The sequence below is a fragment of the Hippopotamus amphibius genome, chromosome 1 (assembly GCF_030028045.1).
Source record: "Hippopotamus amphibius kiboko isolate mHipAmp2 chromosome 1, mHipAmp2.hap2, whole genome shotgun sequence".
Lineage (NCBI taxonomy): Eukaryota > Metazoa > Chordata > Mammalia > Artiodactyla > Hippopotamidae > Hippopotamus > Hippopotamus amphibius.
The window spans coordinates 194,849,376-194,921,464 of NC_080186.1; the positions used below are offsets into that span (position 1 = coordinate 194,849,376).

The window sequence follows — 72,089 nt, forward strand, 5'->3', positions numbered from 1 at the left end:
TGCTAAATCTGTTCTGCCTGTGCTCTATAAACGGAACAACAAATCCTGGATGACAGCATATCTGTTTACAACATAGTTTACTGAATATTTTAAGCCCACTGTTGAGACCTACTGCTCAGAAAAAAGAAATTCAAAATATTGCTGCTCATTGACATATGGTCACCCAAGAGGTCTAATGGAGATATTCACTGAGATTAATGTTTTTATGCCTAACACAACATCCATTCTGCAGCCTATGAATCAAGGAGTAATTTCAACTTTCAAGTCATGTGATTTAAGAAATAGATTTTGTAGGGCTGTACTGCCATGGTGATTCTTCTAATGGATCTTGGAAGGCAGTTGAAAACCTGGAAATGATTCACCATTCTAGATGCTATTAAGAACATTCATTACTCATGGGAAGAGGTCAAAATGTTAGCATTAACAGGAGTTTGGAAGAAGTTGATTCTAACCCTCATGGATAACTTGAAAGTGTTAATACTTCAGTGGAGGAAGTAACTGCAGATATGGTAGAAATAGGAAGCAAACTAGAATTAGACGTGGAGTGAATTGCTGCAATCTCATGATGGGACTTAGATGAGGAGTTGCTACTTCTTGATGAGTAAAGACAGTGTTTTCTCCAGATGGAACCTACTCCTGGTGAAGATGATGAGAAGGTTGCTGAAATGACAAAAGGATTTAGTACATACATAAACTTAGTTGATAAAGCAGTGGCAGGGTTCGAAAGGGCTGACTCCAATTTTGAAAGAAGTTCTACTATGGGTAAAATGCTATCAAAAGCACTGCATGCCACAGAGAGATTGCCCATGAAAGGAAGAGTCAATTCATGTGGCAAACTTCAATTATGTCTTACTTCAGGAAATTGCCACAGCCACCCCAGCCTTCAGCACCCACCACCCTGATCAGTTGGCAGCCATCAACATCGAGGCAAAGAGACTCTTCACCAGCAAACAGACTATAGCTCACTGAAGTCTCAGATGATGGTTAACATTTCTTAGCAATTATTTTTTAATTAAGGTATATACTTTTCAAAGACAATGCTATTGCATATGTAATACATTATGATGTAAACATAACTTTTATATTCATTGGGTATCCAAAAAAATTCGTGTGTCTCACTTTATTGTGATATTCTCTTTATTGTGGTGGTCTGGAACTGAACCCACGATATCTCTGAGGTATGCCTGTAGTAGGTTGAATATTTCATGATCATCAACTACTGGTTGATACCAGCAAACATCTCTACCTTCAGGTCTTTACTCAAATGTCTCCTTCATAGAGAAGTCCCTGAACACTGTGCTAAAATTGTAACTCCCCACCTGGACTCCAAACCATCACACATGTACCGCTGTGCTGTCTACTCTCTCCCTACCTTAATACTTGCTTGTTGAATGAAAGGAAAGTTTAAACTCTGAAGTCTAAGTCACTCTTGGATTTCCAACCTTTTAGAGGATGAAAGCAACAAAGCAATAAATTGGTTCTTTTCTCCCCTCCATCCCTAATCATATTAGCTTTTCTTTGGAATGCCACAGTTTTCATTTCTCTGGATAATTATGTTCCTTTTGCCTTCACCTACTATCATGCCCTCTCTTAATATGATTCTCTCAATTTACTCATGCTTTTTAGTTGTCGAAAATACACGAAGCTCTTTTCTCTTTCAAGCAAGTTAATCCTAGCCTAGAGCTACTATTTTCCTTGTTTCTTTAAAGTTTGCTAATATTTTTTAAATAGTATAAAATAAATTATTGCTTTTAGTTAAAAGCAAAAGTAGAGTTTGCTGAGAACAAAAACAAATGAACTATCTAGTTTCAAGACCCCTTAAAAGCCACTAACATGTTAACATTTTGTTTATTCAAAAATATTGAGCACCTACTACATGACAGGCACGATTTTAGGCTCACATGAATACATATATTTCTGCTAAAAAATAATTTAATAAAAATTAGTTCTAAATTTTCATTTTATTTCATGGGCTCTTTTAGAGTAGACCACAATCAAAGGACAATCATTTAATTTTTTTCCCTTTCCTACCACTTACTCATTTAAGATGACTCTGGACTAGAACTTTCTCACTTTTTAGGCCATCCATATGAAAACATTGATATGAAGATATTGTTAAATATATCATTGGAGGGGAAGAGTTTGATTTCATAAGTTATATTTGTCTCTCTTTAAATACAAAACTAAAGTTTTTGATGAAGATAATTTTTTACATTAATAATAGAATTTTGTTTTGTTTCCTTTCATCAGTGATGGCATATTCAAGTTATTTATATAATAGAGAGTACAGAACAAGGAATAATCACAATTTAATAGATACTTAGAGAAACAGCACAAAATCAGTATATGTTTACTTGTAGTATAGGTCCCTAATCAGAAGTTAACATTGTAGATGAAGTTACATATTATTAAACATTTATCTACTAGCAAAATATATGCTCTGAGTCAGCCTCTGGCTACTTCTGAAAAATAATTAAACATTCAGGGTTATCTATTCATAGCTCTCTAAGCAAATACCAAGCAGTGCCTTTATTTCTGCTATAATATGCCCTAATTATTACCATACAGGCTTAGTGATTAGGAGCACTGAGCGGAGATGTGAATATAGTATATTAAAAATATCAATGTAATATAGGTTTTAACTTATTTCATTTTGAACCTGGTTTGATGTACACAAGGATGAGATTATAGCTTTTTAATATAATCTATTATAGGTTTTTAGTAAAGTAAAATTAATATGGCTTTTTAAGGTAATGTCAACATTTACGAGAAAACCAACCAAAGCAAACCACTGAGAACACTAAAAAAAAATTGTGACTTAATGGAAGGTAAATTATCTTATTTAAAATGCTTCTAACAGTGCATTAAGCCAATGGAAATAAATTAGGGCTATGTTATTATAGAATAATTACATAATCTTAGTAATGAGATTAGCTTGAAGAAACTAGCTAATAGAACACTGGATTTTAAGACATTCATGTGGTTGCTTTGGTGAGAGTATTCCGCAGTTTGGAAAAGAAAAGGTATATTTAGGTGTTTTTATGACAAAGCTTAGAAAACTGTCATTTTTCTTTTGTAATTCATTACCTTAGAATTGAGAGCTTTGAGTTCTTGGTGTCCCTCCTTATATCTCTCTCCGCTGCTCGCTCTGCCTGCTGTGTGTCCGAGCCTCCACCCTCCCCTCCCTTCCCTCCCGTCCTCCTTCCTGCCTCTTAAAAGGAGACTTTTCTCCCTCAGTGTAAGAGCTGAAAATCATTCCATTTCATTTAAGGCATCACGTATCCATGAAATGTTTTTTAAAATCTGATATTAGTAAAGTAGAGGTGAATGTTTAACTCAAATTAAATCTAAGGAATTTTTTCTTACCTCACTAAGATGTTGGTATAATTACCATATGTTGGTGGTTTATGATTTCTTTAGCAGAAATATTAATTTCTCGACTAAGGAATAGTGTGAGAGATTAATTACTGGATCCATTAATAGTAATTTAGTGAGAAGTCTTAAGACGTGCATTGATACAGTTAAGTTTGGAAAACACATTATTTTAAAACTGTAATAGAATGTATTCAACAAATGTTATTTGTAAATCTTCATCCATTTCTTGGAAAAATGCTAAACCTTAAGTGATAGGTTAATCAGAATTGTATTATTAAAAGCTGAAAACAGAAGTTTATATGTGACTTTTTTGCATTGTTCTTGGGAACCCATTCTTTTATTACCTACTTCTGTCTTGTAAAATAAGTACCCTTATTTTCTTGTTGGGAGAAAAATGCGATTTATATTTGAACATGGTGTGTAGACAGGTCTCACTAGAAGGATGAATAAGTGATCACTGTCGTTTCAAAACCGATACAGCTCAGATATCCAACGCTTTGATTCACTGACTACCGTGTATACACCCTTTTGGTCAGTCTTGGTGGTATTTGAAATATTATCTTTTTTTCATTGTGAAGCGAATATCAAAACTGCTCATCTCTTTTGGTGGCCTTTTAGGTCACTGGGTCAGTTGCTGTGACCCTATGCACTCCTCGTTCTTATCACCCTCACTTTAAAACTTTTTTGGTGTGCCCTCCTGTTTGTGGATTGGGACATTTCAGCTTGCAGTTGTTTTGCTAGCCTGTGAAAACTGGGCATTGGGAAACTAGTTTGTTGTACTCTGAGGTCTTTTTATTACTGACTCTTATTTTAATTTTTTATGTTAACCAAGGGCTATGGGTGATATGCCCTCCTTTTCTACTGTCTATAGAAGGCATTTCTATGCTTCAGTGTCCAGATGGAATGTTAACCCTCTCGTAAAGCTTCCCCTGACGTTCTCAGCTAGAAGAAGTGGATCTCTCATTTCAATACCCAGTGAAATCTCTCTATTCGTATCTTATGGCTTTTTCACTTTCTGCTATCATTGTTTATGCTAGACCAGTGCTTCCAAAAGGAATGAGGCATGAATGGTTGTAAAAAATTTTTTTCTTAGAATTTGAAATTCCTTTAGTACTTTCAGGGATGTAGTTGTTGCACTATAATGACTTCAGATTTCTTCTTTTCCATTGTGGAAATGTTGGTTTTGGTCAAGCTAATGATATTGCCCAAAAAACAACCAACCAAACTAACTAACAAAAAAACTGAGGTGAGAAACGTGGTCTTTCAGCAGAGATTAGAGTTCTGGAGAGATCACTGATAAAACAAATCAGCTTCTCTGGGAAGCATGAGATCTGAGAGAGACTTCAACTATGTCCCAAGGAAGGGACTAGGGAGGATTAGCAAACATGTTTGGGCTGGAGCTTGGAGAGTGGGCCAGTGACAATAGGAGCAGAGACTGGTCTAAAGATGTTTTCTAGCTATTGGTGAAAAAGTTTCTTCCTTTTTGATCCATAGGCAGTTTAGGTCTTCTCTAATTAGTTCTATTCAGAGTTAAGACTTTTAGAAAAAACTTGTGATTTATTTTTTTCCTGAATCGCCTTGATAGAGATGAGAGCAATTCCTGTGGGACTGGGAAGGTCAAGCCCCTGTGGTAAGTCCATTCAGAAGGTTAAGAAGATCCACCACTGCAACAATTACCTCAAGAAGCAGGTGGTGGGAACTGGGAGCATTTCTCATACTAGAAAGTGGAACTCAGTAAAAGCCTAGGTGGGGTGTTGAATGGAAATCTCTTGGTCTTCTTTAGGTCAGATGATTCAGAGTATTTTTATTTTTAATACTCACAAGGAGAACTCCTTGATGGTGGAATATGAAATAGTAATCCCCGGGAAGAGGAAGGAAATGAGAAATCCAGGCAAATTGCTTCTGAAGGCCTGCCAGTCTTTTTTTTCTTTTTCATAATATATTTTATTGATTTATTTAAATCTTCATAAAAAATTTTTATTTTATATTGGACTGTAGTTGATTTAGTGTTGTGTTAGTTTCAGGTGTACAGCAAAGTGACTCAGTTATACATATACATGTATCTATTCTTTTTCAAATTCTTTTCCCATTTAGGTTTTACAGAATATTGAGCAGAGTTGCCTGTGCTACACAGTAGGTCCTTGTTTGTTATCTATTTTAAATATAGTAGTGTGTATATGTCAATCCCAAATTCTCAATTTATACCCCCCCCCCCACCTTTCCCCTTTGGTAACCATAAGTTTATTTTCTAAATCTGTGAGTCTGTTTCTGTTTGTAAATAAGTTCATTTGTATCATATTTTTAGGTTCCACGTATAAGCAGTATCATATACTTGTCTTTATCTTATTTCACTTAGTATGATGATCTCCATGTCCATCTATCTTGCTGCAAACAGCATTATTTCATTTTTTTTTATGGCTGAGTAATATTCCATTGTATATATGTACCACATCTTTACCCATTCCTCTGTTGATGGACATTTAGGTTGCTTCCATGTCTTGGCTATTGTAAATAGTACTGCAATGAACACTGGGGTGCATGTATCTTTTCAAATTATGGTTTTCTCTGAATAGATGCCCAGGAGTGGGATTGTTGGATCATATTGTAGTTCTATTTTTAGTTTTTTAAAGGAAGCTCCATACTGTTCTCCATAGTGGTTGTACCAATTTACATTCCCACCAACAGTGTAGGAGGGTTCCTTTTTCTCCAGTCCCTCTCCAGCGTTTATTGTTTGTAGACTTTTTGATGATGGCCATTCTGACTGGTGTGAGGTGATATCTTATTGTACTTTTGATTTACATTTCTCTAATAATTAGTGATATTGAGCATCTTTTCATGTGCCTCTTGGCCATCTGTGTCTTTTCTTTGGAGAAATGTGTATTTAGATCTTCTGCACATTTTTTGATTGGGTTGGCTGTTTTTTTGATATTGAACTGCATGAGCTATTTATAAATTTTGGAGACTAATCCCTAGTCGGTTGCATTGTTTGCAAATATTTTCTCCCATTCTTTGGGTTGTCTTTTCATTTTGTTTATGGTTTCCTTTGCTGTGCAAAAGGTTTTGAGTTTAACTAGGTCCCATTTGTTTATTTTTGTTTTTATTTCCATTACTCTAGGAGATGGATTGAAAAAAATATTGTTCCTGCCAGTCTTTGAGGCCAGTACTTGACTTTCTCAAGGCTGCCCATGATAGAATAGGACCTTTATACTCTGGGCAAAAGGACAGTTTTAAAACAAGTCATTGCTTGTTTAACAATTGTGTTACCTGCACTTAATTTTTAAAGCCTACCTTATATGTCTAATCATTACCGAGGGAATCAGGCCAAGGTATTTTGGGAAAAAGTTGGGTTAGAGTATGAAAGTATGGGAAAAGGGGATTCTGGGCTTCACTGTTTGGAAGATAATATTTAACAATGTATGAAATTCCCCAAAGTTAAAGTAAGACTCAAGGGGAAATAATTGGGGTTACTTTGACGTAAGGGAACATTTTCTTTTTTAGTAATTAACATTTAAATGTCCTGTGTTACATTTGTTAAGTAGGATGATTTCCCTTATAAACCTACAGGATCTGGGCCATTTCACATCCTCTCAAAGAGAAGTGTGAAATGGACAGATACATCCTCCAAGGGGATTCTGAACTGAGTTACTGGGGTTGCAACCCTCATGAACTGAGTATGGATGAATTCTTTAGAATGCTTGGCCTAATTTGGGGGATCTTTTTTTTTTTTTAATTTAAATAAAAATTATAACACTGTGTTTTGGGGTTTATGATGTATTTAGATGTAAACTATATTACAACAATAATATAAAGACTGGGAGTATAAATAGAATTACATTGTTCAAGGTTCTTATAGTTTGCATGAAATGGTGTGATATTGTCTAAGTAGACATTGATATGTAAATCTTTAATCCATTTTGAGATGATTTTTCTGTATGGTGTACAATAAAAGACCAGTTTTCCCAATACCTTTCTCCATTGTATATTCTTGCCTCTTTTGTCATAAGTTAATCGACCGTATACTTGTGGTATTTATTTCTGGGCTCTCTATTCTGTTCCTTTGCTATAAATTTGACATTTAATGTGTAAATTTAAGGTGTATAGCATGTTACTTTGATACTTTTATACACTGTAATGTGATTGCCATTGTAGCAATACTTATCACATTATATACTTAGTGCAATATTATTATCTATATTATAATGTGTTAGATTTCTATTGCTTATTTAATCCCCATTACCCTTAAGTTTGTACCCTTAAATTATCAGTATTACCCCTCCCATGCCCCCCACCACCTGGTAGCTACCATTTTACTTTGTTTTTCAAAGGTTTGATTTTTTTTAGATTCCACATATAAGTGATATCGTACAGTATTTGTCATTCTCTGACTTATCTCACTTAGCATAATGTGCTCAAGGTCCACCCATGTTGTCTACAATGGCAGGATATCCTCCTCTCTCATGGCTGGAAAATATTCCATTACGTATATGCATTACATCTTTTTTTATTCATTCATCTGTTGATGGACATTTAGGTTGTTTCCATTTTTTTGTCATCATATTGTGGATACTGCTTCAATAAACATGGGAGTGCATATATCTTGTCACAACTGTACTTTTATTTCCTTTCAGTATATAGCCAAAATTGCTTGATCCTGTGATAGATGACTTTTAATTTTTTGAGGAACCTCCATATTGTTTATAGTGGTTGGACAAATTTACATTCCTACCACCAGTTTACAAGGGTTCTGTTTTCACCACATCCTTGCCAGCACCTGTTCTCTTGTCTGCTTGATGATGGCCATTCTACAGGTGTGAGGTGATACCTCATTGTGGTTTTGATTTACATTTCCCAGATGATTAGTGATGTTGAGCATCTTTTCATGTGCTTCTTGGCCATTTTGATGTCCTCTTTGGAAAAATGTCTATTTAGTTCTTCTGCCCATTTTGAATTGGATTGTGTGTTTATTATTAAGTTGTATGAGTTCTTTATATTTTGGATATTAACTCCTTATCCAATAATGGTTTGCAAAAATTTTTCCCACTCCTGTAGGCTGTCTTTTCATTGTTACTTTTTTTTCTGTGCAGAAGATTTTGAGTTTGATGTAATGCCATTTGTTGATTTTTGCTTTTGCTTTTTGAGCTTTTGGCATTACGTCTAAAAAAAATCATTGCCAAGACCAAGAGCTTCTTCCCTACATTTTCTTCCCTACACTTTCCTCTGTGGTATCAGTTCTCATGTTAAAGTCTTTATTCCATTTTGAGTTAGATTTTGTGAATAGTGTGAGATAGAAGTCCAATTTCATTATTTGTATGTTTTTGTTGTTGTTGTTGTTTTTCCAGTACCATTTGTTGAAAAGATTATCCTTTCCCCATTGGGTGTTCTTTGCTTCTTTGTCAAATATTAGTTGACCGTGTATGCCATGATTTAATTCTGGGCTCTCTATTCTGTTCCATTGCTCTATGTGTCTACTTGTGTGCCAGTACCATACTGTTTTTTTATTACTATATCTTTGTAGTGTAGTTTGAAATCAGGAAGTGTGATGGCTCTGTCTTTGTTATTCTTTCTCAGGATAGCTTTGGCTATTTAGGGTCTTCTGTAGTTTCACACAAATTTTAGAATTATTTGTTCTATTTCTGTGAACAATATCTTTGGTGTTTTGATGGGGATTGCACTGAATCTATAGGTGGTTTTGGTTAGTATGGCCATTTTAACAATATTAATTCTTCTGATCCATGGGCAAAAGATGAAAAATATGGAATGCCTCACAAATTTGCATGTCACCCTTGAGCAGGGGCCATGCTGTTCCTTGGGTATTGTTCCAGCTTTAGTATATGTGGTGCAGAAACGAGCTCTGGGGATCTTTAGCAGGGTCAGACTTCTGATGGCATGCCCAGCAACAAAGGTCCTAAAACTCAGGGCTATCATTAGTCCATAAATAACCTTTACCTGAATTTGACAAAATCTATGGACAAAGCCCAATGTCAAGATGCATGGTTCTACATGTGGAATGTAAGCTAGATCTTACCTTTACGTATCCATTTTGCCAGGTAGTTTTGTAGAGTGGGCAACCAACAAAACTTAATGTATAATCTTTGCTAATTCTATTTTTATTTAATTCCAGGCCATATAGAAGAGATTGGCAACATAGTTTCACAGAATAGGATACAGACACTCTCTTTTTGGCTTTTCCCCTTGTTTAAAACTCATGCCTGGTTTGCAAAAAGATAAATAATTCATAGGAAAGTTATATCCTTTGTTGTAATCTTCACATCTTCAAAAGCAATATATTGTAAATAAGCTGTTATGAGCCAGGACAAGCAGAAGCTTTAAGACAGAAGTATTTAGGCTCTTGTACATTACTTATGTATAAATTTCATAATAATTATCATGTTGAATTGGAATTGTATGTATATTTTTCTGCTTACTCCCAAAACACTCTCCTTAAGGTAAGGAGAATGCATTTCACATTTGAGTTCCAATCACAGAGCACAGTGCCTGGCACATAGTTGGCACTGAATGAATGCATGATAGTCCTTATTTTTCACTATCTTACTTTCTTCAGGAATTCTAAAGGGAAGGATCTGAGGTACAAATTTTGAAATCACAACATGTAGATTCATTCTAATAAAACAAACATAGAAGAGTTTCCTGTACTCCTTCACTTCTTTTTAAGACTACTATACTTGTGTAGCATAATTTATATTTGTAAAGACTATACCTTACATTACTATTTATTATAACTAAGTAAAAATTTCAACACCAAGGCTCTTTTACTTTACTTTATGTTTCCTATAATTCTTGGACTTTGAGAAAATTGTGTCAAATCTCTGTGTCAGTCACTACTGAGTGGCTACTTAATGACTCTAAGCTCAGAATTATATTTCTTTATGTTAGAAATATATGAGAATATATTTTCACTTGCAATTATGTTACATTTGTTCAACTTCTACACAAATGCAACATACAATTATTGTTTTTGTTGTACAAGTATTCACTGAATACCTACTGGTAACTTTGCTGTGTGATAAAAAACATAATAACTTGGAAAATTATAGCTTGGCTTTGAAATAGAAAAATGGATTTGAAATTGCCTAGAATAGGATTAAACTGGAAGAAACAACAGACTGTATGCAAAATATAATTGTATTCAGCCCATGATTTAACACACCTTGCAGCCAGTGTTGTAGTTAATTGTTATGTAATGCATGTGGTACTTATTTGTTTACTTTTTGATCTCATTAAAAATATTCCTGTGTGAAGGACAGTATAGAATTTGTAAACTACAGTATAGGAAAGGACACTTTAAAATATTTAAACTTGATCTTATTCTATCCCAGAAGCACCATGATCTCAAGGCAATGAATAGTTATCCCATAAAATAAAACTCTCTCCTCTTCTATCCAGGTTTAGTGCCTACACTAGGAAGACAATGTTTATAGCCTTACCATTGGAAGTTGCCATGTTTAAATCCTTTTCATTTGCTGGAAACCTTCATTGTTGTTGGTAAGGAATCAAGTAGAAAATTGGAGGCTTGGATATGAAACTCTTTTTGGTGACTGTTTAGCATAAGTGAACATTTTTGTTTTGGGACTGAAATAAACTCCCTATGTCTATTTTTAAGAAATGCTTATTGTGTAAATATGTCATTCATGATTCTTCAAACATGAGCTTTGCAAAATGAGCTTGGAAATGGTCTATATTTAAATCTAAAAGGAACTCATGACAAAATGATACTAACTATAGTGCTTACAATGTTTTGTGTCATTTAGAGAGAAAAATATAAAGCTGTCCTGACTTCCTCTGGTAATTAGTGCCTCTTTTATGGTAGCATAAAATGCTCTAATGGTAATGTTGTAAGAAGTCATTTGGTTTTATCAACTGCTGAAATTACTTTGGATGTTGTTACTAAAAATAGCGGGATATGTAGGTGTGTCAGGACCCAGGCTGCAGCAGCTTGGCACACACCTGCCTAAACCCAGCATTCTTCTGAGGTTCAGATTAAACGCTTGATTTTGTAGTTGTCCCCTACACTGAAGGAAGGTCATTGGCTGATATTCCTTCAGTTTCTTTTATGGAGGTGACAAAAGGAGAGTGTCTGAAAGAACAGAGGTCAGGGTGGAAGAATGAGAGAGGAAACAAGAATTAGGAAGAGACTTGAATTTTTTAACTTGTTTATTTTATTTACCATTATTTTTTACCCTTCTAACAAAGATTAATCTGGCAAGTTCTCTACATTGGATGGTTGAATTCATCCTTTGAAGCTTTTTTACAAGCAAGAGAATTTTTCAACGATACTTCTATATAATTGTGAATCAGATCAATGCCAGAGAAGAGGAAAAAACAAAGCAAGATAAAAGACAGGAAGAGATAAAGAAAAATGAGAGTGAAAGCCTTCTTCAAGCTTCTGTATTTTTAGAGATGGTGAGAGACTCTGCTCTTTTTCAATTCAGTGAATCACTTAACTGCTTGTTTTTTCTTTTTTCTTTCTTTTTTGCTATCACTGTTCATTCTTCTCTCTTTGCTCATTCCTGCCTTCTCATTTCCCTTTCCAAAATTTCATCTTTACGAAGCCCTCCTGTTACAGTTTAAAGTTATTGTAATACTGACTGCTAGAAGCTTTCCATTTATTCTAATTTGCATTGGGTGGGTTAGAGTTAATGAGCCTGTGAACACCAAACCTTTCTAATTCTGGGTGTGGCACCCCTCTGCCAAGGAAAGGGGCTTCCTGAAGTCCTTGTCTGAGAGCCAATATTGGAGTGAGGTTAGATATCCTTGGGTCACATAATCATGGCCAGTTAGCTAATCGGTTTCTGGGAACACATTACGTTTTAAAGCTTTGCCAATAATCCCATGATTGTTCAGCTGGTGACAGGTGGAGAAAGTAGTCCTGATTTTGGAATAAAGGCCTGAGATTGCTTGCAATTAGTAGTCATGAGAGTAGGTTCATGGGACTATGAATGGGTTTAAATGGATAACGTAGTTTATTCATTTAGTGATTACAGTTCTAATCGTTTACCTGACCAGTTTCACTTTCTGGGCAGACAGGATGACCACACTCACAAGCCTAATTTGGAGTCTGTGTGGGACCATGGGTCTGCAAGAGGAACCAATGTGTCACGTCTAGTCTGTGGCAGTTATAAGTTAGTGTGTTTCTCCCTCTCTTGAATCTCTCTCTTGCCCTGCCTTGGCAATCCTAGAAACCATGGAAGGCAGGCATCAGGAAATAGGAATATCTCTGTTCAGCTGCATTGAATTTTTCATAAATGAGAAATAAATTTTTATAGTACTAAGTTCCTGATATTCCAGGATTTGTTACTACAGAACTTACCCAATCATGACAGCTACATTTAGTACAGTATCTTAGCAATACTGTCCATTAAATGATATTTATTTTATTATGATAGTATTCTATGGGCCTATTGGGAGATGAAAGACAATTATTCTTCCTTCATTGATAATGACCTTTATTAAAATGAAATTAAGATATATTATGCAAATATGATGCAATATACATTAGATATTTATTACATTTTTTGATTCACTGTGGGTATGGTTTAGGATAAGAGCAATGGAATCATTTTCACTTAGGTATACTGTCTTTTTATTTGTGCAATCTCATATAAACACTAATATCTTTAATTTTCAGAGCTATGACCTAAATAGTTAAGAAAATAGACTTTTAGAAGATAAGGAGGAAAAGTGGAAAAAAGTAAGAAATATAAGAAAGAATAAAGAAAAAAATTGTCTGTGGAGTTATTTTATAATATTTCCCTCAATAGACTACAAAATAATACTTGTGTATGTTTTTAAGACTAATAAATGGGGAGCCAAAAATCACTGAAATCACTGAATATAGTAAATGACTAAAATAATAAGGAAGCTGAGTAGTGAATAAAGCACTTCTAAGTGTCAAAGTTATGGCCATCAATCATGCTTTGACTACCTGTATTGCTGGAAGTTTGGGGAGAAGATTCAAGAAAAATGACTACACACAAATAGGTTCTATAATTAAAGAGATTATTTGTCACTTTAAATCAGACTTTTTAATAGCTTTATCAACTTTTACTATCATATCCTAGGATAAGAATAGTAACTGAAGATAGGTGCTTTTAGTGTGGCTAAGAACTGCCAGATATCCACAAAGGGATACTGGATATCTGGAAGAGATTCCCAGTGGTCCCAAAACAAAATCTGTTCTTTTGTCTGTCCCAATCCAACTTTTTCTGATTCGGTCTCTCCCTCTATTCAGTATTTTCACATTCTTCTGTGTCGTCATTTATAAAATATAGCTATTAATTAAATGTGTCCTATATCTCTGGGGAAGTTTTTGGTAGAAGGGAAATTGATAAACTGATTTGAAAACACTTTAAAAAAACAATGTTCATATACCTATATATAACGATACTGGGTGTTGAAATAGTTATTTTTGGAATATGTTTTAAAATGGAACAGTAAAATAAAGTTGCAATCTAAATTTTCTCACATAAGAGATAGTTTTTCTCAACATGAGTTTTTCAGTCGTATTTAATTTTGAAACTGGCCTATTTGAACACCCAGAGCAGAAACCCTCCTCACCCAGAAGTCAAAGAAGGGCATAATGTCAGATTTTAAACTACTTTTTTTCCATGTAGGACAGCAAACTATTACTTCCCTGTACTGGTGTTTTCTTTTTCCCCCAAGCTCTTTATTGGAAAATAATTGCTTTACACTCTTGTACCAGCTTTTGGGGTACACCAAAGTGAATCAGCTGTATTTATACAACTATCCCCATATCCCCTCCCTCCAGCGACTCCCTCCTGCTGTCCTTGTCCTGGCCCTCTAAGGCATCACCCATCATTGAGTTGATCTCCTTTTGTTATACAGCAACTTCCCACTAGCTAGCTATTTTACAGTTGGTAGTGTATATATGTCTATGCTATTAATTAAATGCTTTTAATTAGAGACTAGGTTGGTCAATGGGATAATCCCACCCAAATGATATACAACGAGTAAGATTTATAGACATCAGGTATTACCGTGTGCAGAGTAATACCAAGGTGGGTGTCACACGACCTTTTCCTTGTGCATAGATCACATATTCATTAGTTTACAGACATCATGATAGTAATCTAATTTGGGACAAATGGAATAGATTTCATGCCAGGTTTGTGTTTGGGAAGCCACAGGCCTGGTGCAATGCTGCTTTCAGGGGGTGCTATAGGGAAAACTGACCCAGCTTGAGGAGAAGGGGATATCTTTCTCACCTTGTAATTCTCCCCTTCAATAGCCACAAGGCTCGTAAATATGAGGAAAAGAATTATCAAGGATTACATAGTAAGGCTAGTCTTTCCCCTGTTGCAAATACTACTACCATGATTATAATACTGCTACTACTCTTAAATACTTATTTTAAAAAAGATTTATATGGATAATTTTATATGTATAAAGATTATGTGGGTTATAATATTGTTATTTTAAATATGAGAAAAATTAAGCTTGGAGAGGTGATTTACTCAAAGTTATACTTTTAGGGTTAAGACAGAAGCATTCTGACTTATGAATTCACATTCTTGGTAAATTAAAAAGACAAGGCTATTAGCAGTTTAAACTTGTTATTTAAAGCTTCTTTTATTTCACCAAATATTATATAGTTGTTTCATAACACTGTCCCTGATATAAACTAGATACTAGAAACTACCATGCATTACCTCCAGGTAAATAGTACACCCATTTTTCCATTCAGGTTGTACCACAACTCAGGATTTATATTTCGGTTGGTGATGCTTTTAATACATGAAATGTTTTCTAACTGGAAGCTACAATTTTATAATTTTAACAGGCATAGTCAATCATATGAGTAATTATCATAGATGTCACTCATTATTTATATCACATTAGATAAGGATATGTATTTTACTTTATGTTCCAACACCAAGAAAAACTGGATGAATTAACTCTATAGGGAGTCAATAGTTTATTTAGAATTGATAGAGAATAATGTGTTGCTTTTCTCTACTAGGTGAAAGTTCAAAATTATTATTTAAATGCACTCATTTGTAAATTAAGGTTAATTAACTGCATTCATTAAAGCTATACTTATCTACACTGATTCTGACTTGATTATGAATATTATGATTGAGTTATAGTTATGTAAATGCCATCGAAACTTATTGTCATGTGTTACTTACATCATAACCTCCTAATTATGGTAAGTTACTCAAAATATATTGTCTTGTAAAAATATGATATCATGTCTAGTATATGTGGATATTTTTATATACATATATAGTCTATGACTAGTAATGTCTCTAATAACAACCAAATAACTAATAATATCCCCCAAGAGAATGATGAGTTCTTGAGTTTAATGGTGGTTGTAAGTGTTCTCTGCATGAAGTTATATAAAATAATACACGACTATATGTACCATCTATTTAGTCTATGGTCTGTACCAGGTTCAGTGGCAAGCACCTTACTTGCACTGTCTTTTTATCTTTTCAAGAGCTCCACGAAGCCAAATAATTTTTAATGAGGATTTCTATGGGCAAGTTCCATTCTAGACACTGGGGAAGCAGCGCTGGACCAAGAGACATCTCTGCCCTAGTAGAGCTCATGTTCTAGTTGAGGCAAAGGAGACAAAATAAGTAAAATATATAAATGAAACAAAATTATAATATTTGATTTAAACAGGTGAAAGTAGGGAATTAGGATAGGAAATGTCCTGGAGACGAGACATAATTTTAGGAAAGGTTCAGGGAAATTCTTACGAAGAGGTAACGCATGACTGAAGACCTGGAGAAAATCAGAATGAAAGCCAAATACTTATATGTCAAAGAGCTTTCCCAGCATTAGAGAGAAAACGCAGAGCTCCTAAAGGGGACTTTGCCAGCTGAGATGGAGCCCAATGAGTGGGAGAGTGTGTGAGATGAGGTTAGAGAGGTAACTTGCTCCAAATCACATGACACAGGTGATAAACCAGCAAAGCAAGGACTTCAACTATAGGAGATAAATGATAGGCAATCAATGTTACATTAATGAATAAATGGATGGATGGGTGAATGAACAGATAAATGATAGATAACTAGACAAACTGATTAATAAATAGATACCCAGTTTTCTTTATTATTCCTTTAAGAACCTTGTTCAGTCCAGTTTGCTTTAAAGCAATGGATGCTTATTAAAGGAGAAAGAAACTGAGTAACTAATCATGTATATGGCTGCCCAAAATTACACAAACTGTTAGCATAAGAGTTAGATATAGAATTGAATGCACTAGAGAACCTCTAGAATCATCAGAAGAAAGGATAAGAAATGTCCTTGAATATGGTCCTTCCAAAACAAGAAAAAACATTTTGCAGAACACTCACATTATACTCTAACCACCACAGCCTATTTTAAAGCACATTTAGGGTTAATATTTATATTCTGGCAGCCACTTACTGTAGATCTGATCCCTTCTTATGTTCAGGAACCTTTGAATCTTTGCCTTGGTAAAGAACTATGTCAGCCTCTGTAACAGCCTGTTTTGTGCTGGTACTGCTCACACTTTATTGATGGAGAAGTCAAACAGAGCAATGAACAGCAAGAAGCAAGACAGAGGTGAAAACAGGACAAGCTTAGTGGTTGGGAAGGTCTGGCCAAGTGGATGAGAGAGATGGCAATCCGCTCTTCAATTATGAAAAAAAAGGGGGGGTTATTATAATAAACTCGGTTGAGCAGTTATTTTAGTAGTTATTTTAATACCCTGAAAGAACTAGTATGCTAACTTTTTTCCAAGGGTAAATACTTTACAGAGAGAATTTGCTGATTAGATCTTCTGAAATGTAAAGTTTCTTTAGTTTTCATGATGCCAGTTTCTTGATTTGTCAGTGACTTTCAGCTAGAGACCTCCAGGAACATCAGAAGTGAACAAATCAGGTACTCATCTCATCAAGGGAGAGCATACACCATGGCGGAACGTGGAGTTTCTCATAAGAGAGTGTTAGAAAGAATCTGCAATGGGATTTAAATTTTGGTTTGGTGGTTTGGGGGAGGGTCTACGGAGGAGATGGCTCTCTGGAATGAATGCTGTCACAAAGCAGGGGCAGTGCTATGACTAGGTAAAGAAGTAGCATGTACTTGTTTAGTGTCCAAACAAGGAGAGTGTTTTCTTGTGGGTGGTGGAGCTACTGTGTTGTTTGTTCTTAGACAAAATTATGAAGTGGCCTTGCTGTTTTTCATTAGATTGTGTCTCATAGTAACCTTGTTTGAAATTGGTATATTGTGAAATTGTTTATCGAATGGGAGAATGAATGGCCTAGATGTGATTGTCAGACCAGCTTCTGAATGTCAGGGGCTTCTCTCTCTCTTTTTCACACATTTCTCAGAACTTTTTAAGTAAGGAAAATTAGTCTACATATTGCAGACATATATAATTTTGATAAGTTATGTAAATTATATGCAAAATCTAAAAACATCCCACTCCATGAATATACAGAAGGAATAAAGGTTATTCAGCATAGTATTAAATTATTTACTACAATCCTAAACAATTTTTAACTTTGAATATATCATTTTCAGAAACTTATTTCTTCTAATGGCCAAAAAATAATTTCTAGTAATAAAAACTCCTCCACACCCTGGAAATATATGCCATAAGAGTCTGTTCACAAACTAGCAAATTTGGTAAAATCCATATTTACATATATATATTTAAAGACCCAACAGAATATACTTTTTAGTGAATGTACTAGTTATTAATAATATGAAATATTCTGTACAATATAAAATGCATTTGATTATTGATGTCATTTGATTCATATTCTTTGCAGCTCAGTATCTTTAGAGATTTAAATGACTAAGAATTTTTCTACATCTTTTTATCAGAGACAATATTTTTCTCAGTTTTCCTTACTTCTTCTCCTAAACCTATCTTTTGCCACATTAACTTTTTAAAAATAGACTTTACTTTTTGGAACAGCTTTAGGTTTTCAGAAACACTGAGAAAATAGTAAATAGAATTCCTATTTACCCCACATCCAGTTTCCCCTATTAATATCTTACATTAGTATGGTACACTTGTTACAATTAATGATCAAATATAATTCTTTTCTTTTTTCATAACTTATCCCTCCACTACCCCCTTTCCCCTTTGGTAACCATGAGTTTGTTTTCTATGTCTGTGAGTCTATTTCTGTTTCATAAATAAGTTCACTTGTGTGTTATTTTAGATTCCACATATAAGTGATATCATGTGGTATCTGTCTTTCTCTTTCTGACTTACTCAGTATGATAATCTCTGGGTCTATCCATTGCTGCAAATGGCATTATTTCATTCTTTTATAAGTCTGAGTAATATTCCATTGGATATATGTACCATATCTTTATTCATTCATCTGTCGATGGACATTTAGGTTGCTTCCACGTCTTGGCTATTGTAAATAGTGTTGCAATGAACGTTGGGGTGCATGTACCTTTTTGAATTATAGTTTTGTCCAGATATCTGCCCAGGAGTGGGAATGCTGGATCATATGGTAATTCTGTTTTTGGTTTTCTGAGGAATCTCCATACTGTTTTCCACAGTGGCTATACTAATTTACATTCCCACCAACAGTATAAGAGGGTTCACTCTTCTCCACACCCTCTTCAGCATTTGTTATTTGTGGACTTTTTAATGATAGCCATTCTGACCGGTGTGAGGTGGTACTTCATTGCAGTTTTGATTTGTATTTCTTTAACAACTAGCAGTGTTGAACATCTTTTCATGTGCCTATTTGCCATCTGTATGTCTTCTTTGGAGAAATGTCTGTTTAGGTCTTCTGCCCATTTTTTGATTGGGTTGTTTGTTTTTTTGTTATTGAGTTGTATGAGCTGTTTTCAAATATAATCATTATTAAAGTTGCAGTTTATTCATGTTTCCTTATTTTTCTACCCAGTGTCCTTCATCTACTGCAGGATCCCATCTAGGATATGATTTTACATTTAGTCATGTCTCCTTAGGCACCTCTTGCCTGTGACATTTTCTCTGATTTTTATTTTTTTGGATGGGCTTGACAGCTTTGAGAGCACTTGTCAGGTATTTTGGATGATGCTGATCTGTTGGAATTGTCTAACGTCTTCCTCTTGAGTAGACTGGGCTTGGGCTTTAGGGAGGAATATCACAGAGGTAAATTGACATAATCATATCATACTATATATGTACTATTAACATGATTTATCGTTGGTGATGTTGATCTTAATCATCTCTCTAAGGTAGTATTTGTCGTTTCTCCACTGCAAAGTTATTCCCAGCCAACCTTTTTATACTCTATATTTCAGTCTTTGGAAGAAAAGACACTATGCACAGCCCAGTCTTAGGAAATGGGTTTATGCTTTCCCTCCTGAGGGCACAGTATCTATATAAATTATTTGGAAATCTTTTGCAAGGAAGATTTGTCTCTTCTCCTACTCTTCTTTAATTATTCAACCATTCTTTTATATCAGTATGAATTCATGACTATTTTATACTTAGTATTTAATCTAATACTACTTTATTGGTTTTCTTGATTAAATTGTTTCAGCTTTGGCCATTGGGAGATTTCAGCTGGCTTCTTTGATTCTTTAACTTATGCCCATCAATGTGTGTATATTTACTTACACGTGTGTGTGGTTTTTTTTGTACATCCTTATTTTATGGCAATACAAGATGCTCCAGGTTCAGCTTGTACACCTATCCAGCTTTATAATCAGTCATTTTCCCAAAAAAATCTCTGGTTCCCTGTATTGGAGAAAGATATTAGAAATCAAGGTCTGGGTGCTGGGTGTGCTCATTGCTACCGGATTATCATTCCTTCTAGACCCTCTCAGCTGAAACAGCAAGAAAATATGTCTGTATAGCAACCCATGCACATGAACACATCCATAAATGGTTGTATATCTATCCATCATTATCCATATAAGGTACATGAGTTCATATTGATGTCTTCAACACAAGTTTATTACCACATCAATCACTCTAGGCTGTTTCTTTTGCTTATTGTAAATACCCACTCCAACACTGAGAAATCTTGCTCCTGTTATCCACAATTTATTTAATTTCTCAGTTCCAGTACACATGCATAGCAGTATTAAAGTTTTAAACTCATACTCCCACAGGACAAAACTTTATGAATTAGTGTACAGTGTTCATGTTCAGTTCCTTTTGCCTTTAGTCTTACAGAAGCCACTCATATAAAGTTACTGAGGTCAGTACCAACCACCTTCAGTAATGCTGTTTAATACGTTTGTAATATGGATACTTTTGTCACAATCTGTATTCCATTTTGAGATCCTTTGTTTTAACTGATGTTTTTTGAACTTGCATACATTAAGTTTTGGCTTTTAGGTTGTAACATTCTAAGAATTTTGACAAATGCAGAATATCATGTATCCACCATTACAGTATCACATAGCATAGTTTCATCGCCTGAAAAATAATCACCTATTCAGCCCTTCCTTCATGCCCCCAAATTCCTGGAAAACTCTGAACATTTTATCATTTCTATATTTGTTCGTTTTCAGAATGTCATGTAATTGGAATCACATGATATATAGCCTTTTCAGACTGACGTCTTTCACTTCAAACTATGCATTTAAGATGCCTCCATGTCCTTTCATGCCTTGATAGCTCATTTCTTTTTATCCCTGAATAGTACTCATCATATGGATGTACCACAGTTTGTCCATTTGCCTATTGAAGCATATCTTGGTTGCCTCCAGTCATGACAATAATGAACAGGGTTGCTATAAGCCATCCTGTGCAGGTTTTTGTGTAGACCTAGGTTTTCAAGTGAATATCTAGGAGAGTGACTGTTGGATTATTGGTAAGATAGAGTTTAAAGTTCTAAGAAATGGAGTGGCTGTGGCAGTTTGCATTCCCAACATCAGTGAATGAGAATCCCTTTTTCTCTACATGCTTGCCAGAATTTGGTATTCTCAATTTAAAAAATTTTTATCCATTCTAATAGGTGTGTAGTGTTGACTCGTTGTTTTAATTTGCAGTTACATAAGGATGAATTATGTCAAACATTTGTCATATGCTTATTTCTCATCCATATGTCTTCTTTGATGAGGTATTTGTTAAGGTCTCTTAAGTTTTTAGCTGTGTTGTTTTCTTATATTTGAGTTCCAAGAGTTGTTCGTGTATTATGGATAGAAGTTCTTTTCAGATACATGTTTTCCAAATATTTTCTCCTAGTCTATGGCTTGTTTTTCTCTTAAAAGTATCTTTTGCAAAGTAGAAGATTCTTTTATAAAGTTCAGTTTCTCAATTTTTTTCTTTTATGGATTATGCTTTTGGTGTTGCTCACATCATCTTTTTTTTAAATTAAGATATAATTGACATATAATAGCTTCAGGTGTACAACATAATAATTTTATATTCATACATATTGTGAAGCAATTGCCACAGTAAGTCTAGTTAACATCCATCATCATACATAGTTACAAAATTATTTCCTATGATTAGAACTTTAGAGATCTATTCTCTTAGCAACTTTCAAGTATGTATGCAAAACGGTACTATTAACTGTAGTCAACTGTAGTCATCATGTTGTATGTTACATCCCCAGGACATTTATTTTATAATTGGAAGTTTGTATATTTGTCTTCCTCAGTCTGACACTTCAGATATAAGCTCGATCTGACTTATTTCAGAAATAAGTCAGACTGAGGAAGACAAATATACAAACTTCCAAGTCATTTCATGTTGTTACAGAATGGCAAGATTTCATTTTTTCTTTTGCCTGAACCCATTTTGTGTGCGTGTGTGTGCGTAATACCCAGTGGGCATGGATTCACTGGGGCCATAAATTACTATAACAATTTATCTCAAGGATAATTAAAATTTTAACTCAAGTTGAAATCTCAATTAACAAAAAATTTTATGACAAAATTTGAGTCTTACTCTCCCTTTAAGATTATAAGTCTTTAGTCATTTCAGTTTTAATTTTAGGTTTTTGAGTTAGTTTTAGGTTTTTTGATATTTGCATGAGAAAATTAGGGAGTGTGAAGAGTCATGCAGTGATATTTACAAATTCTTCCTGGCATGACTAGTATATTCTTTTTCTCTCCCACTGTCCCAGAGGTGACTTGACATCCTTCCTAGAACAGACCCCCCTCCTGGCACCTGTTTCTATCCAAACCCTTTAATCAGTGCTCAGCTCTGGGAATTCTTTATAAGGTCCCATCTAGAATAGTCTCAACAGTGCCACATGATTGTTTCTTTCAACCACGTGGAGAGTATTAATTGGGCAATGTTCATGGAGAACGTGAAGTGAAATCTGTGTGGCAGAAATAAGAAAAAATATTCAGAGCTGCTCTGTATCTGTTTCCACTTGGTGCCAGGTTTTTGCAGCTACTCATAAAGATTCTTCTTTGTCAGTGTGTAGATTGTCAAAAGATCTACTTCCAAATAGCATAAATAAAACAGTGAAAGTGTTTCTGCATTGGTCTGACCTGTTGTTAGTATATAACAACTAACTTCCATACTGATGCCTAAAGACGAAGGCTCTCAAGTGTCTCACCCATTAATTGGAAGCCATTTATTGTGAGTACTCCCCAGCCATTTGACTTGCTATTGCTGCCATGGTTCAAAAGTGAATGGTTTTTAATATCTAGAACATTAATTTGAGTCAAATTACATATGCAGCAATATTTGTGCAGAAGGTAAGAATATAATTTAGGTCATAATGGAACACACTGAATGTCAAAGCTGGTCAACATTATCCTTTGAAACACGGGTACTTATTTCTATTTTTGAAATATTAGCAAGTTAAAAGATTTTTAGCAGTGTTTCCTTTTTCATATGATATGAATGGAGATGCTGTTAGAACTGAAAACTTTTTTGTTGTTGGTAGTGCTGCCACTGTTTGGTAAAGAATGAACTTTGAAATTTTATATGGAGCCATTGATAAAATACACTTATAGAAAGATTCTAATTTTTGTATGTCAGAGTAATAGAAATACATAGTAATATGTCAGTATTTCTAGTATTTCTAGAAAATACAGTATTTCTATTTAAGTGACTTTAGGAGCTCCTTAATATGAGTACTTTATAAATTTTTCTTGATAAGAAACATACTTTAGAATAAATATATCACTTATTTATGAACATGTATATAGCAAAAAAAAATTCACTTATTTGAGGTCAGTTACCTATCTGGATCTCCAAAGGCATTTTGTGGCCACTGTGTATAGTTGTCACACAGCTCTGGGAGGCAGCAATTGTGTATAGTTTAATGATAGTTTTCTAACAAATGGAAGTAGTGTCAACTACAAATGGGCACTTGCCATCTACCTCTACAGGATTAAATCCATGTGCTGCTGCAGCTGCTGACTTTCAACTCCCCTTAAAAGAAGTTCAGATGCAGAGCAGAAATTAGGCGCTCTGTGCTCTGGGAAAAACTGGCAGAGCAGGCCTTCAGATAGATATTTTCAGGAGCCGATTTTATGAGCCCAATTCTTGTATCTCCTCATATCTAGAAAAGCATTAAAATCCTTCATGGTGACATCTGCTCCTCATGACTAGTAGAAACCTTCTGCAAAAAATATGTGCTTGATTGCATGTATTCCTCCTTCACCAAAACCACATATATACTGCCCTTCCCTCTGCCTCTTTGGAGTAGTTTCTCAGAGCTATCTGAAATGCTGTTTCCCAGGCTGCAGTCCTCATTTTGCCCCCAATAAAACTTAACTCACCACTCTCACATTATGCGTTTTTTTAAGTCGACAGTAGAATGACTTGATGAAGAGGCAGGTATTATTTCAGTTTACCTGGACGCACTGGGTTAGTTTTTTTTACTTAAAAAATTCTCTTATTAGTTGGATTCCTTTCATGGTATTTATATTCTTAACATACATTAGTTTTCGAACTTGTCATTACTAATAAGCTGAAAGCTTTGAGAGTATTGTCTTGTCTGCTTGTTCATTACCTGAAACTTTGGGCAAATCAACTTGATTATTATAATAACATAAAATATTGGCTAAACTTGAGTCAAAATTAAAATTGATAGGGCAGAGAAAGGAAGATATAAGAGTAGCTAAATCCTGTGTGTTTTCTAAAGCTACCTTCTTATTCCCTTTCCTACAGGGAGTCCCACAGAGGGGAGTGAGCTAACTCTTAACAGTCACCAGCCAATTTTCACTCCTTGGAAGGAAGCAGAGGAAGATGTTTTTCACCACAGCAAGCTGTGTGACTTGACTATAGCCTGCCCCACTCTGTGGACTAGAAAGACCTCCCTCATTTAATGCATCAGGTAACTCAGGCCAGTGGTTCCTGGCACAGGCATTCCTGTGATAATGAGCTCCCCTTTTCTGGTAGCTTTTCTCTGTTTTTTTTTTTTTTAAACAAAGTCTGTGGTTTTACATACTTATTTGTATTCAGATTACCTTAGTAGTCAAAATCTTCAGTATATGTGAGTCTTCCTACAGTGTCTGGAAAGGATATTTTTGGATCAGAAATAAATAGGGACTTTCCCACCACCAGGACTTTTCTTTGTGCGGGGAAAGTTTGTTTTCAATTCAATTCCAGCAACTCTATGTGTTGCACTGTATACTCACATTCTATCCAGGCCAGAGTGCTTTCTGATACAGAACACTGCAGCAGATGGTGATCTTTTCAGCCTGACAAATGGCAGTCTGGTACAGTGAGAACTTCTTATTTATCTGCGGCGGATTAAGGGGTCCAGGTGTAATAGAGTTCTCCTAAATTATTGGTTGAGACATTTCTGTTACCTTCATTGCTCATTTCTCTTTGCCTGAGTTTAGGAATTAAGTCCATTTCCTAAGAACTCCTTAAGTTACTAAGAAGTAGGACTTTACAATCCAATTTTTTATTTAAGATGGCCAAAGACTTTTTCTCTTGATAAAAATACAGTTCCATTATATTCCTTTATACTCTGGTTGTATGTGAGGTTGTCTGTAGCTTTTAGTAATATAGTTCTACAGTGACTTGCTCAAGGTGCAATTTTATGATTTGTAGGAGACTGGCTGGCAGTTGAATTGTAGGTATCACACCTAGCGTATTCAGTTGCCTTTTTTCATGTCAGCTCAACAAACAATTGCTCTGTCTCAAGAAAGACAATTTCCCCTCGTTCTGAATGACTGATTAGAACAACAGTCACAGGGACTGACAAATGACATAGTCCTATTCAATACCTCAGACTGCTCAAAATAATTGGAAAAAAATGTTTCAATTATATTTGCTTTTTGAATTCCATTTTTGAACATAAATGCTGGTAACCATAGAACCTCAAAATTATGTGATGAACCCAAAAGGCTTAATGACTGCAAGGGAAAAAGTTGTTTTAGAACTACATAGAATATAGTACAATGGATATAGTTTAGTGTGTAATAGAGATTATTAAGGTTATTTGTGAAACAGGCCTCTCTGCCCTCACTTTTTTTTCCTTTTTGCATTTTCCCTTCTAACTAGCTATGTGTGTGGAGGGGGCTGTCCCCTGATTCTGTGTAAACTGCTTTCGGTATGTCTGTATACAGGAAGGGGCTATTAATCTTAGGTAAATCCTAAATATCCTATGCTTTCTTTTTCTCAGACCTTAGCAAAAGACAAACAAAAACCAAAAAGAGCTGGACAGTCCTATTCTACCTTGGATATGATCTGCATGTTTTCCAGCCCCCAAACATTCTCTCCATGACGCTTACCTGTTCTTCATGATTGAGTAGTGAGACACAGGTACAAAAACCTAAGAATAAACCACATTGGAAGAAGCCAGCCAAGGCTCCCTGCATAATTACCATGTAGAAAAAAAAGCAATTCTTTCCATTCCTAGAAAATATTTCTTTAATTTCCTCCCTTTCATTATGAGGTAATTGGGCAAATTAATCTGTAAATCCCTTTGGTAGCAAGCTTTCTAATTTTCTTTTAAGAACCTCTATTGTTACATAAGAATATCTCATTAAGCTTTACCTTTCCTGGGGAACAAGAAGGCAGCAGGGATAATGAAATAAAGATTTTTAAAAGGTATGCTTTTTACCAATGAAAATAAAAAGGTGTCAAATACACTTTTAAATTAAGCATTTTCTTAAAATCAGGAGTGGAGCATCTGTTTGATTTCATTTCTAGAGGCTTTTTATGGCAAGTTCTTCTCTATAAGGAGGCAACATGAAATGCATTGACATTATTAAGCCTGCTAAAGCCTATTCCCAAATTCAGGACTTATTTGGTAAGCTGACTAAAGAATAATTTCCCTTTTGATTTGAGTCATTTTTAAAACTTCTCATCTCTTTGAGTTTTAATATCTTGTGTTTATCATTTTTATTCAAGCCTCTAAAGTAGGATGCTTTTTGTAGTCTTCAGGCAGAGATATTATAAGCAAGATGAACAGTGAAATCAAATTCTTGTTGTATATTAAAAGCCTAACCATGTTTGAAAATGTTTCATCACCTGAAATGGTGTTCTTGAACAAAACACCATAGTGGATGTTAAATTTGCATTCCTTTAAATTCTAATTTGTGATTTTCAAGTGAAACTATCTTTCTTGTCTTTCACATTTAAACATGCTTTCCCCTTTGTATATCAAGTACTTTTGCAACATACTGCTAAAATGTTGATAGATTCTTAAGATTTTGCATTTGGTAAACATTCATGCAATATGTATGGTTTTCTTTATCTCCTAGTATTATACCCCCTTATAACTCTTACAATGTAATTCTTTACAAAAAAATCAAGAAAGGGTTATAATGGATTGACAGTGATATGAAAAGCATGTTCCCTTCAGCACTGTCATTTTACTTCTCAAAAAGTCAGTGTTACAGGATGATGTATCTATATGTCTATCTATATTCAACAGTTGGTAAGTACAGTTTGATAAGTACACATAACTATTTATAATTTTAATGGTACTGTGAGTATTGATGAAAGAACTTGTACTTTTGTGATCAGTATGATTTTCTTTATAACTGGAATCAGACCATATGCATTTTCTATGAATTGTATTTTTAAAAGAAATTACTTGGAGAAGTTTCTTTGCCATATATGTGAATCTATTTAATTATAGTCTATTTTTAACAGTGTACTATGATATTTTTGTACCATACTTTAATTAACAATTCTGCTAGTGGACATTTAGTCTCCAAGGTTTATAAAAAATTTTATAAAAATGGAATGTATTATTCTTTGTATACAGATTTTCCAAGATATATTAAGGAAGTATTTCTAAGTTTAAAATTATATGAATTTTAAACATAGATATTGTGATATTGCTTTCCAATAATGTCACACCAGTGTTCATGAGCATTTTCCCACAATTTGACCGATTCTGAACATCAGATATATCAAATGTATCTATTTTTTCTTCCTTTTCATTTTGTAGTGTGGTAGAAGAAACATAAATAATTGTCATTTGATTTTACTTTTCAGATAGCATATGAGATTAAATATTTTCATATATTTAAAGGTAATTTTTATGTACTGTTTTGTGACTTGTCTGTTCATAAATGTTCCTCTTATTTGGTTGTTTATCTTATTTTCTTCATTCTATTATTTTCCTTAAATTCTTTGTCTCATATAGGTTTTAAATATTTTCCCTAGTCTGTTACTAGTTTTTTAAAAACTTTTGTTTAATATTATGTAATCAAATGCATTAGTCTGTTCCTTTTTGATTCCTTCATCTTACAGCTTGTTAAATGAAACTTCATTATCCTAAAATTATATTCTATTTTGTAATATTTTTAGTTTTATATTTTACATTTAGAATATGAAATTTATTTATGTAATAGAAGCTAGATTTCTAACCCATTTTTCTTCTAGAAGCTTAATAGTTAGGCTCCAATATTTTGGTCTATGATCCACTTAAAGTTCATTTGTATTTGGTGTGAAATAAGGGTTATGCTTTTCCTTTTTTTTGTTCTTTTTTTTCACGTGACTGTCCATTATTTCCAGCACTATTTATTGAAGACATTTTCCTTTTTCCACTGGCAACTGTGTCAAAAAAGGAACAAAAGCAGGAAGAGAACAAGAAGATGCCTGTGGGGATGTCCCTAAGAACTAGAAAAGTGATGGGTGTGTTCTGTAGTGGTCACACGAATATGCACATGTAAAAATATTGCAAAGAACTATCAAGTAAGTAGATTGCATCAATGTGACTGTTCTGGTTATATGATATTATACTGTACTTACACAATATGTTCTGAGTGCGGGAAATTGGGCAGTGGTATGTGGGATCTTTCTGTGTTAGTTCCTACAACTACATGTGAGACTACAGTTATCACAAAATGTCAAAATCACTTGTGAAAACATTCTAAAGAAAGGTTAATATTTGTCACAAAAGTAACTTTAGAAATTCCTATTTCATTTCAAATTTCATTGAAATGAAATTCAGGGGTTATATGAATAAAATATGGGTTTATCAATGACCATAAGAGAAACAGTAGAGTGAAACAAATTTTTCAAACAAGACCTATTAAATAAATAGGTAACAATTAGAGGAGGAATTATTACTAACCTTCTCAGTGATCTCATTTGCTAGAGTAAGTTTCTTCGTCTCCATAGAATGACCCAAAAAGTACAGTACAGGGTGAAGAGGTCAGTGGGAATTAGTTAAGACTTTTGTAAAGCAGGCTAATGACCAGTTAAATTCCATAAGAGGATATATTTACTCCACATCTCCACTCAGCATTGGTTTCATTATTCGACTCTGTAGTCAATTAGTTCAAAAAACCTATTCAGTAAAAAGCTATTAAACCAGTTGTGCATATAAATGGAATGGATAAAAATTCAGTTACCACAAAAAAGTAATTAAGTGATTAATTAGGGTTCTAGTTCCATTACAATTATTAAAATTTATCATTTTGAGCAAAATCTCCTGTCTTTGAGAAGTTTATAAGATGCCTGGAAAATGATAGTACCAGTTTCCATGAGAAATTAAAAAAAAAATAGGCATATCATCGTGAAGATGCTAGAGGAAGGTAGATGCCCATTTAAAATAAAATAAATATTTTACCATTCAGACAAGACCAAAGATGGGATAGTAGGTTCTCTTTTTCTGAATGTGTTCAGTCACAGATGCAAAATGTTTAATCATAGCAGTAATATACATTTGGCCTGGAATAATTCTAAATTGCTTTAAACATGTAGATTGTATCAAAAGTCCTTTTTTTTGGTGTATGTGTGTGTTCACTTACTTTAATATCACTACATTTACCATGTTATCACCATGGAATGTAAGTTCAGGTTAGACAAGAGAATTTCACAAGTACGACAAAGCATTCTGTAGTATACCAAAGTCTGTGTAATATCTGACCAAACCAGCTTGCTCATAAATCACTTCCATTATAGGCAACTTATTTAAACATTTATGATTCTTATAGAGAAAATAAACATACTGCACACATTTAAAAAGGGTTCTTCGTTTACCTTTCCATTAGCACTTAAATATAAACTTCTATTTCAAAATGACATTTAAAAATTACTCTAATATAACAGCAGCAAAATATAATTCTGCAATTACAAAAGAGCTAAATAGGGATCTACAATTAAGTTATTCTCATGTTTACAACTAGGATTCTGAAATAAATACTACTTCAAAGCAGCTCTGTTACCAGCTATTTAGGTTTGGTTTAAACACACACACATATTGCCAGGAGGTTTATACTGTTGTATTCCATGCACTGTTCTGAAAGGGTTCCTCGAGAGCCAGCCAGTCCTTAAAACAGTAGTCAGTCCACAAGTCAGTCAGAAAGTTAAATTAACTGGGGTAAATAGGATTCCTACATTACATCAAAAGCATATGATATTCTGCAGCAACTGGGAGCATTGTCAGGATTGGCATGTTGTCCCATTTAGAACTAATTTCATAAGAAGGTGGACATTGTACCACTATCAAGTGCATTTAAAAGTGACATGTTTCTTTTGCACTAATTCGACTCCCCTGAATGACCTAGCTAGTGAACTTGGTCACCAGTAACCTGGTCACCAGGCAAATCAAGCCTACAAGAAAGGAAGCCAGTATTCAAATTACCATGTAATTGTCTGACCCAAACATTTTATTTTCAACATAAACATATAACCTCAATGTGAGATGTCTAACTAAAGCAAGCACCACCAAGACCAAGACAGCATCTCCTCTTCTAAGGTTTAGGTTTTGCCCAGAATTCTCGATACATGGAATAGCCCATACCAAGAATCATTGCTCCCACAACAAAGCCTTGGGCTGCCACGCGCATGTGGATCAGGTGAACAGACATTTTAGTATTTCCCCTGTTCTTTAATTTATATAATCCATATGCAACGATTGCTGCAAAACCTGCCATTCCAATGGGGACAAATGGTGCCTCTCTAGCTTTTTGGATAAGTTTTGACCCCTGATCTTCATCATATGAAGAAAGAGAAACATCTGTGTTGCTTGACATAGTGATTGAAGAATCTTCAGGCAACTACCAGACGTCTCAGGCTGCAACCAGCTTCTGCGGTCCTTCTTAATTGTTGTATTTTTAAGAGGGAGAACTTTACAGCTGGATGGACTCAGTAATAATCTATTAACTGTATCCCCAAATCTTATTTGAAAATAAGGAAGGAGAGGCATAGATATATTAGTGGTGCAGCTCTGAATAGAGCCCCGCCCCTTTTTTTTTTTTATAAATTATGTTATACTTTGCAGAATGCTGTTACTTCATTTGGTTTTTAGGACATTCCTGGGAAATAGTCAAAGGAGGCATTCTGACTCCTCTTTATATTGTTTAGGAAAAGGAGACTCATAATTAGTGACTATAGAATGTGTCACAGTGGTACTAGCAGAGCCAGAGCTTGGATCCAGTATTTTTTCCATGTACAATACTCTTATAAGTGGTGCCATAAGCTTGTAGTAGGCAGAATAATGGTTCCCCAAAAGGTGTCCATTTCTAATCTTCAGAATCTGTGGATATGTTATCTTACCTGGCAAAAAAAGATTTTGTAAATTTGATTATATTCAAGATCCTGAGATGGGATATTATTCCACATTCTCTGAATAGGCTCAATATAATCACAGTGGTTCTTTTAAGAAAAAAGGGAGCTGGAATCAGAAAGGATGTGATTAATGGAAGCAGAGATCTGAATGGTGTTGTGGCCATGAGCCAAGGAATGCAGGTGGCCTCTAGAAGTTGGATAAGGCAAGAAAAATAGAAATAATTAAATTTATTTAACCCAGTACAACCTATTTCAGACTTCTGACCTCCAGATTTAAGACTAAATTTGTATTGTTTTAGCCACTAAAATTTATAATTTGTTGCAACAGGAAACTATTAAAGTTCTTGAGATACTTCTTATAAATAAATACCTCAGTAATTTTTCTCTACGTATAACATTCTGACGACAAATTTGTCCCAATAGAAAACTATGAAAGGACTTCCTAGGTGGCGTAGTGGTAAAGAATCCGCCTGCCAATGCAGGGGACACGGGTTCGAGCCCTGCCCTGGGAAGATTCCACATGCCATGGAGCAACTAAGCCCGTGTGCCACAACTATAAAATAAAATAAAATAAAAAAAATAAAGTATAGAAAAAAAAAAAAACTATGAAAAAAATCAAAATTAATACTTTCATCTTGATTTGAATTTTGTGTTTTTCTTTCTCTTGACTTCTTTCATTTCTTAAATCAAACCTTTCCCCCCCATTAATCATACTTAAGCCATGTTCTTAATACTCTTCCAGTTTAAAAAATCATTTCTGGGTAATTTTATAAAAGGGGAGGATTATCCTTTCATTGTAGTATGACATGTTGCCGAATTGTGTGTTGTTACAACTTCCTGTCAGCAGATGCCAACATGGCATGGGATGCTAAGAACCGTAATCCTGGGTTTCCTATAAGGTGAGATGTATAAATTTTATACAGTCACACTCACATGTATAAAAACATTGCTTTATTTTAAATTACTAAGATTTTTCTATGGGCCTCCATTATATTTTGCCTATGCATTAAATAGTCAAGTGAGGCTAATTCTGGTCATATCTGTTAAAAGACTATTAATACAAGGTTTTTTACCATGAATTTTTGCCACACCCCCTTTGCTCCTGACATGGCATGGAAGTGCCAGGAATGCTTATTGCCAGCGTCCTGGATTCAAAGATGTCTGAGGTTGACATTGGTTGAGTTATAAAGAGCCACTCAATCTAAAATGTTAATGGACTGTATAGTAATTCCTGGAATGCATGAACTTACCCTGTCCCAACATGAAGCACTATGTGTTTGCTGGGAAAATAAATGGTTGTGTAAATGGACCATGGTACACCTCTCTGTATTCCTCAATCCATCTTCTATTTATCAGATTTCTTAAGTGAACATTTGTAGATTCTCCCTAAGGATTTGAGGAGGAATAAGCATGAGATATCCAGTGTCCTCAATGATTGAATGTATTAATGCATTCTAAAGAGTAAAAAGCCCAAGTACAGTTTTATTCTTGTTCAGTCACTGTGAAACTATGCTTGATTTCCTCTCAAAGCCATTTTTTTTAAAAGTAGGTAGTATTTATCAGGTCACTCAGTTTTTCTTCTCTCAAAAAATATTCATCTATAAAATTTGGACATAAATTATAATCTAATTCACATAGAAAGATGTGAAATGAAAAAAAAAAAAAAAACCCAAATTTTATGGAAAAATATATTGCTACCTTCATCTTGAACAGAAATTATATAAGGAATGAAAAAGATAAAAATATTATCTCTATTTGGAAAACATTTAAATTACCCTTCCTCTCATGCATAAATATATCTGGTAAGAAAATTTATTATTATATTTGGGTTTAACTCATCAGGCCATCTAATATACCAGCTAGCATGGACTTGTAGTATTTGCCAACTCAGTATTTATTTATCCTTTTAAAAAATTACTGTATTGAGGTATGATTGATTTATTAAAAATAATACTTAAAATAGATAACCAATAAGGATCTACTGTATAGCACAGGGAACTCTACTCAATATTGTGTAATAACCTCAATGGGAAAAGAATTTGAAAAAGAACAGATATATGTATAACTGAGTCACAACTAACTGAGTTTACAAACTAAATCAACTATACTCCAATATAAAAGAAAAAATATATATATTAAGGTATACAACTTTATGAATTTGGAGTTAAGTATCCATTTATGAAACCTTCACCACAATCTCTATCATAAGTATATTCATCACCTTCAAAAGTTTCCTTGTATTATTTTTGTTAGTATTCATGATATGAACACAATATAAGATCTACTCTCTTAGAAAAACTTTAGGTATGCAATACAGTATTGCTAACTCTAGGCACTATGCTGTAAAGCAGATCTCTGGGACTTACTCATTTTGTCTAAATGAACTCTTTGACTAATATTTCTTCCTTTTCCTGAGGCAGTGTTTATTCTTAACCTATAGGCTGTGCACATTTTTCAAACATCTAGAGAATAACCAAGTGTTAAATTATCATATCTATTTCATGCTGTTTACCTTCAGTTATCTTCTGTGCTTTTATGAGCTCATTGACTGCTCTAAATCAAAGCACTTAAATAGTCTTACAAATACCCACTTGCCTGCTCATCCAGAACTCATTTATGTTGAGAGAATTATGAAGCCTCTAGTTCATTGACATTATGATTTACAACACCTTGAGGTGTGAAAAAAATGACAATAACTTAGTTATTACCATAGAGCATTATATTGTCAATGCAGACTTCAACATTTTTGCAAGTAATACTTTGTCTTTTTTTTCCCCCTTAGAGATAGACTTTGGAAACTTTAGATGAATTAATATACAAAAAATCCCTTGTTTCTGGAGAGCAGATCTCATTTTCATACCCCTAGATTAACAGGATTACATTTTATAATTTTCAGTTAACCCTACATGCATGGACTCATGTCAGTAATACTGATGATATGGCCAAGAGTATTAGTACTTTAGTATCAGGGCTACATAACATAACATTCACACTGGGGAAAAATTTTCCAAAGTTTAAAGTATAAAGAAATTAAAATTATACTTTAAAATGTGTTGCTCAGAGCTATCAAAGGGAAGAAATGCTAAAAATCACATAGTGTTAAGCAAATATAAGTCCAATAGCTAATGAGTGATCTTGGCATTCCAATTTGTGAATTTTTCACTATATTCATAATAATGAGAAATGATTGATAATGCTGAAAAAGGTTCTCTCTAAATTGAACATGGCACAGGAATCCACGTGTTCCACAAAGCATAAAAAACACCCATTGACTATTAAATCCTTAATGTACATTTTTAAACTTACTAATTTATACATTCTTTTAATGCATATAGGTAATTAGGGAAAATGTTTATCAGGATAATTTGAGTTAAATAGATGCCTCTAAATATACAGAACAGCATGTTCTATGGCCAGGTCCACTCAAATTAAAGGTCTAAGTTTATATTTTAATTTCCAAATGGGAACGTAGCTCAAATAAATTTGATTACCTATTAAGTTGCACACTCCAAATGCCCCATTATTCAAAAATTTTAAAACCTACTTATATACATAACTTTTACCCCTCCACAGGATTTTAAACATTTTCTAGCTTAAATTTGAGTCATATATGTGTATGACATATTCTAAGTATTTATATTAGTTTTATTAGAAGGTTTAAAAACATATATAGATCTACATTATGTAGTTTACTTAAACCATTTTGCAACCTCTCTCCTAAGAGTACAAGATGGAAAATAGCAAGTCATTAAGTAAATATTTTAGTTGGAATTCAAACAAATGATTCAATAGGACATACAAGAGGTAGACATCAGCTATCAGAAGACAACATTTGTAAATATTTATGTATCCAGCATAGGAGCCCCTACATGTATTAAGCAAATGATAACAAACATAAAGGGAGAAATAGATAGCAATGCAATATAATAATATTAGGGGACTTTAATACCCCATACATCAATGGATGTCATCTAGACAAAAAAATAAGAAAACACAGCTTTTAACAGCACACTAAGCAAGGTAGACATAATACACATACAGCACATTCCACCCCAAAGCACCAGATGACACATTCTTCTCAAGTGCACATGGAACATTCTCCAGAATAAATCATATGTTAGGCTATAACTAGCCTTAAAAAATTTAAAAGGACTGAAACCACATCAAGCAACTCTTCTGACCACAATGGTGTGACACTAGAAATCAATTACAAGAAGAAGACTGGGAAATTCACAAATATGTGGAGATTAAACAACACACTATTGAACAACCAATGGGTAAAAAATAAATTTAAGGGGAAATAAAAGAAATACCTTGAAACAAATGAAAATGGGACACACACCCAAACCTATAGTATGAAGCAAAGTAGTTCTAAGAGAAAAGTTCATAGCAGTAAGTGGCTTCCTCAAGAAAAATCTCAAACAACTTAGCTTCACACCTTGAAGGATTACGAAAAGAACAAATGAAGTCCAAATTTAATAAAAGAAAGGAACTAATAAAAATCAGAGCAGAAATAAATTAAATAGAGCATAAACAGACAAAACCCTAACCTTTAGCTAGACTTACCAAAACAAAAGGGCAGGGGGAGATGACAAATAAAATCAGAAGTGAAATCAGAGACATTACAACTGACACCACAGAAATACAATCATAAGAGACCACAATTATACACCAACAAGTTGGGCAACCTAGAAGAAATGGATAAATTCCTCAGACATACAACCTACAAAGACTAAGTCATGAAGTAACAGAAAATCTGAACAGGTCGATTATTAGTAAGTAGACTGAATCAGTAATCAGAAACCTCCAAAACAAACAGGGATGAGATGGCTTCACTGGTGAATTTTACCAAACACTAAAAAAAACAAAAACAAAAAAACACTGCAAAATTCATTTTATAAGACCAGCATTACCCTGATACCAAAACCAGAGAAGGATGCCACAAGAAAACAAGCCAATATCCTTGATGAACATAGGTGCAAAATTCCTCAACAAAATATTAGCAAACCGAATTCAGCAATACATTAAAAGGATCATACAATACGATCAAATGGGCTTTATTCAAGGGATGCAGGGATGATTCAACATCTGCAAAATATCAATGTGGTATACCATGTTAACAAAATGAAGGATAAAAATTATATGATCATCTCAATACATGCAGAAAAGGCACATAACAGAAGTCAGCATTCATTTGATAGAAATACTCAACAAAGTGGGTACAGAGGGAATGTACCTCAAGACCATATGTGATAAATCCACAACTAACACCATACTTGATGGTGAAAAGCTAAAAGCTTTTTCCTTTAAGATCAGGAACAAGACAAAAATTCCCACTCTCACCAATTTTATTCAATACAGTATTGGAAGTCCTAGCCAGAGCAATTAGATAAGTAAAAGAAATAAAAGACATCCAAATTAAAATGGAAGAAGTAAAACTGTCACTATTTGCACGACATGATATTCTATAGAGAAAATCCTAAATATGCCACCAAAATACCATTAGAACTAAACAACAGATTCAGTAAAGTTGCAGCATACAAAAAATATACAAACATCTGTTGCATTTCTACACACTAATAATGAATATCAGAAAGAGAAGTGAAGGAAACAATCCCATTTACAATTGCATCAATAAGGATAAAATTCCTAGGAATAAATTTACCAGTTAGGAAATAACTGTTCCCTGAAAATTGTAAGACACTGATGAAAGAAATTGAAGAAAACACAAATAGATAGATATTCCATGCTCATGGATTGGAAGAATTAATATTGTTATTGTATCCATACTACCCAAAGTGATCTACAGATTCAATGCAACTCCTATAAAAATTCCAGTGACATTTTTTAAAGACATAGAACCTCCAAATTTTTATTGATCCACAAAGACCCCAAACAGAAAGAAAGCAATCTCAAGAAAAAAGAGCAAAGCTTGAGGCAACATGCTCTCTGATTTCAAACTATATCACAGAGCTAGAGTAATCAAAACAGTATGGTACTGGCACAAAAATAGACGAATAGATCAATGGAAGAGAATAGCCCAGAAATAACCTACATGTATGGGGCCAATTATTTTAGGAGAAAGAAGCCAGGAATATATGGTGGGGAAAAGAAAATCTCTTCGTTAAATGCTATTGTTCAAAACTGGGCAAGCACATGCAAGAATAAAACTGGACCACTATATTATACCATACACAAAAATTAAAATGTTTTAAAGACTTGAATTTAAGACATCACACCTTAAAACATAGTTATTAAGCTATTTGACATCAGTGTTGGTGATTTACTTATTTTTTTTTTTTTTGGATTTGACACCAAAAGCAAAGGCAACAAAATAAAAAATATGGGAGACTACATCAGGCTAAAAACCTTCTGCACAGGAAAAGAAACCAGCAAAATGACAAATTAACATATAGAATGAGAGAAAATATTTGCAAATCATATATCTGACAAGAGGTTAATATTCAGAGTATATGAAGAACTCATACAACTCAATGGCCAAAAAGCAATGTAATTTTTTTTAAATTTTATTTATTATTTTTTTGGGGGTACACCAAGTTCAATCAACTGTTTTTATACACATATCCCCATATTCCCTCCCTTCCTTGACTCCCCCCCCTCGAGTCCCCCCCACCCTCCCTGCCCCAGTCCTCTAAGGCATCTTCTATCCTTGAGTTGGACTCCCTTTGTTATACAACAACTTCCCACTGGCTATCTATTTTACAGTTGGTAGTATATATATGTCTGTGCTACTCTCTCGCTTCATCTCAGCTTCCCCTTTACCCCCCGCCCCCTCCCAAACCTCGAGTTCTCCAGTCCATTCTCTGTATCTGCGTCCTTGTTCTTGTCACTGAGTTCATCAGTACCATTTTTAGATTCTGTATATGTGAGTTAGCATACAATATTTGTCTTTCTCTTTCTGACTTACTTCACTCTGTATGACAGACTGTAGTTCTATCCACCTCATGACATATAGCTCCATCTCATCCCTTTTTATAGCTGAGTAATATTCCATTGTATATATATGCCACATCTTCTGTATCCATTCATTTGTTGATGGGCATTTAGGTTGCTTCCATGTCCTGGCTATTGTAAAGAGTGCTGCAATAAACATTATGGTACAAGTTTCTTTTGGGATTATGGTTTTCTTTGGGTACATGCCCAGTAGTGGGATTACTGGATCATATGGTAGTTCTATTTGTAGTTTTTTAAGGAACCTCCAAATTGTTTTCCATAGTGGCTGTACCAACTTACATTCCCACCAACAGTGCAACCATACACAAAAATAAACTCAAAATGGATTAAAGACCTACATGTAAGGCCAGACACTATAAAACTCCTAGAGGAAAACATAGGCAGAACACTCTATGCCATACATCAAAGCAACATCCTTTTTGACCCACCTCCTGGAATCAGGGAAATAAAATCAAGAATAAACGAATGGGACCTCATGAAACTTAAAAGCTTTTGCACAGCAAAAGAAACCATAAACAAGACTAAAAGGCAACCCTCAGAATGGGAAAAAATAATTGCCTATGAAACAACAGACAAAGGATTAATCTCCAAAATATACAAGCAGCTCATGAAGCTTAATACCAAAAAAGCAAATAACCCAATCCACAAATGGGCGGAAGACCTAAATAGACACTTCTCCAAAGAAGACATACAGATGGCCAACAAACACATGAAAAGATGCTCAACATCACTCATCATCAGAGAAATGCAAGTCAAAGCCACAATGAGGTATCACCTCACACCAATCAGAACGGCCATCATCACAAAATCTGGAAACAACAAATGTTGGAGAGGGTGTGGAGAAAAGGGAACTCTCTAGCAATGTAATTTAAAAATAATGAGTGGAGGATCTGAATAGGCATTTTTCAAAAGACATACATATGGCCAACAAGTACAAGAAAAGGTGCTCAACATCACTAATCATTAGGGAAATGCATTTCAAAATCACAATGAGATCAATTTATGCCTGTTAAAATGACTATCATCAAAAAGAGATGACAAGTGTTGATGACAGTATGGAGAAAAGAGAACTCTTGTGCACTATTAATGGTAATTGGTGCAGCCACTATGCAAAATAGTGTGGAAGTTTCACAAAAAATTAAAAATAGAACCATATAATCCAGAAATTCTTCTTGCTATTTACTCAAAGAAAACAGGAAGCTTAACTGAAAAAGAGATAAATACCCTCATGTTCATTGAAGCATTATTTACAATAGCTATGACATGGAAGCAACTTTAACATCCATCGACAGATAAATGGATAGAGAAAATGTGATTATATACATATATATGCACACATTCATATATATACAAATGCATATATACACACGACGGAATATTATGCAGCCATGAAAAGGAATGAAATCTGGCTATTTGCTACATGTATGGAACTTGAGGACATTATGATAAATGAATTAAGCCAGACAGAGAAAGACAAATAGGTTATGATTTCACTTATATGTGGACTCTTTAAAAAAAAAAAAAAAGAAAAAATTTTAAAACAAAGCTCATAGATACAGAGAACAGATTGGTGGTTGCTAGAAGTGGAGAGTTGGGGTGGGGGTGGCTGAAATGGGTGATGGGAGTCAAACAGTACACATTTCCAGTTATAAACTACACAACAGGGATATTGTATACAGCACAGTGACTAGTTAATAATACCATGTCAGGAGCCGTCTGGACAAGCCAATGCTGTGACAAGGTCACCAGGCTCCAAGGAGGACCACAAGGCGAGAACTCCTTGGAAGGGCATTTTGGAGCAGGAGGATCGCAAGGCAACTGCTCCGCAAGGACAGGCCCCAGACCATCTCCACCCATTTTACATCCTGTTCTTTGTTTCTTTGTAATACTGTGCTTACCACCCACTTCCCCTCCCTGTTTCTATGTCCCCAGGAAGGAACCAGGGTTTAACACATTCTTTCTCAGTGTCTGCCCCACCAAGTCCCCTCCCACCACTCCTTGGTGGAAAAGGCGGGCACCTCAGGCTACTAAATGCTGGAGAAAAGGGAGGGGTGGCTCTTTTTGTAATGCTCATGATTGCAGCAGGCATAGGTATAGATGTAGACATTAGGCATAGGTATGGGTGCTAAGGGCTATAGTTTGCTTAGATATAAGATTAAGAAGTTATTTACATATGCTTACCTCAGAGTCACAAGGTTTGCAAGCCAAACCTGATGAAAGAAAGAAACTGGTAGATGCTGAGGGAAGATATGCTCTGCCATAAAAGATTTTTTCTGAGATATATTTACTATATAAACACACAAAGCTCTGACAATAAAGAGAGATCCTGCATAGCAGACACAGGCCTCCTTGTCTCTCCCTTGCGCCGATGCCACTCATCTCTTGGGTCCTCCTGGACCCGCCGGGACTGGACTTCGGCAATACCATATCATATATTTGAGAATAACTAATAGAGTGGATGTTAACTAAATTTACTGTGGTAATCATTTGCTCTTATACAAATCATGACATTGTACCTCCAAAACTAACATGCTGTGTGTCTATTATACCTCAAAAAAAAAAGTGGTATTCGGGCAGGAAGAAAAAAGAGAAATTGAGAAAACTCTGATGTCTCTTTTTATAAGGACACCAATCCTATCTTATCAGGCCCTACCCTTTTGACCTTATTTAATGTTAATTACCTCCTTATAGGCCCTATTTTCAAGTATAATTACACTGAGAGTTAAGGCTACAAAATATAAATTTTCGGAGGACAGAGTTCAGTGTATAGCATTGGTTATGAAATTTTATGTTGGTCCTTATTTCATGCCATTATTTTGTGGGATTGTTTAACTTATCTGTAAGTTTTGTTTACCCCTTAAAGGTACTATTTTCTTCTTTATGCTCTTTGAATATGTCTTTTTTAAAAAAAAATTACAAATATATCAATTTTAGTTAATAGCAAATGCATAAATTTAAGCTGGCATATAATAAATGAGCAGGGAGGTTTGTGGGTGAATTTCATTTTTAAAAATTTGTATTGAAGTATAGTTAATATACAATATTAACTGTTTCAGGTGTATAGCACTGATTCACAATTTTTAAAGGTTATATTCCATTTATAATTATAAAATATTGGCTATATTCCCTGTGCTGGTGCGATATAGCCTTCTAGGTTATTTATTTATTTATTTATTTATTTATTTATTTATTTATTTTTATTTTTATTTTTTATTTTTATTTATTTTTATTTTTATTTTTTTTTTGGGGGGGGGGTACACCAGGCTCAATCATCTGTTTTTATACATATATCCCCGTATTCCCTATCTTCCTTGACTCCCCTCCCTCGAGTCCCCCCCACCCTCCCTGCCCCAGTCCTCTAAGGCATCTTCCATCCTCGAGTTGGACTCCCTTTGTTATACAACAACTTCCCACTGACTATTTTACAGTTGGTAGTATATATATGTCTGTGCTACTCTCTCGCTTCTTCTCAGTTTCCCCTTCACCCCCCGCCCCCTCCCATACCTCGAGTTCTCCAGTCCATTCTCCATATCTGCATCCTTGTTCTTGTCACTGAGTTCATCGGTACCATTTTTAGATTCCGTATATGTGAGTTAGCATACAATATTTGTCCTTCTCTTTCTGACTTACTTCACTATGTATGACAGATTGTAGTTCTATCCACCTCATTACATATAGCTCCATCTCATCCCTTTTTATAGCTGAGTAATATTCCATTGTATATATATGCCACATCTTCTGTATCCATTCATTTGTTGATGGGCATTTAGGTTGCTTCCATGTCCTGGCTATTGTAAAGAGTGCTGCAATAAACATTATGGTACAAGTTTCTTTTGGGATTATGGTTTTCTTTGGGTATATGCCCAGGAGTGGGATTACTGGATCATAGGGTAGTTCTATTTGTAGTTTTTTAAGGAACCTCCAAATTGTTTTCCATAGTGGCTGTACCAACTTACAGTCCCACCAACAGTGCAGGAGAGTTCCCTTTTCTCCACACCCTCTCCAACATTTGTTGTTTCCAGATTTTGTGATGATGGCCATTCTGATTGGTGTGAGGTGATACCTCATTGTGGCTTTGATTTGCATTTCTCTGATGATGAGTGATGTTGAGCATGTTTTCATGTGTTTGTTGGCCATCTGTATGTCTTCTTTGGAGAAATGTCTATTTAGGTCTTCCGCCCATTTGTGGATTGGGTTATTTGCTTTTTTGGTATTAAGCTTCATGAGCTGCTTGTATATTTTGGAGGTTAATCCTTTGTCTGTTGTTTCATAGGCAATTATTTTTTCCCATTCTGAGGGTTGCCTTTTAGTCTTGTTTATGGTTTCTTTCACTGTGCAAAAGCTTTTAAGTTTCATGAGGTCCCATTCGTTTATTCTTGATTTTATTTCCCTGATTCCAGGAGGTGGGTCAAAAAGGATGTTGCTTTGATGTATGGCATAGAGTGTTCTGCCTATGTTTTTCTCTAGGAGTTTTATAGTGTCTGGCCTTACATGTAGGTCTTTAATCCATTTGGAGTTTATTTTTGTGTATGGTGTTAGGAAGTGTTCTAATTTCATTCTTTTACATGTTGCTGTCCAATTTTCCCAGCACCACTTATTGAAGAGGCTGTCTTTTTTCCATTGTATACTCGTGCCTCCTTTGTGAAAGATAAGGTGCCCATATGTGTTTGGGCTTACTTCTGAGTTCTCTATTCTATTCCATTGATCGTCCTTTCTATTTTTGTGCCAGTACCATACTGTCTTGATCACTATGGCCTTGTAGTATAATTTGAAGTCAGGAAGCCTGATTCCACCAACTCCATTTTTCCTTCTCAAGATTGCTTTGGCTATTCGGGGTCTTTTGCGTTTCCATACAGATCGTAAGATTTCTTGCTCTAGTCCTGTGAAGAATGCCATTGGTAATTTGATCGGGATTGCATTGAATCTGTAAATTGCTTTGGGTAGTACAGTCATTTTCACGATGTTGATTCTTCCAATCCAGAAACATGGTATGTCCCTCCATCTGTTTGTGTCGTCTTTGATTTCTTTCAGCAATGTCTTAAAGTTTTCTGCATACAGATCTTTTGCCTCCTTAGGCAGGTTTATTCCTAGGTATTTTATTCTTTTGGTTGCAATGGTGAATGGGAGAGTTTCCTTCATTTCTCTTTCTGCTCTTCCGTTGTTAGTGTATAGGAATGCAAGAGATTTCTGGGCATTAATTTTGTATCCTGCTACTTTACTAAACTCATCAATGAGTGCTAGCAGTTTTCTGGTAGAGTCTTTAGGGTTTTCTATATATAATATCATATCATCTGCGAAGAGTGACAATTTTACTTCTTCTTTTCCAATTTGGATTCCTTTTATTTCTTTTTCTTCTCTGATTGCTGTGGCTAAAACTTCTAAAACTATGTTGAATAATAGTGGTGAGAGTGGACACCCTTGTCTTGTTCCTGTTCTTAGAGGGAATTCTTCCAGTTTTTCCCCATTGAGAACGATGTTGGCTTTTGGTTTTGCATATGTGGCTTTTATTATGTTGAGGTAATTTCCTTCTATGCCCATTTTCTGGAGAGCTTTTATCATAAATGGATGTTGAACTTTGTCAAAAGCTTTTTCTGCATCTATTGAAATGATCATATGATTTTTATCCTTCAATTTGTTGATGTGATGTATCATGTTGATTGATTTGCGTATATTGAAGAATCCTTGCATCCCAGGGATAAACCCCACTTGATCGTGGTGTATGATTTTTTAATGTGCTGTTGGAGTCTGTTAGCTAGTATTTTGTTGAGGATTTTTGCATCTATATTCATCAGTGATATTGGTCTATAGTTTTCTTTTCTTGTGACATCTTTGCCTGGTTTTGGGATCAGGGTGATGGTGGCCTCGTAGAATGAGTTTGGGAGTGCTCCGCCTTCTGCAATATTTTGGAAGAGTTTGAGAAGGATAGGTGTTAACTCTTCTCGAAATGTTTGATAGAATTCGCCCGTGAACCCATCTGGTCCTGGGCTTTTGTGTGTTGGGAGATTTTTAATCACTGCCTCAATTTCCGTACTTGTGATTGGTCTGTTCATGGTTTCTATTTCTTCCTGGTGTAGTCTTGGAAGATTGTATTTTTCTAAGAATGTATCCATTTCTTCCAGGTTATCCAATTGATTGGCATATAGTTGCTTGTAGTAGTCTCTCATGATGTTTTGTATTTCTGAGGGGTCCGTTGTGACTTCTCCTTTTTCATTTCTAATTCTGTTGATTTGCATCTTCTCCCTTTTTTTCTTGATGAGTCTGGCTAATGGTTTATCAATTTTGTTAATCTTCTCAAAGAACCAGCTTTTAGTTTTATTTATTTTTCTTATGGTTTCTTTCCTTTCTTTTTCATTTATTTCTGCTCTGATCTTTATGATTTCTTTCCTTCTGCTCACTTTGGGGTTTCTTTGTTCTTCTTTCTCTAGTTGTTTTAGGTGTAAGGTTAGGTTGTTTATTCGATCATTTTCTTGTTTCTTAAGGTAGGACTGTATTGCTCTAAACTTCCCTCAGAACTGCTTTTGCTGCGTCCCATAGGTTTTGGGTTGTTGTGTTTTCGTTGTCATTTGTTTCTAGATATTTTTTGATTTCCTCTTTGATTTCTTTAGTGATTCCTTGGTTGTTTAAGAGTGAATTGTTTAGCCTCCATGTGTTTGTATTTTTTACAGTTTTTTTCCTGTAATTGATATCTCGTCTCATGGCATTGTGGTCTGAGAAGATGCTTGATATGATTTCAATTTTCTTGAATTTGCTGAGGTTTGATTTGTGACGCAAGATGTGATCTACCCTGGAAAATGTTCCATGTGCACTTGAGAAGAACGTGTAGTCTGTCATTTTTGGATGGAATGTCCTATAAATATCAATGAAGTCGAGATGGTCTAATGTGTCATTTAAAGCTTGTGTGTCTTTATTTATTTTCTGTTTGGATGATCTGTCCATTGATGTAAGTGGGGTGTTCAAGTCTCCCACTATTATTGTGTTCCTGTCGATGTCCCCTTTTATAGCTGTTAGCATTTGCCTTATGTATTGAGGTGCTCCTATATTGGGGGCATAGATATTTACCATTGTGATATGTTCTTCTTGAATGGATCCCTTGATCATTATGTAGTGTCCTTCCTTGTCTCTTGTAATAGTCTTTACTTTCAAGTCTAATTTGTCTGATATGGGTATTGCTACTCCAGCTTTCTTTTGACTTCCATTTGCATGGAATATCTTTTTCCATCCCTTTACTTTCAGTCTATATGTATCCCTTGGTCTGAAGTGGGTTTCTTGTAGGCAGCATATAGAAGGGTCTTGTTTCTGTATCCATTCAGCCAGTCTGTGTCTTTTGGTTGGAGCATTTAGTCCATTGACATTTAAAGTGATTATTGACATGTGTTCCAATTACCATTTACTGAATTGTTTTGGGTTTGTATTTGTAGGTGTTTTCCTTCTGTTGTATTTCCTACTTAGAAAAGTTCCTTTAGCACTTGTTGTAAGGCTGGTTTGGTGGTGCTGAATTCTCTTAACTTTTGCTTGTCTGGAAAGCTTTGGATTTCTCCCTCAAATCTGAATGAGATTCTTGCTGGGTAGAGTATTCTTGGCTGTAGGTTCCTCTCTTTCAGGACTTTCAGTATATCCTGCCATTCCCTTCTGGCCTGCAGAGTTTCTGTAGAAAGGTCAGCTGTTACCCTTATGGGTTTTCCCTTATATGTTGTTTGTTGCTTTTCTCTTGCTGCTTTTAATATTTTTTCTTTTTGTTTAATTGTCGTTAGTTTGATTAATATGTGTCTTGGTGTATTTCTCCTTGGGTTTATTCTGTATGGGACTCTCTGTGCTTCTTGGACTTGGTGAATTATTTCCTTTCCCATGTTGGGGAAGTTTTCCACTATAACCTCTTCCAATATTTTCTCAGACCCTTTCTTGTTTTCTTCTTCTTCTGGGATGCCTATAATTCGAATGTTGGTACGCTTAATGTTATCACTGAGGTCTCTGAGACTGTCTTCTATTCTTTTTCTTCTTTTTTCTTTTTCCTGCTCTGTGGTGTTTATTTCCCGCATTCTATCTTCCAACTCACTTATTCGTTCTTCTGCCTCAGTCATTCTGCTGGTTATAGCATCTAGAGTATTTTTAATTTCAGTTATTTTGTTATCCATTGCTGTTTGTTTTTCTGAGTTCTTATGAACTGTTTCTTGTACTTTCTCTATTTTGTTATTGAGATTTTGTATCATTTTTACTATCATTACTCTAAATTCTTTTTCAGGCATTTTTCCTATTTCCTCCTCATTTATTTGGTCTTGTAGGTTTTTTTCCTGCTCCTTTGCCTGCATGGTGTTTCTTTGTTTCCTCATGGTTGTCCAAACTTTTGGGGTTGCTTGTCCTGGCGATAGAGGTGTTTATAGAAGACTGTCCAAGCCTCAGACTAATGTCCAAGTATTGGATTAAACGAATATTAAGTCTTGGGTTTTTTTTGCATTATTCTGTGACCAGCAGAGGTTCCTTTATTATTCGTCTGTAAGCTTCTCTGTGTGTGGAGGGAGAGGGTACAATAGTGGCTCCTTCTCCTGGGAGTGAGTGATCAGTGGCGCACTGTTGTTTCAGTCAGGCTTGGAGGTGCCTGTTGCAGAGGGCGCCAGTGGCTCAGGCGTAAACAGAAAGTCTTAGAGCTGGGCCTCTCTCGGGGTTTTTTTCTTTTTGATGCTGTTGGTTTTTTTTTTTCTTTTTTCTCTTGGCAGCCTCCCTGCTGCTGGCATTGCAAGGGGTTTTAATCTAGCCCCGCCCGAGTGCCTGAGAGTGCTTGTTATCCCTGAGCGCCTTAGGTGGCCCACAGGGCGTCTCTCCACTGCCTGTTGCAGAGGCGCCAAAAGAGAGAGAGAGAGAGGCTACACGCATGGCTCCTCCCCCCTGCCTGTGAGCCTGCAGCCTCCAGCCGCCATCATGGCCGGGCAGCTCTCAGGGACGGGCACTCCTCTCCGCGGACCTCCTCCCTCCTGTCCTCTCGGTCTGTCACCCTACCAGCAACAATGTTTCTCCCCCTGAACCAGCTCTCCGGTTCCCACGCTCCCGCTCCTGGACCCTCCGTTCAGCCGCAGATCGATGTCTCGGTCTGGAAGCGCTGAGCTGCACTGCGGACCCTCCGTATGTTTCTCACTCCCTCCCGTCTGCCACAGCTCCGCCGCTTCACCCTCTTTGAGCCCTCGTAGATGCCTCCCTACCGGCTATGTCGGGCTCCCCGCAGCCCTTTCTGGTGTCCGAGGCCGTCTGCTGGTGTTCAGCTGGTTCTCTGTAGGAATTACTGCATCCTTCCATGAATTCCCAAGCATCTGTGGAGAGGGATGCACTCCACGTCTCTCTACTTCGCCGCCATCTTTTCTCTCCGGTTATTTATTTTATACATAATAGTTTGTACTTCTTAACCGCCTACCCCTATTTGCCCCTCCCCCTTCCTTTTCCCCACTGGTAATCACTAGTTTGTTCTCTGTGAGACTGTTTCTTTTTATATTCACTAGTTTATTTTTTATATTCCACATGTAAGTGATATCACACAGTATTTGTCTTTCCCTGCCTGACTTATTTCACTAAGCATAAATACCCTCTCAGTCCATTCATGTTGTGGCAAATGGCAAAAATTCATTCCTTTTTTTGGAGCTGAATAATATTTGTGTGATTATATATATATATATTGATGGACACTTAGGTTGCTTCCATATCTTGGCTACTGTAAATAATGCTATGAACATTAGGGTACATATATCTTTTCAATTAGTGGGTTTTTTATTTCAATATAAAAAATTTAAATTTCAAAAGAAATCTAAGTTATACAAGAAAAGCTACCTAGTCACCTTGTTGCCCAATTCATGCTTCAGCACCACAGCTTTGCCCCACGCAGGGCAGCAGAAGTTGAAGGGTTACAGACATGTAAGGGCTGGTATTTGATTGCCTATGTGTGTCTGCCTCCACATTAAAGGCACTTTACCTTATAGATTTACTAAAACACTCTGAAAAATATTCCAGGTATCATATTAACCTTATCTATCAAGGTAATGATTTCATGAACATTATTATATTGTCAAATTCCTACTGACAGCATTATTATTATATGGAAGCTTTACTTTATAAGGAAATGTATTTTGATACTGATATCTTATTAAAGTATTCTGATCTTAAAAAATCTCCTTTTTTCTTTCTTAAATACTGCAGTTTTATAAGTCATAAGCAGCAGAACAATGTTACCCTTTTGTCATTGTTTTGTTTTGTTCTTTAGCTTTCTCTGAGCTAGTAGCTAATGAGTTGGCTACTTGACTATCTCCCTCCCCAAGGGCATGGCACTGGTTTAAGGGTCAGCTGGAAGAGGAGGGGTTAGGCATTCCCTTCCCAACATGATGGAGGTTTTCACTCTATTCCAGCAGAAGATGTCAGTAGATACAGTCCTTCGAGACTGAATTGGATGTTGGCACCTATCCATCTTTTCTGATGGAATAAACCTGCAATTTTGACTCAACTCAACCTGTGATCCACTGATTTTCCTGCCCATCTCTAAGAAAACCTAGCATATCTTATGCTGCTGGCTGCTCGGCCTTTGCCTGATAGGAGACAATGTAATTTTCACTTGCTTTCCCGTAATTTTGAGAATTTCAAGCCTGAGACTTTTCTTCTAAGATCCAGCTACAGGCTCACTTGAGTATGGTGTGTTTCCAGAGAGGCAGATAGGAAAACAAATCCAGAAATAGACATTAAGGACTTTACTCCATTTTTCTGTACTTATGATAAATATATTTTAGTTTTATATTAGAGTTACAAGCATATAGCAATATTATCCATAATTTTATTGTTGAATTTACATAAAAATTATTTTAACAAAATGATTTAGGCCTATTTTGTAAACAATCAATGATTATTTTTGTTGTTCTTATTAAACTGAGTCAATGTTCAAGTTGAGTTGACAGTTTTAACATACTTCAGAATATAGCAAAGCACTTGTGTGGTATTTTCCTGAAATAGCAGTGTATTTGAGGAAAACGTCCTTTTGGTTCCTAGCTCCAAGGTTCTGTATATTAATTACTAGATTTGAGAAGAGGAGAAGGTTTAGGAATCTGCTGTGACCTGGAGAAACCCTCACAGGACTTTACGTATCTCATCAACACAACCCTGCTTTAGATGGCCCTCAAAAGTTGTTATTCATCAACGTATTCAGTAAGCTTTTGCTGAGTGCTAAATGTGTGCTATGTACTCTTACTTGTGCTAATTACTTGTTATTGGGAGTCACAAAATTAAATATACTACCTGCAATTGAGAGGTCTGTAATCTAGAACATGTAATCAGGTATGGGGCACTAAATCGTGCAGTAAAATGTTAGAAATTCTGTGTAAAATATAGGTAGATGGAGCAATGCGAGTACAGAAGAGGGAGAGATTCCACCTGAATTTAATTACGTTTGAAATTTGGGGGAATATGTTGCGTAATGTCTACCAAATAGGCACTTGTCAAACTTGCTTAGGTGCTAAAAGAATAGCTTCAAGGTTTACAGGGATCCAGGCTGTGGAGAAGTAAAGTACATTCCAAGAGTAGGATGCTGGGGAGGTCGGGATCGGTTCTCTAGAGTAGGTAAGACCTGGATGTAGCCATGTTTCAAAACTTACAGTTTATTATATCTAGTACATGGTTAAAGGCCACTAGTCAACAGGTAAGAATTGGCCAGATCAGGAAGCAACAGCCTGGTTGTTCAAAACTACACTAACTACACGAGGCATGAAGGACATCATGAATCTCAAATCGACATATTTCTCCAGATATTTTAACACAATATTTAGAAATATCAGACTGATAACTCTGTAACCTTTAGTAAATGGAGAGAGATAATACCCGTGCAGGCATTCATCATCCATTGTCACAGGGAAGCTGGCTTATTTGATACCCAAAAGAAAAGGGAAAAACTCTAGTGGCTGAACATTTTAGGTATAGTGAGGTGTTAGCTGAGCTCATTTTACAACTAATTTTTATTTAAAATAAAAAGAATAGGGACTTCCCAGGTTGTCCAGTGGTTAGGACTCCACACTCTCACTCTGAGGGCCTGTGTTCAATTCATGGTCAGGGAACTAAGATCCCACAAGACACACAGCGCATGGCAAAAAAAAAAAAAAAAAAAAAAGAGAGAGAGAAGAAAATAATAGCTAAGTTTTCTTAAAGTATCACTTATTCTGTGTTGCATATCATGAAGAAGATATTCTAGAATTTCTGAAATCATTCTATTATGCTTAAAACATATGAGAAATGCCCCCTGACCCCTATGACTATTGATACATCATCAATATAATCTGTCACTCAGTGATAAAACTCAAATAACTGAACTTCAATCATATTTTTTTTCAATCATTTTTTTTCAAATATTGCTTTTAAGAAGAAAACTTTCCCAGAGTCAGATATTGGCAAATAATTAAATCCAAGAAATATAACAAATACATTATTATAATTATTATTTTATAAATTTACCTTGACCCTAAATGATATCTTTACCCTTAGGATAGATTTGTAAAATCGCCTTTGTGTCTAAATAAATGGTACAGTACAACTTTCAGTTCAGCCAAGGTGGTTAAATACCTTCTTTCATGATCATTAACTTCATTTCCCAAATATACTAAATACTTCAAAAAACTCTTGAAATTATGCCTACTTGGTAATCATATGTCTGGCATATCTGATCAACTTTCAGAACTGAGAAACTCAAGTAACTATCCATCTTACATATAGAGTAATTGCACTTTGAATGTGTCTCTAGAGCAGAACTCTAGCAATTAACCACCTTTTTGGCACACTGTTTTTTTTTTTCAGCATGTTTGTCTTCAAAGCAGAACTAAGATTAAAATGACATCATTTTCAGTTTACTATTTTATTTCTGAATAGTCTGTAGCAGTTAACTTACAGACTATAGGACCCTCAGTGTGCTAGAATACTCATGCCATGTTAATGCATACTCTTTCATTTATTGCATTTTATATCTCTGTATAAAAATATTAGTTACTATTTACATAAAGCCTTATGTTTGAATGTTTTATAACATTTTTATTAGGTATTTCTCAAGCAAGTCTCAAAATTAGGCTTGTATCACTCTATCCGTTTTATCGAATTGTTCGCAATCTTTATCTTCATGCCTCCACTGACTTCAAGAAAATGTGTGGCAGTGACTCACATGCCAGTGAATGAGTGAGCCAAACAGGCTGAGACAAAACAAATATATGTCTCTGGTCTAATCTCCGTATCTGACTGCTTGTGTGATTCCTGAGGCAGTGGCACTGCCCTCCCAGCTGTAGAGTATAAGGGGCTTAGCTCTGAAATAAGATCCCAGAAGTAATGACTTTGACTTCAGATGTGATGCCCTAGTATGTTTTTATCTGCTTTATATACATCTGTTGAAAAAATTATGAAAACAAACGGGTATAATTTGCTGTCCTATTTTCTCTGACCACTTTAAATTCTATCGTCTTTTTCTTCTATAAGAGGTAAGAGTTTGCTGGTTTAAATTCAACAGTATTCTCCCTCATGACCCCATTGCTACCTTAACGTAACCCTGCTCTCCATTTCTCATTACTTTACCTGCTCATTTCCCCAGTTCTTTATCTATTTGTAAACTTTATGAGCCTAACCCATTGGGTCTATCTATCTTTGGAGTGGTGTTTATTTCAAGTAAACATGATCTAAAGTCCTACATCAATTCTGAAATAGATCAACTCATTTATTATAACATATCTTTAAAAAACTAAAGGGTGTTGTTTTAGGAAAAATATTGTAAAAGATAGTAAGCGAGTCTCTTCTTCTTGTTAAGGCATAAATCATTTAACAAGTTCTTTATATAAAACAGTGAATGAAATAAGTAGCTCTCCTAGACAGAAGGGTATTTTAACAAAGTACCTCATATTGTGTTCAAAATGAGAAAGTCATTATCAGATACTGCTTCTGCTAATATCATTCTTCTTGAATAACTTCAAACCTCTGAGCACCTGTAACCTAACTTTAGTATACACAAATCCTCCCACTCTATTTCCCACTGTGTGGCATAACTTGCCTCAATCTTTTATACCCAAGGCCATCCACAGTAAAGATCAGTCACAAACTTTCCTTGTAACCCTAAGAGGTACTGCAACATAGCCTGACTGTGCTAGACTCTCTTGGCAGTTTTCCAGTCTGTATTCACAGATGGAGAAAGCATTTCCATACAGCAAATGGCCAAGCCTGTGGCCTGTCACAGTATTATGCAAACATCTTATCGTCCAGAAAACTATGTAATCCATAAAACTTACAAAAACCTCCTTTCATCAACCCAGAAATTCTTTATCTGCTTCCCAAAACCCAAAGATTTTCACTATCCAAACTCCAGAAAAGCATCCCTTCCACATCATCCTCACGGCTCTCTCTCACGTTAATCTTACCCCACCACCCTCCATCCTCTCTCACCTGCCTCTGTACCCAGAATTCCTAGCCCTCCTTCTGCTCTCACAACCTTTCTATCTAGAATATGCTAAATCTAACAGTTTTTTGTGTCTATTCCTCTACTCTTGCAAATTGTACATAAAAAATTCCTTAGTGATAGGACCCTTTCTCACAAGATAAACGTAAGAAAACACTGAAAAGACAGAACTCCCTTTGATGATGAGAGAAGGGCAAAGGGTTGAAAAATACATGTTAAAATATGTTCCTATTAATATATATTTTACTCCTCTCTAATACAGCTGGACTTGCCTAAAATGCAGACAGTCATTTCGTGACACTTGGTCAAGTAAAGGGACCTGAAAGCAGCCACTTTTCGGGGCCCAGTAGGTACATACTCTGCTTAGAACCAGTGCCAAGTTACTAACCTACTGAAAAATATTATTATAATTTTTAATATCTATTAAAACACAAAAACAAAGCAGACTAATAATAGAGGACCAATTAATTCATTGTTTTTGCATTGTCTCCTAGTGGCAACATGGCACAAAGGAAAGACGACAGCTTTGGGGTCAGAAAGACTTGGTTTTTAAATCTGATTTCTTCCCCTTTATTAGTTTTAAGTTTCCTTTATCTTAATTTTAAAGATAAGGCATATTCAGCACCTAATGGTATAGCTAGCACTTAGTGCTGACCTGTTGATGGCAGCATCAGGATGACACCAATTTTTTTCTTCCTGTTTCTTTTTTGTTAGTTACCTATCTATGTATACATGTATTTATTTATTCAAGGAGGTTATTTTTCTGCTATCAAATATGGGGACAACAATAAAGAATCCATTTATTTTAGATTATGACTTATTTGTATTTCGTATTTTGTATCTTGTAAGAAATCCCAGAGGTCTGAAATATAAAAAAAGAATGGAAGAAAGGAGATAGCTGCTGGTTAAGGATCACTTATCAAACATTAAACTCCTGCTTCATTATTATAACTCTAAATACTTAGAAGCTGATAGTGGGGCAGCTGAAACAAATGATTAATGTATCTAAGGCAATGAATATTTTAAAAACATTAATTAAATCTGCTACTTGGGGCCATGTGATGAAATTTTTATTAATAAATTGTAAAGGTTAAAAACTTTCACATGACCCAGCTAAAAATTTCTGAGCAGGTGAACCTATGAGCAGCTAAAAGTCAATTGAGCAATGAATATAAAATTAAACTTCATATTCACACACACATCTCTTATTAGACATGCATTTCTTCAAATTATGGAAAATTATTGAATGAAGTTAAATCAAAAGAGCAATTGTTGCTTGAAGTAAAGACAGTCTGCTTACATTTTAGTGGTTAAACTGCTCTTTTCCTAAACTCCAGATAACCCAAGATATGAACTGTCAATGTGTGTATCCATGCTTCAACTTAACATACGGCAACTGAATTCTTTAAATTTCATGTTCAATTAGTGAAGTGGGCATTTCCAATTCTTTAAATTTCACATCAATTAGTGAAGTGGGTATTCAACCAGGCCAATACTTAATGTTTACTTTAAAATACTTGTGAATTTTACAATTAGAGATTAAAAAAAAAATTAGAGATTTTTTTTTAAAAGTGTTACTTTAAGAAAAATTTTTTACATAGAGTTCAAATTTTATTTTGACTTGTACTTTTTATACCAAGAAAGTCTATCCCATAGTGTTACATGCTCACTTTAAAATTTAAAGACGTTTAGGAGAACTAGAATTTGAGGGATTTTAGCTGGAAAAAAATACTGTTTGGCTAATTGTTTAATGAATTGTCTCCTTTCACTTAACTCCAACCTGATCCACCAACTTCAGGCTCAACTGGCTTCCCTTCTTTACATGGAATATACGGAGCTCATTCTGGCCTCCAGCCTTGGCACTTTATATCTACGACCTATGTCTTGAATACTCTTCCTGGAGATATTTAGACAGTGACCCCCTTTCACACTTAAGGCCAATCCTCAGAAGCATTTCCCATTTAAAGTACACATCTACTTAATTTTAAGGTACCACTCTCAACCTCATCATTTTATATTTGTTTATAGCACTTTATACAATTAACAATTCATTGCCTGCTCCTATTGGATTTTAACTTCAGTGAGGGCAAAGACCATATCAAACTTGCTTTGGCTATATCCTAGGGCCTGAAACAGTGAACAAAGAGCTCAAGTAATGATGGTTGGAACAAATAATTAGGCATCTTCGAAAATAACATATTGATCATCTCTTCTGAATAATTTAGAAAATACTTGCTTTGTAGTTATACAAAATAAAGCAAAGATCAACTCAACCATGATCTCTGAAATTTGGGCATTTAGTACTGTGACTAGGCAGAGGTTTGTTTGCTTGTTTATTTATATATTATTAATAAATACTTTATGATTGTTTATGAAACAGAGTAAGAAGTACTTACGAGGGTTATTTTGTGCAACTAATTTTAGCCAAAGCTATTTAGGATTGTTAAATCTGAGTTCATTTGTACATAAAAGAGGCACAATTTATGTTTTCATTCTACAAACTTAGAACGTCCATATTGTCTTTATATTGGCTTCTTTACTGCCATATCTCAAATTTATATAAGCAGGTTTTCCAAGAGAAGCTGCCCACATGATTAAGGGTAATGATACACATGTGAATTATTTGTGTTAACAATATTGCTAAGTGTGTATACAGAAATATATATATAATATAAAATAAATTCCATAAATTAGAATTTATAATATAATAAATCTTGTCAGATATACACACCTGTGAAACCACTACTACAATCAAGATACAGACTGTTTTCAGCCTCCACACAAAGCTTCCCATGGCCATTTGCAGTCTATCTTTCCTACTGCTTCCAGCCCCAGGCAATCAATGATTGGCTTGAGTATGGCTTTTTTTACTCAAAAGACTAATTTTTATTTCAATCCATGTTTCAAGTATCAGTAGAATGTTTTGTTTTTTCTTGATATTAAAAAAATTACTAAATAGTGTTCTATTGTGTAGACAGGCTATGTTATGTTTGATAGACATAAGGATTGTTTCTTTTCCTACTGTGAATTAGGCTGCCATGAATATTTATATACAAGCCTTTGTGCTTTAGTTTCTCTTGAATAAATACCTAGCACTTTAAAATACAAGAAGCAAAAATTGACGAAATCAAGAGTAGAAAATAATATGGAGTTGAAAGATTTGATATACCATTTTTTACTAACTGACAAAACAAACAAAATGTCAGGAAGGGTATAATGAACATGACTAACACTATCAAGCATCTTGACTTAACTGACATTTATAGAATACTCCACACAAAGGCAGAAGAATACACTTTGTTTTTCAAGCACAAGATAGACCATCTGCTTGGCTCTAAAGCATATCTTAATAAACTTAAGTGGATTGAAATCACATTCAGTATGTTCTCTGACCACAGTGTAATTCAGGTAGAAGGCAGTAACAGAAGGAACTTAGGGAAATTCTCAAGTATTTGGCAACCTACACAGCTCTCGACAACCCGTGGATCAAAGGAGAAATATATAAGGGAAATACAATGTATGTTGAATTAAATTAACAAACACATGTCAAATTTATGGCATGCAGGTAAAGTAGTGCTTAGAAGGAAATGTATAGCTTAAAACTTTTATATTTAAAAATGGCCACAACAAACATAAAGGTAGGAAATCATCCACACACAAATATATCAAAACCAGCAATTGTGAGGAGAGTACAAATGCAAGATATTGGAAATGCATTGGAAATTAAGAGACCAGCAACTTAAAATAATCTTGTACATTTATATACTGCTAAAGTAAAACTTCATGGGAACCACAAACCCAAAATCTACGATAGATAAACACACACAAAAGAAAAAGCAAACATAACACTAAAGATAGTCATCAAATTACAAGAGATAAGAACAAGAGAGTAAGGGAAGAAAAATGACCTTCAAAAACAAATCCAAAACAAATAACAAAATGGCAGTAAGACTATTCATATTGATAATCACCTTAAATGTAAATGGATTAAATGCTCCAACCAAAAGAAATAGACTGGCTGAATGGATACAAAAAGAATACCCATATATATGCTGTCTACAAGAAGCCCAATTCTGATCTAAGGACACATACAGACTGACAGTGAGGGGATGAAAAAAGGAATTCCACACAAATAGAAATCAAAAGAAAGCTGGAGTAGCAATACTCATATCAGACAAAGTAGATTTTAAAATACTGTTACAAGAGACAAAGAAGGACAGTACATAATGCTCAAGGGATCAATTCAAGAAGATATAACAACTGTAAATATATATGCATCCAACACAGGAGCACCACAATATGTAAGGCAAATGTTAACAGACATAAAAGGAGAAGTCAACAGTAACACGATAATAGTGGGGGACTTTAACTCCACACTTTCATCAATGGACAGGTCATCCAGACAAAAGATCAATAAGGAAACACAGGCCTTAAATGACACATTAGACCAGATTGACTTAATTGATATTTATAGAGCATTCCATCCAAACACAGCAGAATACACTTTCTTCTCAAGTACACATGGAACATTCTCCAGGATAGATCACATCTTGGGTCACAAATCAAGCCTTGGTAAATTTAAGAAAATTGAAATCATATCAAACATCTTTTCCAACTACAATGCTATGAGATTAGAAATCAATTAGAGGAAAAAAAACTGTAAAAAACAGAAACACATGGAGGCTAAATAATATGTTACTAAATAACCAGTGGATCACTGAAGAAATGAAAGAGGAAATAAAAAAATACCTAGAGGCAAGTGACAATGGAAACACAATGATCCAAAAGCTATGGGACACAGGGCTTCCCTGGTGATGCAGCGGTTAAGAATCTGCCTGCCAACTCAGGGGACATGGGTTTGAGCCCTAGTCCAGGAAGGTCCCACATGCTGCAGAGCAACTAAGCCCATGTGCCACAACTACTGAAGCCCACATGCCTAGAGCCCATGCTTCTCAACAAGAGAAGGCACCGCAGTGAGAAGCCTGCACACTACAACGAAGAGTAGCCCCTGCTCTCCACAACTAGAGAAAGCCCATGCAGCAGCAATGAAGACCCAACACAGCCAATAAATTAATTAATTAATTTAAAAAAAACCTGTGGGAAACAGCAAGAGCAGTTCTAAGAGGGAAATTTATAGCAATACAATCTTACCTCAGGAAACAAGAAAAATCTTAAATAAACAACCCAACCTTACACCTAAAGCAACTAGAGAAAGAAGAAACAAACAAAACCCAAAGTTAGTAGAAGGAAAGAAATCATTGTAAATCAACTCAACTCCAATAAAAATTAAAAAAAAAGAGAGATCATAGAGATGAAGAAAACAACAGAAAAGATCAATGAAACAAAAAGCTACTTCTTTTAGAAGATAAAACTGGTAAACCTTTAGCCAGACTCATCAAGAAAAAAAGGGAAAGACTCAAATCAATAAAATTAGAAGTGAAAAAGAGGTTACAACTGATACCACAGAAATACAAAGGATCATAAGAGACTACTACAAACAACTATATGACAATAAAATGGATGATCCAGAAGAAATGTATCTTAGGAAGATACAACCTTCTAAGACTGAACCAGGAAGAAACAGAAAATATGAACAGATGAATCACAAGTACTGAAATTGAAACAGTGATTAAAAACCTTCCAATCAACAAAAGTCCAGGACCAGATGGCTTCATAGATGAATTCTATCAAACCTTTAGAGACGAGGTAATGTCTCTCCTTCTGAAACTCTTCCAAAAAACTGCAGAGGGGAAACACTCCCAAGCTCATTCTATGAGGCCACCATCACACAGATACCAAAACCAGACAAAGATACCATAAAAAAATACAGGTCAATATCACTGATGAATATAGATGCAAAAAATCCTCAACAAAATACTACTGAATCAAATGCAACAATACATTAAAAGGATCGTATACCATATTCAAGTGGGATTTACCCCAAGGATGCAAGGATTTTGCAATATCCACAAATCATTCACTGTGATAAACCACATTAACAAATGGAAGAATAAAAACCATATGGTCATTTCAATAGATGCAGAAAAAGCTTTTGACAAAATTCAACACCCATTTATAAGAAATCTCTAGAAAGTGGGAAGAGAAGGAACTTATCTCAACATAATAAAGGCCATATATGTCAAACCCACAGCAAACATCATTCTCAATGATGAAAAGCTGAAAGCATTTCCTCTAAGATTAGGAACAAGGCAAAGATGTCCGCTCTTGCCACTATTATTCAACATAGTTTAGGAAGTCCTAGCCATGGCAATCTGAGAAGATAAAAGGAATCCAAATTGGAAAAGAAGTAAAACTTTCACTGTTTGTAGATGACATGATACTATACACAGAAAATCCTAAAGATGCCAGCAAAAAGCTACGAGGGCTCATCAGTGAATCTGGAAAAGTTGCAGGATACAAAATTAATGCACATAAATCTCTTGCATTCCTATATACTAACAATGAAAGATCAAAAAGAAATTAAGGAAACAATCCCATTTACCATCACATCAGAAAGAATAAAATACTTAGGAATAAACTTACTTATGGAGACAAAAGACCTGTACTCTGAAAATTATAAGATGCTAGTGAAAGAAATCGAAGATAACACAAACAGATGGAAATATATACTATATTTTTGGCTGATAAGAATCAATATTGTCAGAATGACTATACTACCAAGGCAATCTACAGATTCAATGCAATTCCTATCAAATTACCAATGGCACTTTCACAGAACTAGAACAAAAAAATTTTAAATTTGTATGGAAACACAAAAGACCTTGAAAACAATAGCAATTCTGAGAAAGAAAAACGAAGCTGGAGGAATCAGGCTCCCTGACTTCAGGCTATACTACAAAGCCATGGTCATCAAAACAGTATGGTACTGACACAAAAACAGACATACAGATCAATGGAACAGGATAGAAAACCCAGAAATAAACCCACACACCTATGGTCAATTAATCTATGATAAAGGAGGCAAGGATAGACAATGGAGAAAAGATGGTCTCTTCAACAAGTGGTGCTAGAAAAATTGTACTATATGTAAAAGAATGAAATTAGAACATTCTCTGACATCATATACTAAAATAAACTCAAAATGGATTAAAGACCTAAAGGTGAGACCAGACACTATAAAACTGTTAGAGGAAAACATAGGAGAACACTCTCTGACAGAAATCACAGCAAGATCCTCTTTGACCCACCTCCCAGATTAATGAAAATAAAAACAAGAATAAACAAATGGGACCTAATTAAACTTAAAAGCTTCTACACAGCAAAGGAAACCATAAATAAAATGAAAAGACAACCCACAGATTGGGAGAAAATATTTGCAAACAACGTGACCAACAAGGGATAAATCTCCAAAATTTACAAACAGCTCATGCAGCTCGATATCAGAAAAAAAAAAAAAAAAATCAAAAAATGGGCAGAAGACCTAAATAGACATTTCTCTAAAGAAGACATAAAGATGGCCAAAAAGCACATGAAAAGATGCTCAACATCACTAATTATGAGAGAAATGCAAATCAAAACTACAATGACATATCACCTCACATTGGTCAGGAAGGCCATCATCAAAAAGTCTACAAACAATAAATGCTGGAGAGGGTGTGAAGAAAAGGGAACCCTCCTACAGTGTTAATGGGAATGTAAATTGGTGCAATCACTGTGGAGAACAGTATGGAGGTTCCTTAAAAAACTAAAAAAAGAACTGCTATATGATCTAGCAAGCCCACTCCTGGACATCTATCCAGAGAAAACCATAATTTGAAAAGATACATGCACCCCAATGTTCATTGCAGCACTATCTACAATAGCCAAGACATGGAAGCAACCTAAATGTCCATCAACAGAGGAATGGGTAAAGATGTGGTACATATATACAATGGAATACTACTCAGACATATAAAAGAATGAATTAATGCCATCTGCAGCAACATGGATGGACCTACAGATCATCATACTAAGTGAAGTAAGTCAGACAAAGAAAGACAAATATAAACTATCATTTATATGTGGAATCTAATTTTGAAAAATGATACAAATGAACTTATTTACATAACAGAAACAGGCACAGATAACAAAAACAAACTTATGATTACTAATGGGGGAATGTGTGGGGGAGGGATATATCAGGAGCTTGGGATTAACATATACATACTACTATATAGAAAATAGATAACCAACAAGGACATTCTGTATAGCACAGGGAACTCTTACTCAATATTCTCTGATACCTATGTGAGAAAAGAATCTGTAAAGAATAAAGATACGTACATGTATAACTGAATCACTTTGCTGTATATCTGAAACTAACAAAACATTGTGAATCAACTATAATCCAATAATTTTTTAAAAAAGGCCTCAAATTAATAAACAAAGCTTCTATGTTAAAAACTAAAAACACAAAAAGAAATGAACAACCAAATTAAAACAAAAGCAAGAAGGTGGAAGGAAATGATAAAGTCAGAGTAAAGATCAATGAAATAAAGAGAAAAAGTAGAACCAATGAAAACAAAAGTTGGTTTCTACTAAGGATCATCAAAATTGTTGTATCTTAGCTGGATTGGAACAGAAAAAAAAAGAGAAAACAATTATCAAAATCAGGAATGAAAGATGATATACCACTACTAATCTTGAGAATTCATAAGAATTATATGAGAATATTATGAAAAAACCCAAACAACTACCTAAAATGGACCCATTCTTAGATGCAAATTAACCAAAATTGAGTCAAGAAAATAATAAAATCTGAATGTAATAATTACAAATAAAGACAATTATACATATTCCCATAAAATAAAGTCCAAATTTAGATAACTTCAGCGGTGAATTCTGTCAAAATTTTTAAAAGACATCTTTATTGAGATATAATTAATACACAAAAACTGAACATTTTTAATGTTTACCATTTGATGAAATGGGCATATGCAAATGCCCATCAAATATCAGCACAACCAAGGTACTAGACATACCGTCACCTCTAAAAGTTTTCTTTTGTCTCTTTGGTGCATGTGGTAATAAACATGGAAGCCCTTAAGAAATATTAACACACCAAATTTGGCAACAGATAAAAATGAGAATCAGTCAAGAGCAACTGATATTTAGCCCAGAATTTCAACATAGTTTTAGTATCTGAAAAATAAATATAATAATTAATATATAATACCAGGTAAAAATCTTATGGTTATATTAATTGATACAGAAAAAGCATTTGCTTGCATTAAACACACATTTGTAATAAGCACTTTTTTATTCTGATAAAGAGTATCACCAAGAAACCTACTGCTAACATTGTACTTAGTACTGAAAAACTGAACATTTCTAAGACTAGGAACAGGACACAGAGTCCACTCTTATCACATTTAGTTAACAGTGTACTGGAGGTCCTAGCCACTGGAGTAAGATATTAAAGATATCTTACAAAGATATTAAAGGCATGCAGATGTGAAAGGGGAAATCAAACTGTTTTTACTCACAGCAACATGAGATTTTTTATGTACAAAATCCTGAGGAAACTTAAAATCATTATGTATTAGAAATGATTTTTACCAGTATCTTAAGATTCAAGATCAATATACACTAGTTAATTGCATATGTCTACTAGCAACAAACAATCTGAAAATAAAATTAAGAATGTAATTTCACTCACAAGAGTACAAAAAGATTAAGTACTTAGGAATAAGGTCAACAGAAGAGTGCAGTCTGTACACCACAAGGTGCTAAACAATGCTAAGAAAAATTGAGACCACCTTAATAAGTGGACATAGATACCTTGTTCATGTATCAGAAAACTAAATCACCAAATCCCAACAGGCGTGTTTGTAGAAACACATAAGTTGGTCATAAAATGTGTATAGAAATGGGAAGTTTCCGGTGTAGGCAAATAATACCAAAAAAGAACAGTTAGTGGACTTTCACCTATTTTCAAACATTATTACAGAGTTATAGTAATCAAGAGGACATATTTGCAGAAGGGCAAACATTCACATCAATCGAGTAATATAAAGAATCCAGAAATAGACCCTCATCTATGCAGCAAATTTATTTTGATAAAGACAAGGTGACTGAATAAAGGAAATAATAGTATTTCAAAAAATGGTCCTGGAAACATGGGCTATCCATATAAAAATAATTAACTTTGACCCTTAGCTCATACCTTACTAAAATGAACTTGAAATGGGTTATAGACCTAAAGGTAAGAGTTAAAAACATAAAAGAAAACATAGGAGAAACTTTGTGACCCTAAGTTGTGTTGGAAACATTTATGAAGAAATAATATATGAGGATTAACCACTCCAGTGTACTTGGAGTTGATGCTAACACACAAATCAGGTTGCAAATTAAGGAAGATATTACAAAATAATTTCACTGAAACGGAATATTGCATTGATTGAATTGTTCAAGCTTCTCTACACTTATTTGGGGGCATAACAAATTGTCACTAAACTTAACTTATAGACATATATATATTCTTAACCCTACTGAGAAACCTGTAAGAGTATAAAACATAAAAAAAATTGGGTTTTTTAAAGCTACTTTTAATACATCTTGATTTTTGTGAGGCATCAATTTATATGGTAAAATGCTATACAAGCCCATTTTATTAGTCCATATACTTTCTATGTTTACTTTTGAAAGCCTACTAGGATATGACCTCTATCTACTTTTTGAGTAAAAGAAAACAAGGGAATAATAAAAATTTAGCTTCCTTCCTAGAAAAACATCAAGGGAATTCATAAGGTACAACCAAAAGTAGATAGAAAGCAGTGAACCATTGAAACTACACTGTGTGATTTGCATAGAGCTGTCAAGTGAACTCACTCAGGAGTGAGTACAGATGGTAGGAAAAAAAGGGTTTAGTTTCATGGTTTAAAAACAAGATAAATAAAAAAGAACTCTTTAAAAGTAACCGATACAGGGGGGTAAAAACAGTGAACATTAAAACCAAGGTGATTAATTAGTAATGACCAGTATTTTTGTCAATATTTTCAGGATGTGTAAAACCAAGATCAGTATTCTAAGGGTCACACTACTTAGAATATGTGCAAAAAATTTACTGAAGGAGAACTGTAAATGACCTTAGAGATATGCACTGGTTTGACAGTGGAAGGGAGAAGGAAGGTCACCTCAGAAGCCCCAAGATCTAGAATAGGTATCTATAAAACTATTATCAGTTGTGATTAGAATATAATAACTTTCTGATTCACAGTTTATTTGGTTTTCATATGGTTTCGACTCCAATCATTTCCCTACCAAATTGTTAACTACTCAAGGGCAGAAATAATGACTTCTTCACCACCTCTCCAAAAGTGGGGTCTTTCATCAACTATCTTAAGGTAATTTGTTGGCCTGTTTATTTTGAAGATCAGTTTGGAAGAACATTAGGGAAAGCAGCTAGCAAAGCAGTGAAACCCATACAACAAATGGTCAGAAAGATGTATCCCTTCGTATGATGCTCCTCCAATTGTCCATGGTCCATCTCCTCCGGCTTGCTCGCCTGATCATGCCTCTGCAATAGCAGATGTACTACGGACTGTAAGTTTAGCCTAGAGTATGTTTTTCTTTTAATTTTGTTAGTGGGAAGAAAACATAGTCAGAGAAAATTATTCTGGAAATAACCTTAAAAATATTTTCATGCTAACCTTCTGATGTTATAAGTGTGGAAATTCAGGTCCAGAGAGGTCACACAACTTGCCCAAAATCCTCTTTCTCATTGTGCCCATGCCAGAGGTAGAAGCACAGTCCCCTAATTCATACTCCAAGGTTTTAGTTTGTTCTGTTCATTGTCAGTTTAAAGTTTCACCTATAATGCTAATAGAAGTCCTTTTTCTTAAAGTAGAAATATGTATATAGTCAAGGAGGTCTAGAATAAGAATAATGTAGTGATTGTTTATATTAAATACAAGTGGTTGGTTTATACAGTTTAATTGGTATCTCATTCCCTTTTCTCAAATATATCTCAAGCTTAAATATCCAGAAATGTGGCAAATTTTATCTCATATCTACAATATCTACTTAATTTTACTTCTTGCAATACATACCTGAGTTATATACTTTGTTAACACTACATAATATAAAATGTATATGGGATAATCTGTTTTGGACAAAATTTCAGGCTCAGAATTTAATTAAAAAAGATTGAATTCTAGAATCACAAAATTTTAAAAATTGTATACCATTAGATGTACAAGAAAGGTATTATCAATTGGTAAGAACTGTAGGGATATAAAATCTCTCATGGTTATTCATTACTACATTTTTGGATTTGGTCCAATAAATTAGCAATCTCATTCATAGAAAACTGTTATTTTTATATTACATAAAGATTGCCTTTGGGAATATAAAAGAAACTGTCTTTGAATCTGCCTGTTCAAAAAGGGTAGGTGATTATGTAATAAGTAGAACATGTTTAAATTTTATGTTTCTGTTCATTGGCTGACAGTATAACACAACCCCCAACAGACGTTAGGAAAGATTTTTATCCTATTAGATTAAATGCTGTATTATAGTATAATAGCGTAATTTAGGCTACACGTAGTTTTTATATGTGGTGTTAGTATATGTGTCTCAAAGTTGTTTTAAAATTTTTGTCAGATTGTTAACCAGTCATTCTAAGTTTCATGAAAATAATTATTAAGATATGTGTATGTGTATGTTTGTGAATTTTTACAAAAATACAGAATATAAAATACATAGATTACTCACAGGTATATGTGACTATGCAAATATGTGATATTATTCATATTTCATAAAGCATGAGACATAGCCCACTCTGATTTTAATAGGGCCAGACTATCACAAGTAGTTTTCAGAGAGTGACCCAAGTCCGTTAAGAATATTTTACATTAAACCTATCTTTATTATGATTCTTTAGACATCCTTTTATTAAACACTGTGTAAAATTAGATCATAGAGTCATTGTTCTGAGAAAGACCTAGAATGGTTTAACTCAGCTGCAAAGAGGACTGCTTTTTAACCAGTTACCTTCTCCAATATCTCTACAGAAAGGACTTTAAATTCCATTTAATTGGAAGAGATTAATATTTTTAGAGGGTAAGGAATACAAAAGTAAACGAGCAAATGTTGTAGAGTCTCGAAAGAAAGGATTTGATGAGCCCAGATGCACGGCAGTTACTGACAGCAGGAATCCTTAGGGACACAGCCCAGGACCACATCCATTTCACTGTGCTGCACCGACAGCTATTAAGATTAAGTTCCTTAGTCTTAGCCCTCCCTCAAGCAGGTAGAAAGGCTGCAAACCAGAACTGCTGTGCTCAGGGAAAGGTTAATCCTACAGAAAGGCATAAATAAAGAAAAGGCAATTCCTGAAGCGCAGATTTCACAGTAGACTCTGGAGGTCACAGCAGAGAAAGAGCTTGGAAAATAGGTTTTGCTGTTGTTCTGGTCATGGTCCTCCCTCTGTCTGCTGCTCCCTCTCATCCCCTTAAAGACTAGTTTTTTAGTATGTAAAGAAAAACTTCTGTAAGTTTCAGGCATAAAGTTTATGGACGAATAAAAACATTGGGAAAATTGAGAAAATGTAAAAATCATTTTTTTTTTACTAGAGAATAAATAAAAGTGTTTGGGGTAAAGGAGATAAACTAATTGAGGGAAAGCAAATGATTTAGTTGAGTAACCCTGAGAAAACAGTCCCTGAACACTGCCTACCATTACTCACTCCCCTCAGATCTAGTACTTAGGGTAGGGTTTTCATAGAAGAAAATTTGCCGTTTAGAAGTTGGAACACTTGGAACTTCCCTGGTGGTCCAGTGGCTAAGACTCTGCATTCCCAATGCAGGGGGCCCGGGTTTGATCCCTTGTCAGGGAACTAGAACCCACATGCTGCAACTAAACATCCCGTGTGCCGCAGCTAAGACCTGATGCAGTCAAATAAATAAATATTAAAGAAAAAGTTAGAACACTCTTCTATCATTCAGGTTTAGTCATCACCTATATACAAGTTTAGCAATATGATTGGTTATACAACTCTACAGAAATTATAATTACCTAGCTAATAATAAAGTGTTTAGAAACATACCCTAAAGAGTTTCCTTGTCTAGAGAGAACAAAACATGCTCATCTGTCTCAGGGTGATTAGTTCGCAATTAGTTCTCAACTGGTCCCTCCGTAATGAATTTCTTCCCTTTCCTATTGTTACCCTGCACTGACTGTTAAGAAGAAACCACAGGCCCCAAATGGAGTCACTTATGATAGACCACGCCACCAAACGAGTTTAACTGAAGTTTCAACCTCCCCCAGAAATGTTGTCTTAATTGGTCAGTCAGCAATTTTCTGGTCAGTACCAATGAGGTATCTGTCACATGGACCTGCTCCATCCCCCAAAGGAAGAAGTAACCTATCTAATAAGACCCTTTCCCCCTCAAGTTAGGTGACCTAATCTGAAATAATTCTTTTTTTCCAGTTATGACTTGTTTGTCTCGCCTTTGAAAACATTTGCCTTTTTGTATTCCTTTGGAGCTCCCCTCTACTTGCTAGATGGGATGCCACCCAATTCATGAATCATTTAATAAAGTCAATTAGATCTTTTAAATTTGGTGTTGTTTTTTTAAATAACACCCAATGAAAACAAAATTATTCTCTGCTTAAGACATCTTTAGTATGTCCTGTGAAATCAGGATATGTTTTAAATTGTTTAGCCTACAGAACTTAACCATAAGGCCCTAACCTGTCTTAATTTAATCTGGCTTCATTTTCTGCCTCTACCCAAACTTACAATATGTTCTGGTCATGATGTATGTCTCCTTATTCAAGGAGTATATCATATTCTTTAGTGTCTTTTGCACATTTTTCTTCTTTTGGTATTTGTTCTGCACTCCTATTCCCTTTTCAAACCTTTAACTACTCAGTTCATATATTCCTTCTTCTGATATGTTAACCCCCACCTCCCTGGAAAGTAATGGGTGTTTTCTACCTTGATTTACCACAGAATTTTGTATACTTCTTTATTAAAGACTTAGCAGATTTTATCATCATTTTCGCTTGTGAAAGTATATAGGTCTCCAATATTGTATGGTATTTCAGAATAGGGATGACATATTATCCAGATTCTATAATTAATTACACACTCAATCCACACCAGCAGTTCAGGTTGGGGTATGCATGTATGTATGTATGTATGTTTATTTTGTTTCACTAAATAAGTAAATAAATGAGTCACATATTTGAAATAAGCATCAGAAGTTAGAGCCTTCAGTTTCTACCTATCCAAATTTATTAACTTAATAAAAATGTAGTACTACAGCTACCACCTGCATGATGCTCTCTGTATTGGGTTCTCCAGAGAAACAGAATGGAAGAAAGGGACGGAGGGAGTGAGAAAGGATTGATCGATTGCTCTCTCTCTGTCTGTCTGTCTATCATAGGAATTGGCTCACATTGTTGTGAAAGCCAACAAGTCCCCATGATCTGTGTCTAGAGAACCAAGAAAGCTGGTCGTATAATTCAGTCTGAGTCTGAAGTCCTGAGAATGGAGAGCTAACGGTGTGAGTACTGTTCTGAGGCTGAGAGCCTGAGAACTAGGGGTACCAATGATGTCTAAGGGCAGAAGATGGGTCTCAGCTTAAGTAGAGACAGCAAATTAGCCCTTCCTCTGCTTTTTTGTTCTATTTGGGCCCTCATTGGACTGAATACTGACACATTTTCACAGACACACTCAGAAATATTTTACTAGCAATCTGGGTATTCCTTAGCCTAGTCAAATTGACACATAAAATTAAACATTACACTTTCTAAGAATTTTTCATACTATTTTAGAAATGTATGTTTTATGCTTTTTAAGAAATGCTTGGAAATATAAAAAAATTAAATAAAATGGAAATAGAAACACCATAATCCCAACAAAAGTTACAACCATCGACATGTTTTATCTCTCCCACTTTTTCCTATGTGAACCAATAAATTGCAAGTATGTAAGAATGCTTTTTTTTGGCAGTCAATCATGATAATGTTTTTATATGATGCTTAACTAAAAGAAAATATTAATGGCATTGCAACAAGTTCCACTTTCCTTAAAAAATAAAATTGAGTCCTCCTAAACGTAGTAATGTAATATGTCTTAAACCCTTTATCCTTTATGCTTTTCATGTTTGTGTCCCAGGGGACATTTACTAATTTCCACAATAAATAACGACAATAAGCGGGAAAATGCACATACTGGGTTTCAGTAGCGTGGTATTATACAGTATGAAAAGTGACTCAAATAATGTTAATGAGCGAGTCGTCAACATTACCATGCTATCATACTTCCTTTAACCTAACAAATACTTCACCACACACTAAGGAGGATTTTAAATAAATAGCCTAGATTAACAAAGAATTTCAGGTGACTACACATGTGATTCAAAAATATAAAGTTCAAGATATTTATAATACAACTCATCTATTCCTTCAGAAAATAGCAAAAAGGAGAAACAAACATTAATATGGTACTGAATTTCTCACCTCCTTTTTGAAAACTTCTGCTACCCTGTTTCAGATACGCATAATCTTATTTTCTAATTTACCCTCACGGAGCACAGACCTCCTTGCCAGAACTGCCAAGTCATGCTTTATTTCTGAACAAATCTTTACCTGCTCAAAAACTGCTACTTATCCCCACCCAGATTAAGTACATATTCCACAAAATCTACATGTATTAGTTGCATTACCTATTTCCCCCCTATATATTTATAGCCAAGCAATACTACCTACCAACTTAAATCGTGCAGGCTTTTTTGACTTCTTGCTTTTCCTCATGCTGTTTCTACGAACTTAAATGCCCTCATCCAACAGGCCCACCTGTGGAAATCCTGCCATTGTTCAGGACCTATGGTCAATGTTACTTTCTCAAGGTCACTGGCTGGATTTCCCTTGCCACAGGTGTTTCTCTTCTTCTTTGATCTTTCATATGTTTATATATTTTAAGAACATTTATCTAAGTCTGCATTGTATTATTTATATGCTCATTTACTGATTATTGCTTGTATTATTTATATATTAATTTTATCCTGCCTTTATATAAATGTGTCAAAACCAGAAAGTCTATTACTAATTTTTTTGTTGATATTTCTCAGTATCTAGTACACAGCAGTGCACAACAGATACTTATGTAATTGAATTCACGGAAATTTTAACAAGCCTGATTAAAGCTATAATTTATGTCATATATTGTACACCATTTAAAATCTAAATAACTCTACTATGAAAGAAAGTGTAGGTAGAGCTGATAATTTAAAATGTGTTTTTCTTTCATTTTCAGTGCAGTGACAGGATCAGCCCATAATCCCTAAAACCAATACCTGCAAATGTGTACACTTTCAACAACTAAGTCAATCCAACTGCAATGTATGTCTAATTCATAGTATGATAATTTGGACTCTGTCAAAAAGAAAACCCTCCCAGTAGAAAACTGTTTAACTCCTCTTTTCACACACACAGCGCCTCTAACTTTCAATTAACATTGCCTATATAGTCCCAGGTCAATATTACAAAAGATTTACTCTTACCCCAGTGAGGAGACTGTGAAAACATCTGATTCTAGGAGGCTGCACGATGGTAGAGACGCTGCCTGGGAGACCCTCCGTGATGGAGTTGGAGGAAGGGGGAAGCTGGGAACGTTTAATGGCTTACACAGGTGGAGACAAGGGCTAACCTAGAGAGATTCCAGTGAGGTCATGTTAAGCTTTCTACTCTCAGCTGTGTCCCTGAGTGTAGAGATTTTTTTTTTTTTCCTTCATGAGAAAATAGACTCAAAACAAAACAAAAGTTCATCTGAGCTCAGGGGAAAGGAAGTAGATATACACTTCAACCTCTTGGGGCAGTTATAGTTGTTTTGCAGAACAGCTTAGATCAGTGGTTCTCAAAGTGTGGTTCCTGGGCCAGCAGCATCAGCATCACCTGACAATTTGTTAGAAATGCAACTTTAATCATCAAAAGAGGCAGTAAGCTGGATTTGGACCACAGATCTTAGTTTGCCAACCTCTAGTCTAGATACCTAGTATTTATCAAATAAGAGAACATACAATCATCTGCATATTATAGGAAAGTTATTACTCTCATTTTGTGGAAGATGAACTGATGCAAAGATAGGTTAATTATGTTCCTAAGGTCTTAGTGCAAAAATGCATTGCTTAGTCATGGGATATGCAATTTAAGTCTGACTTCCTAGCCTCTAAGCTGTACACTAAAGCTTCCTTCCCAGTGGAGAAGTGAAATGTTTCATAATGCTGTAATTTTCAATGTGCTAACAAACAATTTTCTGAAAAGAATAAATATAAAATGGGATGGTCTGACATGTAAAGAGTTTGGAAGACATCACTTCCATCCTCACAACAGAATAAAAGCTGAAAAAAAAAAACTGAAAAATGAACAATTTTTCTTTAATCTGTCAGAGAATTGGGGTCACAGGGAAAACTACTGCCCTGAAAACTGGAGAGACAGGGAAACACAGAAAATCACAACTTATACAGGGAGCAGATGCCCACAGCTGGAGCCAGCATCAGTAGCAACCTTAAATGGACTGCCACACATTCATGAGTTTACCTCCAGAAATCTCACCCCATTCTCATCATGAAAAGTGGAGAAACGTTCCCTCATCCTCCGCAGGGGAAGGGGATAAGTACCAGTTTTGAAATATGTCCAGAACCTCTGCTCTTCTTAGCAAATATTTCTTCTTAAAGGAAACTACTTAACCAGAGCCTGGCCAGTTTGATTTTACCAGAACCTAACGGACCAAGGAGAAGAGAAATACCCAGCTCCAGCCCGTGCTAGCCTTCCTGTGTTATCTAAGGTGGGGAAGACAAAAAAAGTGAGACGCACAAGTGAAGGTCACAGCGCATGGGCACAGGTTCCCCAAAGAACGCAACCCTATTTATGGAATTACAGATGCTTCCTCTCCCCCTACCCCTCACCATCACGTTCACTGGGATCCTGTGTAATAACGAGGGGTTGGCAGCTGAAAGAACTGTAAGGCTCGTTCCTATTTCAAGAGTCTTTAGGGAAACCTAAAGACAACAGAAGAGACAAAAACAAGAACGCTAGAGCTGAAGAACATGTAGCCTCTGACACCTACAGCTACAGCAAACAGTAAATATAGCCTAATTCCTGGACAAATGAACCTCACGCGAAAGGTCAATTTACCTCAGTTCCTTCTACCTGATATATCATACCTGGCTTTCAACAATAAAACAGTTTTCAGAAAAAAAAAAGCACCAGAATTAGACTCCGTTGTGATAGAGGTATTGGAATTATCAGACCAGGAATGTAAAATAACCATGATTAATATGGCAAGGGCTCTAATGGAAAAAGTGAACAACATGCAAAAATGCATGGATGATATAAGCAGAGAGGTGAAACTCTTAAGAAAAGCAAAAGGAAATGCTAGAAATAAAACAGTGTGACAAATAAATATAAAAT

The 72,089-nt window shown here is 35.0% G+C and overlaps 1 protein-coding gene and 1 non-coding gene across 2 annotated transcripts; both read right to left on the bottom strand.

Moving 5' to 3' along the window:
* Positions 1 to 9,121: 9,121 nt before the first annotated feature.
* Positions 9,122 to 9,227, bottom strand: LOC130842898 (U6 spliceosomal RNA). The gene has a single exon (XR_009050629.1). It is a non-coding gene; the product is annotated as a U6 spliceosomal RNA (small nuclear RNA).
* A 21,211-nt stretch (positions 9,228 to 30,438) lies between these two features.
* On the bottom strand, positions 30,439 to 30,732 carry LOC130835843 (HIG1 domain family member 1A, mitochondrial-like). The gene has a single exon (XM_057707709.1). It carries the CDS (start codon positions 30,718 to 30,720, stop codon positions 30,439 to 30,441), a length of 282 nt encoding a protein of 93 aa, XP_057563692.1. The 5' UTR covers positions 30,721 to 30,732.
* Between the last annotated feature and the right edge of the window lie 41,357 nt (positions 30,733 to 72,089).

What these genes read in the sequence shown, in the direction of transcription:
- LOC130835843 (XM_057707709.1), bottom strand. Translation starts at nt 30,720, where the DNA reads ATGTCAAGCAACACAGATGTTTCTCTTTCTTCATATGATGAAGATCAG.